Source organism: Gymnoscopelus braueri (genome assembly GCF_963280865.1).
Source record: "Gymnoscopelus braueri genome assembly, chromosome: 1".
NCBI lineage: Eukaryota > Metazoa > Chordata > Actinopteri > Myctophiformes > Myctophidae > Gymnoscopelus > Gymnoscopelus braueri.
This window is the reverse complement of record NC_137603.1, coordinates 16,661,930-16,734,018: the sequence shown is the minus strand read 5'-3', so window position 1 is coordinate 16,734,018 and position 72,089 is coordinate 16,661,930. Positions and strand designations below refer to the sequence as shown.

Sequence of the window (72,089 nt, the reverse complement as noted above, 5' to 3'; positions counted from 1 at the left end):
AAGGCTCAAACATATACAGTATGCTCTGAATTTTCAGTCTAGCCTCAAATGATCAATCGTTCCATGGACATAAAAAAGAGGCAGGTAACTTAGCTGTTACTCTCTAGTAGTCACTGATGGTCATTCTAGCATCGAGAACGTGGACACCATTTAAAGTAATAGGGAGACAGAAAAGAACATGGCGGCCGCGTCCATTGAGTTCAATGGAGAAGTGGCGCCCTGTTATATTCGGTTCCTCAAGCATTATACAGTAACAGTAGTAGAGAGGAAAAGCTTTAGTCAATGATGTTCATAATACTAGTGTACCGTACAGTAACAGTACATATGAGGAAAAGCTTTAGTCACTGATGTTCTAGCTCACCTTCAAAGGTCTCCTTGCTAAAGTTGAAGAGTACAACGCCAACATTCCCTCTGTAGTCCTCATCTACAACTCCAGCTAGGGGGGAATACACACATTAAAAACAATGAGTACAACATGCTGAAATAAACTAATTCATGTGAATCCTAGACATTGCAAGTAGGCTACAGTACTTAAAGGAGAATTCCGGACAAATTAAGTGTTATCTTTCATGTCTCGTTACTCACCTAGCGACGTAAAAAGTGGCGTTCTTTTTTTCCATATATTCCCCTGTCGTCATTTTTTAAACCCCCTCCGTTGTCATAATTGCTTGTTTCCAGAATCTGGCAACACGAGTTGCCAGGTTCTGGAAAGAAACGAGCATCCAGTGTAAAATCGTTCGCCATTAACGGCAGGCTCGCAGGAATTTTCAGCGCATGTTTGACTCTACAATGAATCGTAGTAGAGAAAAAAATAACATTGCATCGGTTATAATAGACGAACTTCACTAACCCACGCGCTCCCATTATGACAACGGAGGGGGTTTAAAAAATGACGACAGGGGAATATATGGAAAAACAGAACGCCACTTTTTACGTCGCTAGGTGAGTAACGAGACATGAAAGATAACACTTAATTTGTCCGGAATTCTCCTTTAATGTCAACTGTTTCGCAACTCACCTCCAACGTCAATGAAATTCTTTGCAGCCAGCCCAGATCTGGGTGCTGGGAGGGAATGATAGAAAAACAAATAACAATGATGACTCGTTTCAAATATTGCTGTAAGCCATTAAAAGTAAAACTTTGACTTTAATAGCATGCAATTTGAAACATTTGATTTAATTTATAACCACAAATTGTCACTAAAAACATTCAAGGGGAGACACAGAATGTGTAATAAAATAATGGTCTCACCCAAATAATCCAAACAATTTACTGTTGTTAAAAAATATGATAATTGTATGCACAATAATGTAATTTTTAGAGCTATTGGTGAGGCATTATGTGTTTAGTCAACTTCAATCTGTTAACAAGCACTCACCCACTCTGCCATAGCACCCAGATGGAACTGCTATCTGGATGTCTGTCTTCACAATGGCCTTGTCCATAGGTCCAATGGAGTAATCATATGCACTGTATAGATTGATAAAAAATATTAAATATTACACAAATCCTGTTTCCCAGAAGCAGCAAACTAACCTAGTTTTTATGCTAGTTACAACAAAGATGTTTGGCTGTGATCACCTAATATAAGCAATACATAGTAAATCCAATTGTTTTGTAACTGAGAGTGTACTTAGTGATAGCCTGATTAGTCAGTGGGCGGCAGTGACAATGCTCAGAAGAAGTACTCACATTTTGTACTCAAATAAAAGTATCAATACTGCAATATAGAAATACTCTGTTACAAGTAAAAGTCCGGAATTCAAAATGTACTTGAGTAAAAGTACATTAGTATTGACATCAAAATGTACTAAAAGTACCAAAAGTAAAAGTACTCATTATGCAGAATGTCCCATTTCAAGTTTTCAAATGTATAAAATAGCAGATCTACAAGCTCACAATGTGTTGCATTGCGACACATTGTGAGTAGTAGTGAGTGAGCAGTAGTAGTAAAAGTGTTGGACATTGGAAATACTCAAGTAAAGTACAAATACCTAAAAATTGCAGTATTGATACTTTCCTGAAGAAATGTGAGTACTTTTTCCACCACATGGAAGACATAGCAAATGACACATTTGTTTTACACTTATTATGGGAGGACAGTCTGTCCGACAGACATTAAACATGCTGAATAGTGACCAACCTGTACAGATCGTAGCCCGCTGCTTTGGGGGAGCCTCTGGTTGGGGTGGTGGCGTGCTCTGACAGTTTGGAGAACCTCAGAACAGGTTTGACAATGACATTGTCTTCACTCGTCGCTTCAGTCCTGCTCCTCTTCAGTGGAGACACATCGACTTCTAGAGAGGGCATGATGTCGGCAAATAGCTTGTATCAATGCTAGGCTAGCAAGTGGTATAACTGAATGAATAAACAACAGATAATTCCTAAGAAGAAAGGGCTGATGTCTCTCTCTGGCTCTGCTGCAGGTCCGATTACTTGAATTTCCCGGGTTTAAAGTTGCGCCAAAGATTTGCTCCTCCCCCTAGCCATGGTTCACATGACGCTCGTCATGTTTCAGGGATACTCCTCCCCGAAACGTTAAACGTTTATCTTATTACTTTGCGTGTACATTTCACTATGTATTTGGCCCTTTATCCAATTACACTGAGACGAGAATGCTGCCATACAGACAAATAATGTAACTACTTAATACAAATAAGTATTAATCATAGAGTTAAAAAATAAGGTATTCATTCTGAAAATGATACTTTGTGCGGTATCTATGGCAACACTTCCGCTTGCCGGTTGCCACGGCCGCTCTCGCGAGATGGTAGCTTCACGACAGATAAACAGAACACGTCACATTCACCGAAATGTATTTTATTATCGTTCAAGGACATTCTAAAAAACACACAATACGTCTAAATCACATTCACGCCGAGTCAGAGTCTTGAGAAGTCACATCTCACCCTGTCAACATTATTTAACATTTCGCTGCTTATTCTAACTAGTTAGTTAGCCATGCTAGTTTGCTATTGCTTGCCTTTGCGATGGGCGATCTGGACATGGAACATCCTTCGTAAATATCTCTGAGCAGCAGGTACAGACGAAGCCCGTGGCAACCGCATTTGGCTGAAAAACATCAGCGCCATACTGTCTTCTAACGTTATCGGTGCCTAAATCCAACATGTATGGCTAAACGCCATACTCATTCTACAAGAGCTAAAATATATATATATATATATGTTGCACCGATATCGGTGACCCAGTGCATTGTGTGACTCCAGAGGGCGCTGTCCGGTGACCCAGTGCATTGTGTGACTCCAGAGGGCGCTGTCCGGCTGTTTTGGTAAAACGTTCAGTGTGTTGAGGTGTTGTGTGTGAGTGTAACACACAGGCCTAAAATAAAGGAAACACTCCCACAATACATTTATCTAAAATGTTTGCAGTGGAAGGGATCCTTTCACAATTTATTTTGACGGGTAAATAGCTGAAGAAGGTAATAACATGAATTGTGGGCGTATTTCATGTAGGGGCTACATGTGCCAGCATGCACCATGACAGCTCCTAATTTCATGCTGGCACAGCTGGTGAAAACAGTACTAAATTGTTTTTACGTTTTACCTAACGTAAGTAAAAGTATCAATTCTGCAATGTAGAAATTCTCTGTTACAAGTAAAATTCTGGTAAAAGTAAAGTTAAAGTCCGGTCATCTAAAATGTTCTACTTTCAACCTTTCTATTTAGGTAACCTGCCACTCATAAACCATGTGGTCTTATCCAAAGGAAACCCTACTGTCAAGATTTCTGAATATAAGAATTGTCTTCAGAATTTCATTTAGAAAAAAAAAAGAGCAGACACATTGGAATTGGAACAATATAAATTTGAAGCTGATACATTTGTTCTCTATCCTGATTGGTTGAAATTGTTGACCGCCTTATAATGTAATATCTGTTTACTAGAGACATGGGGAGACCCTGCTGAACAAACACTCTAGTCTATTTTGATTAGTCATACAGAGCTTAAACTTTTTAATGAAAATGTTTTTCTTTTAACCAAAATATATCACTTACAGCACCTCAAACTTCTACAACAACACACTGTATTCTACAGTTGACTTGCATTACTTAATTAAGGACTTGTTATTTTGTTTTCTAAGTTTTTAAGTACGGCCCAAATGGTGGTCCGTGGCTCAAATGCCAAATAAATAATGGAACTTGATATGAAAAGGGTTGAAAACCACTGAGCTAGATAAACCCTACTGGCATCTGAAGAAAAATTCAACATGGTTTCTCTTTGTTCTTCCTCATTGATAGGCTCTTGGAAATCACCTTCTTCTGAAAGCACCAGCGACTTGAGCCTCGCCTTCCTACTGAGGTAGGTAGGCTACTAGACTAATGTCATATTTTACAGACAGATGTGTTAGACTTGGGTACCGTACATACACTGTATTTTATGTAAGCATCTTAATAATGGAAAAAAAAGAGAAGGAACAGTCAAACTCTAAATTGTTGTAATTCCTGATATCAGAAAATCACACATTTTATTTAAATAGGAAGAAAGACATTAAGCAAAAACAAATGTGCATTAAAATATATACAGATGATCGATGTGTACCTGTTTGACCCTTGAGCACATATGGCGTGTGTTGTGTAAGTAAAATGTCCTTTAAAAATATTTAAACAGGATAGTATGAAATAGACAAACACGTTTGTAATACAGCGTCATATATCATACACCCGAATATCAATTTCAAATGAATCTTCCATCAAACAATCAAGCCACCACTATTGAACCAGAAATAGTTATATTATAGACAATGCCTATGGGTAAATTATTTGCGCAAGCGTCTTTTTCTTCTTTCTTGTGTATCCCAATCTCAACACATGTATACAACACACATAGTGACTGGCTACGGCGGAACTGAGATCTTTTGGAGACAGTGGTGTTTGAGTCTACATACTGAGGGTGGACTATCACATCCTTAAAAATACATGTGATGTATTGGTCATGAGCACCTCAACAGACTATTGAACATAACAGACAAATTCTAAGTTCAATGGCATTATCAACATATCATGTCTCTTGGCACAAAAAGCAAGCTATGTCCATAGATACATACGCTTGATTATACTCTGGCGTCAAACTGGAACGTTCATAAACTCAATTCAGAGTGAACCCTGACGTTTTAGAAAATTGAATCAGAAGGTATGTTATGCAAACAAAGAATACTCATCAAACTCATGATTCTAACTTGAAAACTGTATGCTGGATCCTTGATGTGTAGTTATTAATAATGATAAAGGCGGCAAGGACAGCACTCCAAATGGACTATTATTGCCATACAGGTTTTTTTTGACAAGACTCCCTTCCTCAGTGTGTGCAATGCCAATTTTACACACCTTTTCTTTTGTATAATTGCCATTGCACATACTGAGGAAGGGTGTCTTGCCCACACTGTCTGTGTGGCAATAGTACATTTTTCGAGTGCTGTTATGCAAACAAGTTGTAATTTAGATGTCAGGCAGTGTGTTTATGAACATAAACTTGCGACTGAATATAAGGTACACCTAAAAAAACAAAAAAAACAATTATTCTTTATATACAATATGCCATCTGAAGCCATTACAAATGTATTCCTACTTATGCTAAACTGTACAGTCAAAAAGGCACTCAAAATGGTCGCACAGTGTGGTTGTGACAGAGTAAAACCAATGGATCTTTTTTTCCCCCTATTCTCCTGTGAGACTGCATTATTTTCTTATCAAAGGGAACATTCAATTATATTTAGAAACACACTCAAAAAGACCTAACCACAAATATGATATTGCGTGTTGCAGTATGGTACTGGCCTGGGTAGATAACATCATCAATGACCACGGTCCATTGTTGTTATGATATGGGCTGTTATGTGATATGAGCTGATATATCATATCCAGCAAGCCCAGCTTGAGTGCCAATAGTTTGCTGTTCAGCTTGTTGAAATGCTCAGGAGTAGAAGGTGAGCACACTCTTGTGATTGCCTCTAATGAGCATCGTGGGTGGAAGGTTTTTGGTCAGTGTGTCCAGCCAGGCCATGTAGAGGTAGTCAGAAACAGATTCCTTGCGAGCGATGGGCATGCTCCTGCAGGGGTTGAGAGAGAGAGAACAATAGGCAATTAGTAATTTCCCAGTTCTACCAGCAAACTATATAATAGATATTAAGGGAAAAAAGAATGACCATTTTCATAAAGAAAAAACACAATGCTAAGATTAGTTTTCTGAGTTTTTAGTTCAATGGGCCTGGTTCTACCCATGGTTCTGCTGCACCCTGTACTTACACAATGATTAGATTGGCCGATCTGGAGTTCTCCTGAAGCAATTCGTTCAGTCTCAGCTGGAGGTCAGTCTGTAAAGTAGGCACAGTACGTTGTTTTTCATTTTACAATTATTTATTTCTCGCACACACACCACACACACACGCACACACACGCACACACACACACACACACACACACACACACACACACACACACACACACACACACACACACACACACACACACACACACACACACACACACACACACACACACACACACACACACACACACACACACACACATCTGTATATATGGAAATCTTTGTGAGTGTGTTTACCTTCTCGTCAAAGATGCTCAGCTCTTCATCAGTGATCTTCCATGGGAATGCTTTCCTCAAGGCCTCAGCCTGAGCAGAGTCTTTAGTTCCCTCATGCAAACGGAAGGGCTCAATCATGTCCTCTAAGACTTTAGAGCTGGTAAAAGAAGATCAATATTTGAGCAGACTCTGGGAAATATTAACGTTTCTTTTAATCGTGTGTCCAGTTCATTATGTTATTTTGAACCACGATCAATATATTAGCTGTGCTGATCTACAACTTGGATATTGAGTCTCAGCCGTGTGGAATGTGGAGAATTCCTCACAGAGCGTGTGACGGAGTACTTCATACTTCAGATTGATCGTGTGACGTGCTAATGTCACGTGATGAGGTTAGGTTAGGCTATTGTTATTGGCCCCTTCTCGTCAACGCACCTCTGAAAGAAAAAAGAAAACCGTACCTGTCAGAGCGTGGTTTGACATGGATGTCATCGATAACGTTGATGTCACCACACTTAATTCTAAACTTCTTCAGCAGGGACTTCATCCTGAAGGAACAAAGAATCACACACATACGGTTATGAATTATGTTCGTACATAATTTTTTTGTTACATGTGAACAGCTCCTATAACACGGTTTTGGTGGTTTATGGGTTCTGCTTCATGAAGCAGTCCATATACGGATTTATTTTCCAATTCAAACTACTCAGTGTTAATTTATCCATTTGTACACTCTCACAGTTAAAGATTTGACAGTGTAGTGAATTAACGTGATTTATTCTTGCACTCACTCCTCTTTGTCTTCCTCACTACGTCCAGGCTGCCCTGCGATGAAGATTCTCAATTTACAGTCCTTCCACTTCTTCCTGGTGGTGAGAATGTAGGGCATCAGCAGTGTCAGGCCTGAGAACGACAGAGACAAATGGTTTCTTATCAATAACACGTTGATAAGGTTTTAGAATAAACCTTTCTTCTCTACATTCTCATTTATCAAGTATAGTCCTTTTTTGTATTCTTCAGGACACCGATCACCTTTAGAAGAACTGTGAGGCAAGGAGGAGACAGATGTGGATTCCTTGTGTTAATTTAGCTCTCAGAGTGTACACATTTTTGTTTATACTTGGCACCAACCACACAGCAATATTATCAATGCATTTCTGGATTACATTTCTAACGCTCATTCAAGAGACAGTCCCCGCTTTGCCATTGGAGATACTGCGCTCATGAGCTTCAGGCAGTTCTACTTGTGGGCCAGTAGATGTCCTGCCCAATACCCGAGTTCTACATTTCTCAATGGAAGTATTGGGAGACCACCTCCCACCACTGCAGATGTATTAGTTATATTGTATGAACATACTGTACCAAACAGTTTGGTTAAAATAACGTTCATTCATTAAAACAAATACCAGATTGCAGCTTTAAGTATACGGTAGAAAGGACAAAAACCATAATACATTAAAAAAACACTGATCTTCTCTGACTGAGCAGCTGGCTCAGCACAGCCACCCCCCTTGACTGCTCTTTTTAAATCATTAGCAGTGCCTGTTGCGTTAATATTGGATGGCAACGGTGTGTTAAATGACAGAGGTGTGCCTAAAACGGGACCAGAGCCTACCTCCGTCGTCAAACAGCCACCACACATCAATGGTGCCTTTGGGCTGTTTCTTCTTAAACTGAGTACTCTGCTCCGTCAGCTTCTCGTTCAACTTAGCCTCCTGTGGTGTTGGAGGACTGCACACTGACACTGTTGGAGACAGGGTGGTTGGAGGGAGTTTAATGCAGTGGCAGGGGGAAAATAATAGGATAGAGTACAATAGAACAACAAGCATACACAAGCATTTAGAACTGAAGCACGATTTATACTTTGTCGTGCGACAGCATATAAATTCGGCCATTGCCTAATGTTCCAGTTATATTATACTAACACCATTACAGTCTGGCCTAGATGCAGCTCAGTGGTGCGTGCGTGCGTGCGTGTGTGCGTGCGTGTGGCGTGCTCCCACTGTTGGGTCCTGCTCATAGGGCACTATTATTGGATTGCATCCTCATCTTTGTACGGGCCAGGCTAGGTTTGATTTACAACACAAATTGTGACTCAAGATAAATGTTCCTTTGTTAAATGGAATTTGTATAATAGCTAAAGAAAATTCTCTCTCTCGCTCTGCATAGAATGTGTCTATGTGTATAACATATGTCACAGGTAAATTGGCATTCCAGGGAAATTGGAAGTGGAGCGCTTGCTTTTAGGCTCGGGGCGGGGCTGCGATGCGAGAACGACGACGACAACATCGATATACATACATACCGGCCTCAGTGGCGCACTTCGATAATCATTGGAGTCCCCATCCACTATCACTGAGTCTGGGTTTGAATCCGCTTGGGACATTACTTTTTCAAACAACCGCGGACTACTTTTTTTCGCCGATAAAGTATAGTTTTGGACCATGACGGAGGCGCGCCGACTCAGCAGACCTTGAGGCCAAGGAGGCGCGTCCGAGCGCCTCCAGGCGCGTCCGAGCGCCTCCAGGCGCGAGTGCCCGCGACGACCGGCCGATGGTCTGCTAGTCGACTAAGCGCCATCCGAGTTATGTACCGATAGGCACAGAATCGTAAATGATGTTGTGGGGACTGCGTTTGCCCCTCTATGGTTTGCCCCAACTGCCACTCACTGCACTAACATTGCCCGCCAGCCCCGCCTCCTCAGGCTCGCCCCCTTGTGCTTCAACTGCATGGAATAAGGTTGTTCGCGGGTGTGTGTGTGCGCGCGCGCGTGCGCATGCGTGTGTGCGTGCTCGTTTGTGCTCGTGTGCATGTGTGCGTGTGTGGTGTGGGACTCAACTGGCTTGCATTGCCCTCTAGCGTTGGTTCTACAGAATTGCCTGGGGGGCGGTGAAAACAAGCGCTTCTTTTCCAATTTACCTGGAATGCCAATTTACCTGTAACATATATACTGTACATGCGTATTACATACTGTGTTGGGCTAGGCTACTGTATGTCAGATTGTTTCTCTTCCTCTGCATAGTAAAGGCCTTTGCAGACAGGGTGCGATTTTTCGCACGGAAAAAACGGGCAATATATATTTTTAAATGAACACATGGTTCTCTGAACTCATGCACACCGGCTCCGAATTTGCCGTGCGGCAAGTGGCTGCGGCGATGCGTTTTTTCTTTTTTCAATCGAACCCAGTTCGATTCGTGCGTCTTTTCGCATGGGGTAAAAACTGATTGACTAATCGCACCCTGTCTGCAAAGGCCTTTAATCCTAGAAGGTAAAGCTTCTGTTAATTGGTAAAGCAATTAACATTTGAACATAGGTGTATGGTTGCTGATACCTCTGTTAGTGAGCACTTGTGTAGATTGGTTCCTGGACTTCCGGAACATTCCTTTTTTTTTACGCCCACTTAACTCATTCTCCAAAGCCTCACTCTCCTGTTTAGCTTTCAGCATCTCATCTAGGGGGTGACAAAAAGTAGTTTGGAATAGTTTATTAATTAAATGACTCGCTCTCTTCTGACTCCATGGTACTCTTTCTATCATTGAATAAAATCAAATGCAGTTAATGCTGTGTATAAACCTACATGCTACCTATATTAAGCTGGGTAAAGTTAGTCAGAATGCTTATGGTGGTTTCTACCAAAGTTTACCTCAGTTCAAAAGCTGCAATTCAGTAGTTATTTTAGCATGAGCTTATCTCACATATTTTTGACCTTTATCTGATTGTTTATTTATAATCTAAGTACCAAATAACCCTGCCTTATCAATGTTATCTTAGTCAATTGACTTGCGTTGCTAACAAGAAAGCATAATGTTAAGCTTAGGGTTGATTAGATGATTAGATGACTTCTGTTTTTCTTAGATAAGATTTTAGAGATCATGAGCATCATTTAGCAGTTTTGATTTAACAGTTTACATACAGTACAGCAAGTACAATTACGCAAGCAATACTTAATGATAACACAAAAAAGCCTTGTTTCGTGGTCTTCTGTATTCATTTCATAATCAATATAGCTACATATTTATTAACAAATATGCACTGGTGCTATCAGAACTTATTTGTACAAGATCATGCGTGACATATTTTTTTTGTTAATAAATGACCAAGAGCACAAATATTTGGTGTACCCCAAAGAACATCATCTTGCATGATATCTAAAGCCTGAGTTATACATTTGTGCATGGGTATCGCGCTACCAAAATAGCAGCTACAAGGTCACAATGCATCATTACTTACACAAGTGATACTAAAAAATAAAGTTGATCGCAAATTATTTTACACCAACTGTAAAGCTCTAACATCTAAAAACTGTGATTAAATTAAACGAGAGGGAGCATTATTTTACATTCATATTTGTATAGTACATACTGTAGTTCATGCCTACCTTCTGCCTCTACAATGTGAGACATATCAAGTCCGTCGCTCATCCGCAGCACGGCGGTTCCAAACTCATAGTCGAAGGCATCACTGGCAGAGAGGGAAGAGGCAATCACAGTGTACTGTAAGTTCTGTAGTAAATTACCAGACTGTCATTAAAGTGCAAGCCGGACTCTCTATGTGTGTGTGTGAGTGACTTACTGTAGCACTCCCACGTAGGACTGTACTGCTTTGGTGTCAGCTGTCCTCCAATCTCTCTTGAAGCCTTTCATTAAGATGTTAGGCTTCAGACGACCCAGGCCAGCGCCCTATAAGGAAAAGAGAGATTTTTTTGCAGCGTAAAGATTAACATCCAACTAACCAAAGCAACACGGGCCCCATATAAATTATAACACAAGGGTTGTAAAGCTTGGTGCATTAATTAACAGAAAAGTAAAACTTCAGGCTGCCCAAGACAAGAATGAGCCTCAAATCTGTTTTACTGCCTGAAGTTCCTTCCAGATCACTCAGCAGATGTCTGTCTCTGTCTGTTTCCAAGGCCCCAATGCAGTGTTAATCAATTATAGCGTTTAATCTACCGCCGTGTTTGAAGTTAGCAATCCTGACAATGAACCAAGGGCTTATCTAAAGAGTGTGATTGCCAGGGCCATAAGACTGTTCCCCACCTCTTCCCTAATTAACTCTCTTCTCATCTTCCTCCTATTGGCCTGGCCAGACTGCTCACATTGGTCTAGGCCAGAATTATCACGCTGCAATAGATATTCTGTGTAGGCAAGGAAGTTATTAATACTGGGTCAATAAAAAGGTGTTCTGTAGTCTTTAAGTCAAACGTCTCTCTTGCATCAAAGCTGCGGCAGAATGTAATGTAAAGTCAATTCTGAATACTTGTACTTCTTTTGTAGAATACTATAGAGCCATTTAAGTTGTAAATTGCAGTATAATTACACTTCTGTGTATCAACTATCAAGTATAAGAGCGTCACATTCTTTGGTTTTGGCTCCTTGATATTGCAACCAGAAGAAAAAAAACCCAATAAATCAACAACAATTGTATCATATTACATGATACTGTGTACTATTATATAAACGTGATGATATAAAATGATTCTACTAACCTGCAGAAGAGTATCTGCTCCCTCTCTAAACTTGTCACAGGCCACGGCAGCATAGAATGCTTTGCGTTTCTCCTTGTTCAGCCATAATTGATTCTTCTCCATGCCTTCATTCATCTCTTGAAGGACTTCTGACCTCGGGCCCTGTAGAGGTCACAGTGTGTGCGTGTGCGTGCGTGTGTGTGTGTGTGTGTGTGTGTGTGTGTGTGTGAATTAGGAAAACAACACCCATCAGAAACATCACCTTTCACATTGGGCTTAACCCTCTGTCTACTGCCTTATTTGTACTATTGGTCGCGTACCGTGTCATGCACCAAAAAAAGCAGATCTTCAAGCTCACAACGCAAGTATAATTTAGATACAGTATAGATTCTACAAATGCCTTCTAAATCAGTAGTTCTCTTAAGATTTTTCAAAAATGTTCAAAAATAGCAGATGCACAAGCTTGCAGCGCAGCACCAAGTGACGCGCTGTGAGCTTGTACTGTATATCTGCTATTTTTGAATAGCCAGGGCAAAAAACTAGAATGACACGGATACTTTCCCGGTTCTAATGGGTTTAGACATCCAGACATTTGGTATTTATTTCTCTTGATATTAGCTTGTACTGTATTGTTGTGTTTGAGTCACAGACTTGTGATTTGCGGTTATAGGGTTCGGCTAACTGGCACCTCCAGTAATATGCTGGAGGTGTAACATTTGCAACTCCAAAAAAAAAATCACTGAATGAATGGTCTTACCACAAACACTTCACCGGTGATACATAGTCCGAAGTCCTTTGAGAAGGAGTGAGCCAGGTCCAGGAGAGTTGGCCTGGTCCTGGGAGCACCTGTCAGCACCAGGATCTGAGGCCTTCAAAATGAAATAGCAGTTGTTGTTATACCAGCTCTCACGCAGGACTTCAAATATATTTTTGTGTGCTGAACTTTGTACCCATAATGAGGCAATAGGCTCTATGCACAGCAGCCATTTTGGAGCGAAATTGGGCCTCTTCTTACGTCCTTCGCAGGTGTTACCAATGATACTAATGAAGGCTCTGTTCCATTCTCATTCTGGTCAAACAGGGTCAGGGTGTCGATATTGTGCATGTCACTGGAAACCTTCTTCTACACCAGTGGGTCTCAAAGTGTGGTCCAGGGACCCTCATGGTTCTTTTAGGGGGTTCCAAATGGCCCCTTAAAAGGTGTGCAACTCTGAGAACCAAATGGACCCTGACGGGACGGGTCCATTTGGTTCCATTTGTACACTCTCAGAGTTATGGGGGTCCTTCAAATTAAAAGGTTTGAGAACCACTGTGCTACATGAAATGGAACAGAGCCTTCATTAGTATCATTGGTAAAACCTGTGAAGGAAGTAAGGAAGAGGCCCAATTTCTTTCCAATATGGCTTGAGCCTATTCAGCTTCATACCTGAAGTTCTTAACGTGGTCGTCTATTCCCGAAAGAGACAGAGTGTTGCTCACTGCGCTCACAAATGTCACCGCTTGCGTGGATGAGCCCCAGTTCACATCTGGAGGTAGCAAGCGAAACGGGTGAGTGCAAACGCAGAAATACACAGACCTGTGTGTATTGTCTTTTAGACGTGTACGCTCAACTCACCTGGTTTCTTGACAGTGACGTAGACATAGAGAAGGATTTCGATGCCATACGTGAGGAGAGCCGCCCACCAGTTGATGACAAACATGACTCCACAGCAGAGCACCGCCCCCACTAGAGACAACCACATGTTGTAGTACTTGTAGCTCGGCCTCCATCCTAGTAAATGCACCCACAGAAGAGAGAGAAGGTAGTTCATAAACCGTGGACTGCTGAAAAGGGTATTTTAAAAGAGACTGTGGCTTTTTATAGCCCTACCTGGAGACTTGGCATAGGATGCGTGGAAGCAGGAGAAATTGATGAGGGCATACGATGCCAGGAAGAAATTGGAGATGATGGGAGCGATGACGTTCAGATCAGCTGCAATACGCACAGACGGGACAGACGGGTCAGAAAGGACGGCACTGAGCCGACACCCTACAAATGACACATGAGGTCTCAGACAGCCAATCGGAAAGTAATTACGGTATACTAACCAATGATGATGAAGGCTATAGAAATGATGAAAGTGAGGACATAGCCGCGGATTGGCTCGTTGTTCTTGCCATAACCCTTGGCAAAGAAGTGGAGGGCCGTGTAGATGTTGTCTTTGCACAGCGCCTGAAGGAGGAAGGGACAAGGGAGCATGAGTTTGGGTCTCGGACCAATTTTTATGGGTCGCGAGTAAATATCAATTTTTTTCTGTTTCATATCAATTCTTTTTTCAAAGATAAAAAAAATCATTTTCATCACAAAAAAAATCACAACTTTTCATTTATTCAAAACTATTCCAACTTTTTTTTAAAAAGGGATTTGATAAATAAAATGAAAAAATCAAATCATTTCCATAAATAGATTGAGAAGCTTAAGAAGTAGTGAAAATAGCCGATCTACAAGCTCACAACACGGCACCGAGCGACGCGTTGTGAACTTGTAGATCTGCTATTTTCACTAGTTTGGGTCTCTTTTGGGTCTTGAGCTAAAAAGTTTGGGAACCACGGAGTTAGAGGAACATCATTCATTCATGTATTTAGCTCTTTGACTGTACCCTGTGGCAGCGGGGCAGCGCTGGTACATTTGGTGAGTCAGACTGACCTGGAAGACTTTGGGAGCACTGACGAGAGAGGCCAGGGCTGACGAGAGGGTGGCAGAGAAGGTTCCAGCGATGATGAGGGGGCCGAACCCTGACACCATTGTCATCACCTGGGGGAAAGAAAATTGTGGATGAACCTGGAGCACTTTTTCTGCTGCTGCCCTTCATCAGAACTAACAAAATATGGGACGGAAGATTTGAGTATTTTTCAGGCTTTTAGGTCCGGTACCTGGAAGTTGTTCATCGAGCCAAACTTGCAGTCTACACCCTCCAGACAAGAGGAGAAGTCGTACCCCAGGTCACAAGCAGCTGTCAAAGTGCCGTTACACCATGTTCCAGCACTGACGGTGTCATTTATGTTCCCTGTGGCTTCTCGGACAACGCTGGCAGCTGAGCAGTCAGAGAGGAGGGCAGACACATTACATGGGACTCATTTCTCAACTTAAAATCCAAATATGACATGCTGTTCTTCCTGAAGCAGATATATACCTATACTCTCTCTTCAGAGCCATTACATGTTGTAAGAACAACAATGGGTAGCTTCATAGTCATAGGAAGTAGCCTAAGTGCAGTCTTCTAGTGAGTTTACAGTAAGTTATATTCAACACATGAGAATGGCAAATGGTATCTACCCAGCTGACCAGAGCTGAATTTCCCTTCAATATTTTACTTACAAACGCAGAGGGCCACAGCCAGGTAGGTGACGCCTGTGATGAGGATGGCCAGTAATGTGCCTTTAGGAATGGCTGCTGAGGCATCCTGTAAAATAATTACACACATCTGTGTTAGCGCTGGCTTTATACCTACCATCATATCCATACAGTGGCTTATGAAGAACTGTTGTGTTGTGTTGATAAACTAAAGAGAAGAATGTCAACATGTGCAGACAAACCTTGAAATTATCCAAAATAGCAACTTAAAATAAATAAATGATGTAGTGTACTCACGGGGATACAAGTGAGCAAGCAAAGAAATTTTATGTAAATAAATCAGTATTTTGCAATATTGCCAATTTCTCAAGTGTGCACATTTTCTCTTGTGCTCTGAATGACTGTGTTAGATATATATGATAAAGGAATCAGTTGTTCTTAACCAGTAGGCCCTAAACATTGAAAAAAGATACCTTCAGATCACCAGAGATGTTTGCTCCGGCCAGAATCCCGGTAGCAGCAGGGAAGAAGATGGCAAAAACGGAGAAAAATGACTCTCCATCTTCAAAGTTTGGAGGGAGGTTTTCCATGAATATATTTGCTGTGTGAAACAGAAATCAGCAGAGAGAACGTCAATGGGGACAGACAGAATGAGAGAATGAAAAAGAGTCTAGGATTTAAATGAACGACTCAAGTCAGTGCGTCAAATGTTAATCTAAGACTCTCTTCTATGAAGATACTGTAAGTTATTAGCTTTGTGTTTGTAGGCTATAGTGTGTCCTTACTAGGGCTTTCACCAACTAGTCGACTAGTATAACCACTAGTCGACTTTGTTGGTACTAGTCGAATAGTTGAAAAAAAAGAAAGAAAAAAAGGCCCATCTTACTATTATTATTATCCTCCTGACTTAATTTTTTATCAAAAGGGGGTCAAAAGTATGCCCAATAAAAGCCTATTATTGGGCAATGGGGATCCTTGGAGACGCTGCTGTGGTGCTGTGCTGCTGTGCCAGAAGCGCTTCCCTTAAAACGCCATAAAAATAAGGGCAGGAGGATAATAATAATAATGGCATTAAAACAATGCCCCCCCTAAAAAATTTTTTTGTAAATTTCGACTAGTCGACTACTACTTGGTCAAATGAGTCGACTAGTAAAAATCATTAGTTGTGAATGCCCTAGTCCTTACCATCATAACCGAAGAAGCCTTTAGATTTCTTGCTCTCTGTTGCAGGGATGAACGTGCCTACAAAGACGTTGACAATGGCCACCAGCAGGACAACGAGCAGTACAATCTGAGCCTGTTGTGTGGGGGAGGGAGGGGGGGGGGGGGTGATGAGAATATTGTTCAGATGAGGTTATGGACAGATGATTCAACACCAGTGATTAGTGTGCATCCATCTCACCTTGGCCTCCCACTCCATCCCAGCGACTGATATGCCCAGCAGCAACACCACCGTGATGCACCCAACGATCCTGATGTCATTCAACGCATCTATCATGATGGCATCGTTCTCCTGAGAACGGCACGGTCAGACATATTGGAAAATCAGTCGAGTGCATGGTTGTGCTGCGACAAAGTATACATTAGCCCGGGGGTCTTCAACAGAGGGTCCTAGGGACCCCTAGGGGGTCCTCAGTGTTACTGCAGGGGGTCCGCCAAATCTTTGTGTGGTATGATATTTTTTTTACCTTAACCACTTGAACCCTAGCATCCCTTTTCTGAGGAGAACTTTAGCCAAAAATAGCAGATCTACAAGCTCTCAACGCTGCGAGGCGTTGTGAGCTTGTAGATCTGCTATTTTTGGCAAAGAGGTATAAGTGTAGATGGGAAAAAAAGAGCAGACCAAGTAAACAAAATAAGTATAATCTGAAAACAATTTTATACAATATAGAGGGGGTCCCTGCTTCATCTCTCTCTCAGCTAGGGGGTCCTTGGCCTGAAAACCTTGAAGACCCCTGAATTAGCCCATATCGTGAAGGTGTCATTGCTGGTTAGCAGATCAATTCGAAGCTCACATACTATGAGGAGATCCACCACGGTCTCTGCGAATCCCACCACGTACATGGCCACAGCAACAGCATTTGCAAATGCGAAGATTAGACCAATGGAGCCACCAAACTCTGGGCCCAAACTGCGAGATATCAGGTAGTAAGCTCCTCCTGAAGACACACACGCGCACGCACACGCACACGCACACGCACACGCACACGCACACGCACACACACACACACACACACACACACACACACACACACACACATTGAGTTAATTTCAGGAAGAGCAAAGAGTGCTATAAAACACTAACAGAGAAGGCTTTAGGAGTTAGTGTCTGGTTGTAGGTTGGACGTTTAATCTACTATACACTAAGTTTGTGCTACTTCTGGCTATTGTGTTTTCTTTGTAAAAGATTTTCAAAAGCTGTTGATGTCAATTTGTTGAAATTGCTGAACCCCCCCCAGGGCACCCTGGTGCTGACCACAGGTCCACAAAGTTCTGGATTTTTTATCAGTGCAGGACCTGTAGTATGTTGTGTGTCACCCCTCCTCACTACCCCTCACTTAAACCACATTAACCCTACAGGCTCCCTGTTTTGGGCATGTCATCATAAAAATGTCATTGAGCTTGAAATACTTAAAAAAATATCATCATAGATATTAAGGGTCTGTGATTCCAGTTTGTGAAGACACCCTTATTGTGATACTGTTTGATGGGTTCGCCTTGGCTCACCTCCTCTGACCACTCCATTGGTGCAGATGGCAGACATGGATAGGCCGGTGAGAGTGGTCACCACACAGCTGAGAGCAATGACCACAATTCCCAGACCTGTAAAGAAATGTGAAAAGAAATCAGCAAAAGAAAGACGGAAAGAAAGAAAACATTCTTGCACTGCACTCAAGTGTCAAATGGTCAGTCATTTACTGCAATAAAAACTCTTGCGAAAGGCTGCCCTCCTCCAAATGGTCACCTTGAACACCTTGAAAATGTCAGTGGAGCTGAGATTGTATCCCAAATGGCCCATTCCCAAGACAAATTGTTCTAGAAGGCTGGAGACAATTAACATGCAGCAGTTTGCTCTACCTGGACTCTACCTGCTGCCCGTGGCTTCTCTGTGCATCTCAAAATTGTTTAGTAACTCTCTGCGAACAAAGCTTTTGCTGATCAACAGGTGTTTGAGCAATAAATGCATTCATGCAGGCAGGCAAGCAATCTCTCTCTCACCCCCCTCTCTCTCTCTCTCTCTCTCTCTCTCTCTCTCTCTCTCTCTCTCTCTCTCTCTCTCTCTCTCTCTTTGTCACGCACGCACGCACGCACTATACATAATTTAGAGCACTGACTCTCAGAGTATATTTTCGGTACATTGAGGTCATTTTGAGTGTTTAGAACATCCTGTAGTTTCACTTCAGACTGAAGGAGGCTAGCCTTCAGTTGAGACTGACCCAGTACATTCACTCCCTGCTGTGTAGTGGTGGAATATACAGTAACCCCCTGCAACCCAAACATATGGGGTCTGTCTATTCTTGAACGCATGAAAGGATTCTTGCCCCTGACAACACTATTGGCATGAAATGAACGTGGCCCAGTTGAACTTGGTGGGGAACCACGAGGGAGTGGAGTTGTTAGACTTTTTCCAGATAGAGCGAGTGTGCTCAGGGCTACAAGCTTAGTCCTGCCATTATATATACAGTAGCCATCTTATTCAGCCTGGTCAACATAAATATGCAGGGATGGAAAGTAAGTCATTACAAGTACTATTGTTGTTTTACTTCAGTAGCTTTTCAATGTGCATACACTTTTTAGTATACTAAAATCAGTAACTAAACGTTATCTCAAGTAGATTTTTGAATAAATATTCAGTACTTCATCCAAACACAAAGAGGAAATGTGCTGGTTTGGGATAATTGCATCTCCAACATTTCTATTGAAAGGCCTGAATGTTGCCTGATGTCATAGTATTCTGTAATATGTTTGTGGCCTTGCCTGCTGATATTACTATTAAACACCTCTTCGAGAGTCATGCACAATGCGTTGCAAGGGGTTCTGTTTTCTTAAGTATCACAACAAAGAGGTTGTGAGAGATACTGTATCAGTGAGAGCGGCAGCCCTACAGATATGGTTGTGAATATTATATATAAAATTAAATTAAACCCCTTTCCGTTGCATCGTGTACCATTAGTGACTTAGCCACAGGCCTTCAGTGGTCTTTGGACCACAGGTTGGGGGGGCCCTGAATTATTGTGCTATTTTGTAAAGGCAATAATTACAGAGTAACCTACATTAATGTGGTTATGTCACAGTCAGGAGGATATTGCATTGGAGTTTGCTTTGAACTTCTTCTCTCGTAAGTCAATCTTTGAGAACGTTTTTGAAGAAAAGATGCTCACCACTTTAGAGAACATCACTGAAATGGAGACGGGTGGATTGGCTGGTAGAATATATTCATGTTGAAATGGTTACTGTGGATGCCACATTAACCCTTTCTCTTTGACCATGTAACTGTCCGAGTAGTCTTCAAAAATGTTTTACTTTTGTAGTTGTACTTGAGTAGCTTTCAATACAAGTAATCTCACTTCTACCTGAGTGATATTTAAGTCAAGTACCAGTACTCTACTTGAATAGGATATCATATTCATACCATCAGCAAGCATCTTTATGTTACTCAGTCTAGCTAACGAGTAAGGATGTCCTTCAACCTAACAAAACATGTATGTATACCTATCTTACTGTAGCAAACACACAGGACTATGTACGTATCTCACTCACCCCAGCCTGCCTGTCCAAACACCCAGGACAGACGGATGAACAGCATTACTCCCCAGATGTTCAGCATGCATCTCACCTGTGGAAGGCAATAACAGAAACATGGATACATGGCTCAAATAATGTCTACAGTGAAGTTCAAACGTTAAATAGAGGGTCAGAGGGATAGCTAGAGACACTCAAAACATTTTGGCTTCAGTAGTAATGAATCATCTGCAGGACTTCTGTTTCCAGTGAGAGAACGAAGTACTCATGAGTTCTTGTTTGTTAAAAAACACTTAAACCCTATAATTAGTTGACCAGGGTACCCCAGGGCTCTGCCATATGCCTTCTTTTCCCTCTACACCAAATCTCTTTGATGAAAATCGTCAATCTACAAGCTTGCAGATCTGCTATTTTCACCAAATGTTCGCCCCAGAATAGGAACGCTAGGATTCACGTGGTTAAAATTGTTGTCTCTTGCCTCTTGTCAGAGCCACAGTTACCCAGCGAGACCCAGCTCCTATAAAGCAGGAGAAGACATTGTGGTCTGGCCTAAAACTCACCAGGACACCCTTTATCCAGCCAAACTTCACCATCCCCCCTTTGTTTTCCTCGCTCGGAGCGGCAGACTCCACATCATCAGAGGGGGTTCCATCACTCCCCTCTCCGTAATCCTCCACGGTGTCTGGTACGGAGATCGGTCCATTCTGCAGAAGAAGAGAGGCATGTACCAATTAAACAACATGCAGCTACAGCACTGAAGAGGAAGAAAACATCCCAAATATTGTTTATTTTTATATTCAGCATATTGTGTAGTTGTGCTTCATTTGGAGGAGATTATGAGCAGATTTAGGATTATTAGAGACTACAGATTGGGAGTGCATAGGGAGCGACTACTCTGGCCCATGGTGGGGTTGGGCCTGGGCTTCGGCTTCAAATGTCCAAATTAAGTCCTATAGTCCTAAAAGAATCTTAGTTGTGCAAAACTAGCAGAAAGTAATTTTCGCCCCGGCCTCTTGTGGCACAGTGGCAGACTTACACCCCTGAACATATGGTTTGATTTTGATGAAGATTGCTGAAATATTTTCTGTGACATTACCATGCTGAGCTTTTGTCATTGAAGACTGTACTTTTTATGTGGGACAAAGGACAAATGGATAGAGCAAACCCAATTTAAACATTTGTGAAGATGGCTATAGACTGTTAAATCACTCTCCAGCCTGACTCCTGTGCTCTTGTCTCTGATTTAGTTAGTGTGACCTCTCATATCTCCTTTCTACTGGCTAAAAGATAGTGATCATAGCGATAGTAAGTCTAGTGAATGTCAGGACTTCATTCACTGCATCAGTGATTAGGCATAGTCCACATAGTGATTTTCAAACTTTTTCTCTCTTTATTAAAATACGTTTCCTTGTTGCCAAAACTAAAACATGTAAAATATGCAGGCTAATCTAACCTCTACAAGTTTAGTGTTTACTGTTTAGGTCACTGAAATAGAAGCTAACATTATGCACCTCATTCACTTTATATTGCAAGCACTGCAACAATTAAGCCCTATAAAAACTAATGAAAAAACAAAAACATCTAAAATAGCCAAACTACAAGCTACAAGGCATCAAAAAGTTTTTGATATAATGATATGCCGAAAAAAAGTGATAGAAGGTACTAGGGGTCTTTTTTAATTTCATGACACACCATTGGTTCCGAACCCGAACAAAATACTTTTTGGGCTCAGGAATAGTTTTTGATAAAGTGCTAAGTATGGTGTGAGGTAGCTTTGTGCACTACTGTATTGCTCGAAAAATAACAACGTCTTTGCTAGTTTATTATGTACTGTACACGCTTTGCGTGTCAAGATGAATTGGTGAACAATAGTATTCAAGAACAGCATTGTTGAGGCATACAGTGCATGCAGTACAATCTTGTTTAATGGTAAAGTCTGGCCTAGTTCAGTCCATAAAGCACAAATGACCTACAACCTCCTGTCTTGCAACACAGAGCTGTATAAAGGTGTAATATAGTGCAATAAAACTAGCTACCAGTAAGTGTGTCAATTGCGGTTTATCCTTAGTTATAGCTTTCTTATTTTTTCAGGTTTATGGGTATAATATATGTCGGTCGATTATTGTTTAACTGTAGTCAATGGAATTAAAGGGACAGAACATTTGAATGAGATATGTCTAATTGCACAACACTTCTCCTCTTCTGTTTGTCTACAGGTAACTACGTTGAATGAGTCCACTCAATGCCAGGCACAACTATTCCAAGTATGAGATAAATCCATGAGCTACATTGTGTCTATGGTCTCAGACTGAAGAGACAAAAAGGTAGGCACCTTTAAAAAAAGTAGCACTTTCTGTAAATGGTGTAGACAAGGGACATGCCTGTGTGAGTACAGAAATTGGGACATTCTAGAAGAGCCTGTTTGTCAAGGAGAATCAGACAGAGATATCAGGGCATAGTCATTAATCATGAGACTGCAAAATCCTAACTCAGAGTGTAAATATGGACCCTTGCATGGACATTTTTACACAGTCTGTGTTAAATGAACACTCCGGATTTTGCAGTGTGCTGAGTCGGTAGAAATGTATCACACTTAGATAGGTCCATCTCCAGCGTGCACACACACACATACGCACGCACGCACACACACACACGCACACACACACACACACACACCGACCTCACCTTCTGAAAGACATCATGGAGCTCCTGCAGAGACGGCCGGACGGCCCGGTGTCCGCTCACGCTGCCTTTGTTGCGGTAGAAGTCAATGTTGGGCACTCGGTCCAGAGTGTCATGACCAAACGCACTGACCACAGAGGGCCGGACTGTCCGGTGCTCCCCACCAGAGATGCCATTGCCAGAGAAAGTGGTCTCCTCGTAGTGCGGAGGGTCATCCCCAGTCCTGTCGTATGCCTGGTTGGCATTCCCTCCTCCCTTCTCCATCAGGAATGCTAGAGGAGGTTCTCAGATCCTATCGGTAGAGATAAAAACAGCTCTGGGGTCTTTAGTCCTAAACCATCCAAGGATTTTACAAAAGCCTTGACGAGTGTGTAGGCAGGTATGATTGACCTAATATACTGATCTACTGGTCAGACTTATATTAAGTGGAAGCTCTGTCATTGAATTTGCTACCAGTATGCAAAACGCCTTTTGTGTTTTTGAGTTTGGCCCCGATGCCCTGCCTTTATACACTAGGTCCCCGGACCACGCACTGGCATGCAGCTATTGGCCAACTCGATGGATCAACCCTCAGGAAGCTGGACGAGGGGTGTCAGAATATGTCCTTGCTTCATCCCAGGGGACACAAAGGCAAGCGCTTAACGATTAACCAAGTCATAAACGCCAGAGAAGAGATAAAAATGCTCATTGCTAAAGCTCAGGAGAATTGATTACTAATATTATTGTCTGAAGTGCAGGGCAAGAGCACATGTTGTTCTGTGGTGCTGGTTTATGGGGCTATGGTTAGTCTTCTCTCAGGGCTACGGGTCCCACTTTCGATGAATCATCCGTGGAACTGACACATGGAAGTTTACATTTGAGGGAAAAGCTCAGTAGGAAAACTTTGAGGAAAAGTTTCAAGGTTACTTCAGTCGTAATATGTCATGATGACTGAGGCCACAAAAATGTTAATGTGGACTCATACTTGTAGTGGGCAGTAAAAGCATCTGATTTCCTAGTAGATGTGGCATTTATAGAACACCATGACAGCATTCCAAAAACAAAAGGTACAGGGTGCTCACGGATATGAGATAGTAAATTCCTGGAAAATGCAAGGTGCTCACAAAGTCAAATAGACTTTATATAAATGAGAAGCCCTTGGGCTTACTTCAGGCACACTATGGCCAAAATATGGTTAAATGGCCTTTATTGGTTTAGGACATAATGTTACATTAAAAATCCATATAAGGAGAACACCGACCAGTTTCAGCCATTATTGAAACCATACATGACATGTTAAATTGTCCCTAACATAAAAAGAAAAAGGGAAAACGTTATCTCTCATCTCTCCTTTTGGAAGCATTGAGATGGAAAGGTTGACTGGTTCAGCACATGTATATTTATTAAGGGATCAAATGAGGGTTAATATGAGACCATGGTTTACAGGAACATGCTGGAGGCACTTCTCTCTGCAGCCACATGACTTCTGAAGTGCCTTTAAAAGACTTCTTAACAGGTAAACTTCCTTATTACTGATACACCACAGTGATTTATGCGCCCTGGGTGAATGGCAGGCTAATGACCCCATAATCTGACCTTGGTTGTATTGTGTATGGAGAACTATACTCCTGCACGTGTCTTGTACTGCAGATAAAAAGAGTGGCAGTCAATGGTGCGATGTTTATTAGGTGGTAAGGTATAAAATTGATCCGAAGTTACTCCGATATAATCATTGCGATGAAAATGCATTAGTAATTCCTTACTACAGATCACCATGAATTCAACTGTCCTATTCGCACATCTCTAGGCATTTCTTTTTACTATTGTACAGGTTAAGGTAAGTATCAGATCATTAAGAAATACACCTTCATCAACAATGCAATATGATACAAAAAAAAATAAAAAATACAACATGAACAGTCCAAATGATCCAAATTCTTAAGCTACATGACCCATTTAAACTCGATTATTGGTAAATCATTAATCATAAGTGTTTTATCAGTAATTGTTTTATAATATCATCATTAATAACATTTCTTAATCATTAATCATTGACCAACCCCTCATAACCAACTTAGAAAGGATGATATTGTATAATTAATGTAATTATATAATTAATGTCAAACTTAACAAATTAAAAGCGGTTTTCCAAAACCTAAGGGTCCAGTTGGCATTGGCCCAATTATCTTTGGCTGGTAGCCTAAACATTGCGGAATAGACAGGCTGCACATCAAGCTCACAAGCATTGAAAATATAAGTAACACCTAGCTGTGCCTAAGAATTGACCAAGTATTCTGCAGTTTAAAGTCATATTTAATTATGTATGAGACAGGAGGGTTTGGCATTACAGGGAAATACAGAATATTCACATACAAAATGATTCTCTGGTCTGAGACTATAAGAATATTCTCTACAATATACCCTCTTGCTTCTATAACTCTACATTCAGGCTGTTATTAGAAATCTACTATACTAATACAAACTGTATTTTATGGACTTTTTGGACAACTCCCCTGATAAAAGAAGCATTGTATCTATCTGTCTTATCGTGACTTAATCAAGGACATGCCTTGGTCCGAAGACCAAGAGGTAATAATCAGTAATAGTTTAAGGTCATAGTACAGAAGATGGGTGTTGTCTTACCCTGTTGAATTTGCTAGTCCTGAGATGGAAATATAAAACATGTACTCTTCCTCTGATTGCCTCCTTGGCTGTGGGTGCTCAGCTACATTCAATACTTAGTGCAGTATGAAAATAACACCAGGTGAGTGGAAATAGCGGCACTCCAAAAGTAAAAAATGCAAGACTTTATCTCAAGATTCACATTTTTTATTTTGCTACATCATGCACAGAGCTTTCATCAGAGGGACCAGTCCCTTTTATCTTGTATACAACCATCTCCAACTTTTTAGGAGGAGGTACTAACATAAGACTAGAACACATTCACAAGTAGTATAATAACCACTTTATAAAACAAAATTCAATACATCACAAGTATAATGCAACATAGAAATATATAGAAAATATCGATAGAGAAAACGTTTTACCATAATCTCAAAGGGACAGGAAAGGAGTGACAGGAAAACCATACAGGCTCCAGTATGACGTGGGAACATCAACATAAAAGAGGCTTGTACCTCCATGTTATTATTTTTGGCTCCATGCCGAAAAGCCTGATGTAGCAAAATAAAACTAGATAAAGTGCTCCTCGGAGCACAGGTCTCCGCCAGGTCAAGGTAGGTTATTGTGGGCCAGCGATGTTGATGTAATATGAAAAATAGGACAGACCCGCCTTGATCAGATGACTAGTGATAATGTGTACCAATTTGCGTGATGTTTGGACAAAATCTGTAGGAGTAATATTTAAAAAAATGTTTCGCAAAAATCAGCTTCCTGGTGTATAGGGCAATGTTAAAAGGGTGGCATTTGTTCCTCAACGTAGTGCGAATGGTGTGCAAAGTTTCACCATCATGTGATCATGTGTACCGATTTGCGTGAAATTTAATAATATATATTTTTTACATAAGTCGGCCTCCTGGTGGCGCTATAAAAGGTAGATGTGGAAAATGCAGGGCAAAGGTTTTTCCTTGGTCTCTAGTGAGTGCGCATACAAAGTTTTACACAGATCGGTGCAGTTATGGGTTAAAAACACGAATCGGCCTGTTATAGAGCCACCACGAGGCTGATTTGAACATTTTCAAGTGGCATTTCTTCCTCTGCCTAGTGGGAATGTGCGTGCAAAGTTTCACGTAAATGGCACGTTCATGATTTGAGGCATTTCATTCAAAATTGAATCTCTGGCCTGGTGGAGACAAATGTGAACCTAAGATAAAGTCTTGCCCTTTTATCTTTGGATTGCTGCTATTTCCACTCATCTAGTCCTGAGATATATATATGTTTTAATCGACTCTGTTTTAAACCTACTATAAATGTGCAAAGTCGTTGTCTGTCGGTCTGTATGTCTGTCTGTCTGTCTGTCTGTCTGCATGTCTGTAGTTCACATATCTTGAGAAACGTTCAACCAACCGACTTCAAACGCAGGTCATGTGTCGCAGAGGGCTCGAGGGAGTGCGGTGCCTGGCGTCGAGTCGGTTGGATAAGCGGTTTTGCAGAACCGACGATCCAAATATATGGGCAAATCCCCATATATGGAGTATGCTGATGTCATCAATATTATGTCATAGACTGGCCTAGACTCCATATTTGGGCATGCCTAACACAGAACTCCATAAAAAGGCATAAATGGGACACAGCAGACAGATACATAAATCTCCTTATATATATATATATACAGATAGACAGACAGACAGACAGACGGGTACAACAGGTACTCTGACAACGGGTACAATGGGTGGTTTTTGCATAACTAAGTGAGGCATGCGCTCCCAACTTTCAACGTTCCTGAGTACACCAGTCAAGTTAATAATGAATAAAAACAGCCAAAGACAGTTTATGGACATTTCGTTGTTTAATCACAAGTTATAACTTTTGTGTCTTCTTGAGTACTGTAGCAATGTCCTCTGAAGGTTGATTTTCGGAGTAAAACAAAAACCAGCTTACAAGTCTAGAGTTTTATTGACAATGCTCACAATTGTAATTGAGGGACCTTGGAGAAAATGGAAAGGAATTGAAAAACATTTCCCATGATTACTGATGATATTCACAGTCCATTTGTTGTACCTCCATTTGGGACTGGACACGATGCAACTGCCTTCTGCGTTGGCTATCTTGGGAGGGGATAAAACTGACACTGGGGATTTGAAAAGGCTATATGAATTGAAAGACCGAAATGAACAAATCTAGCCTAATAGAAAACAAATGTTAAGTCCTGATGAGTATTTATTCTTAAAGGGATATTTCACTTAAAAAAAGAAATGTTTGGGTCATTTTATTGTCTACTCCCCAGACAGTTTTTAAGTTGCTTGATTCAGTATTAGTATTAGTATAAAATAAATGAAAAAAGTAATTGAAAACACAGTCTCCTCACGTATTAGAAGGACAATATCAGTCACTAGAACCAAGGACGGGTGTTTCCGATGAATCTAACATGGTTAAAATGGAGTTTGAAGTTACAATGGGTTTGTATAGGAAGGGGTCGTGTCTGATAAAATGAATATCAAATATCTAAATCTTGAATCAAGCAACTTAAAAACTGTCAGGGGTGCTCACAAAAGCCTGAGTAGACTGAAAAATGACCCACATTTTGTTTTAAAGTGAAATATCCCTTTAATAATAGAAAACCTGCTTATTAGTTGAATAGATGTTTCCTTTAAAAGCATATTTAAAAAAAGAAATAAAATAAAATAAGAACATAAATGCGACATGTATCTTATTCTGGAAACAGTCTCACATATTTCAGATAACAGATAAACAGCATTACATATTTAGACTGCTGAATTGGGCTTGAGGAATTCAATTCATCCAAACATGATAATGAACTACAGTCTGCACTGAAAGTCTGTCTCGTAGAATCGATGACACCGAGGGCGAGGACAGAAAAATGCGGTTATGGGTGAAAAGCCCCTTGAAGGTTAAGGTTCTAAAAGTAGGTCTTCAGATAAGGATGTGCATATAGGTGACAGAGATCAACAGACAAAGGTGGAAACGGGGAAGTGGTGCAATAATGATGGCATTCCTGCAGACTGAGGCGGAGTGAGGCCTTGAGGTGATGGAAGGCGGGTGTGCGGCCAAGCGGCGCTACTACAAAGATCTGCCTTATCACCATGCTGTCAATGTATGTATGTCTGTCTGTCTGTCTAACTGCTACTGCACTAGCTGCTTTCTGTCTCACACTCACACATTTACAAAATACAAAATTGCAAACGGTTACACACACTCACACCACATACGACACAGTAAAGTGTAGTGAAGTGATCTGAACTTATACCTGACTGTTCTAGCTGTTAGCATTACTGATGATTATTTATAAAACATCTCATGTCAATATTTTGTGAAGGCACCAATAGCCATCTCCAAAATATTGTCAAAATATCAATATTGAGGTATCTGTGATATTTTATGTTAAAGTTGTAGGGCTGCACAATTAAACGAAAGTCATCAAAGACTGTGATTTTAGGTTTCACACTTATGGAATCATGAAACTTACGCAATTAATTGAAATCATTAAGCCAAAGATATGGCACTGATAAGCACAACGCAAGCACAACGCACAATTAGAAAAAAAAAATCACAAAACTGTGATTAATTATCATGATAATAACTTTAAGCAAAATAAATATATGGATTATCCATTTTTCCCATAAGTATGTACCCCTGTACAGCGTTCACACAAATAGCCTACACAAAGCACTCACCTACAGAGTACAGTATGCTGGCACACACATGCACGCTCGCATGCTTACATACATGCATGCACGGACGGACGGACGTACGCACTCGTGCACACACACACACACACACACACACACACACACACACACACACACACACACACACACACACACACACACACACACACACACACAACACACACAAAATCACAAACCTTCTCAACTCTCTATGACTTATATATATTTTTCTCATTCCCACCTTTGCTTTACCTCCCTCTCGCCCCGTATCTCACTAACACACTGTCTCTCTTCTTCTCTCGGTTGCCGCAGGGATGTTGGTTGAAAAGAAGAAGAAAAAAAGTGTAAAAGGTGTAAAAAAAAAAGTGTAAAAGGATCTTTCCGGGTCAATTTTTACAATTTAAGTTAGATATAACACTCTGCATTGTATTGAGTACAGCCTCAAGAATTTCATTGACTGTGAATTATTCCCAACACATAGCTTATTCTTTGCGTGAAAGCATGCAGATCAAATGGCAGTGATTGAGTGACATGGACTCAACTCGTTGATTTTTCTGTTTTCTTTTTGTTTAAGTGTCGAAAGTCTATTTATTCCACATGATCAAATTCCAAATGAATCAAATCTATAGTCTCAGTGAGCTGTCTCTACCACCAACTGGAGAAACAACAGGTACAGTAGCTGTACATACAAACATACACTCATCTTGCATCATTAGATAATGCCACACATACTGAGACCCATATCCACAGACACACGAGATGTGAGACTAATGCACAGACGCACGCACCCATACACACACACACACACACACACACACACACACACACACACACACACACACACACACACACACACACACACACACACACACACACAGAGTTGCTCTAATGTCTAGATGAAGGCACATAAACCCACGGGAGGTCACTGTAAGGCAGATTCACAGCAATAGGGGAGGGATCCAATGGATTGCAAAAATTAGTGGTGGAGCACTCTGGCCAATCTGCCATTGCTATATCGAGTCTCATTGTGGGGCTGTCTTGTCTTTCCTCTCCCAGGGATGAGGAGGGAGGTGAGGATGAGAGGGGGGGCAGTGGTAATAGACATCCCACCCCTATTTTGCAGGTGACCTTTGCCACTGTCAGGCAGATAGTGACAGAATTATCCTTGATATTAGAAAACTAGCTGTGCCGAGATGACAGTCCTTCCTGGACCCCCGTCTTTACACGTTTCCTGTCTATAGCTTGTCGGTTTGTTTGACAGCACGCGATTAATGTTGTCCAATGTCATCTGAGATGGATCCTGGACAGACTAAAACAAAATGTATAAAGTAGTAAACAGTCTTGTGTGAATCTTCAACTCAAGCATGTAATTGTGGCAACAACATACAGGATGCCATCAGTCACGGACAGCAGTGGAGTTGCTTTTGCATCACTTAAGAAACAGGAACACCAAAATGTAAATCACAGTTTGTTCAATTGCCTCTTACTGCATGAGTACGAAAAACAAGACACGATGGAATAGAACCAATCTGTGCGCACAGCAGCAGCGGCAACATCCCTTTGGGTCACCGACGGATTCGACTTGATTTGTTTCACAAAACACTAGTTTTAAAGAATACCCTGTATCCATCCGTATGCATGTGTGCAGAACGGCTCTCTGCTGTGCAGAGGTGAAACCAATCCGTTTCCAATGAATCTTTTCCCTGAGACTTCAAACTGTACGTCTGAATACTCCCCCCTGCAGACCAGATTCTCCACCCTGTCGCCCAAGCATCCGCTTCTCCCTGTGTTATCGTATAGAGGCATTCAGTTTTTAGTTGGGGGTTAAAGGGAGCCTCCGGCATCTCTGTGTACTCACAGGCAGAAGGTCAGAGAACAGGACATCTGCCTCACACTTGGTCAGGCACACAACACCAGCCACAGGGTCATAAATGGCAATAGTAAAGAGATAGATTCTACTCCTGCTTGGGGCTAACAGGTGACACACATGGAATTACATAAACTTCAGTATCTCAGTCCAATCTATCACAGAGAGGTTTAATAGTGTCTGGGCATCAGGTGCAATGACTGCGTTACGCTGTGGACGAGGTTATGGGTTTTGTGTCTGTGTTCGCGCATGTGTGCACATAGGTGCGTTTGTGCATGCGTGCTTGCGCGCACGTGTACACGCGGGCGCTTGTTTGTGCGTTTGTGCGTTTGTGCATTTGTGCACAGGTCTGTACTGTATATACTTTGTCATCATCTTCTCCCTGTGTTAGGTGAGGGCATACTCGAACGTCCCCTTCTCCAGGCCCTCGATGCCGTCGCCGGCCCAGTTGGAGGAGGGCATGCTGCTGTAGGGGTCCAGCAAGATCCGGAAACACCTTATGATCAGCAAGCCCAGGAACACCAGCAGCATCCCGACGAAGGCAAACGCAGTCTTCTGCTCCAGAGTCAGGGAGTGCGCCATCATGTCATTCCCACTCATGGCAGCAAGGGAGTGGTTGTAGTGGACGCTACACATGGTAAACTGACATCCAGGCGCCTCATCTCTGCTCTGATATGGTCAGGCACTTGTACGCCTGCATGCTACCTGGACAGGGGTTATATAAAGGCTTGGGATTAGTGCAGTGATTTAAAACAATTAAATAAAAAATTAAGCAGAGAGGAAATCATTACAAATGTCATCTTGGATTTCAATATTCTCCCTAACTACTCACACTCTCTGCATATACTGTAGGAGTTAAGGATGAAGGTATTGGAAATGAAATAGTGAGGAAGGCTGGCCATGATGACACAGGAACGGTTAGAATCTATAAATAGCCTGTCATTATAGTATCAAACAGATATACACAGACTTCGATTTCTCTCTCTCTCTCTCTCTCTCTCTCTCTATCTCTCTCTCACACACACACACACACACACACACACACACACACACACACACACACACTGCCTCTGGGAATTTCACAGGGGGACGGAAAAAAAAGTATGGATCGTGTGAGAGAGGCTTCATAAAAATGACTTGGTCATCATGGTCGAAATATCAAAAGGACATCTGGGTCACAATATGACAGAAATATACAGATTTAATTAATTTCAATTCCTGTGATTCAGGGCGAGTCAGAATGACAGGGATCTGAGCTGCATGGTCCACTGTGAAACGTACATACTATAGGGAAAGGTATCGTTTGATACGAACAGGAGCAATCACAATTCTGTTAGACAAGAAAGCATGCGGAGATTGACGAAGCATAATGACAGAAATTATGTGGCCTTATGACCCAAATATATTTTCATACAGTATGAACACGAGCAGCAGGTGGCTCGAGTCAGGGGAGGGGGTATACGCGAGGGGAAGGAGGGTGCACATAGGACCATGAGAGAGTGGGGAGAGACAGGGGAAGGAGGATGAAGGAGCATGAATAAGGTGCACATGTATGTGTAAGTGTGTGAGTATATATGAGTGTGTGAGAGAGAGCAAGAGAGGCAGAGAGCGAGAGAGAGGGAGGGAGGGTGAAAGACTGCATTAGAGGAACTGCGATGTGGCAGTATATGGGGAAAGGATGCCGCTCACCGTCATTATCGTTGCATCCTCACAGACCTGTTGCTGCTGCTTCTTTAGGAAAACTCCGCTCGTTTCTGTTAACCCACAGACCCGTACTTGTCAATCCGCCCATCGTCCTCGTATCGGATACACGCGACTAACCTCTCATCAAAACACAAAGACAGAGCGAGAGAGAGGATGTGTGTGTGTGTGGTGTATGTTTGTGTGTGTGAGTGGGAGAGAGAGAGAGAGAAAGAGAGAGAGAGAGAGCAAGAGGACCAAAAAATAAAAAAGGGTGTGATTCAGATTGTGATTCTTCTCAGAGGGTCAGCTTGTCTCTTTCTGGTGCTCCCTTTACTTGCTGCCTACTAACTCATTATTATTCTGTTTCTATAGCTTCCCTCCATCAGCACGCACACTTGCCCCCTGCTGCATGGCAACCACTTGTTAGTCGCACTCAGCTGGTCTGCCGCCTCAGTCATTCACAGCATTCCCGCTCAGCGGCTCCGAGAGGGATGCAGTAATGCACAGTTTGTCTTCTCCTTCGTCCTCTCCCCTCCCCTCCTCCTCCTCCTGGTTTATTTGGCTTTTCTCAAAAATTACTCCCCTTAAAATGTGACATGAATATCATAGTGTTGCCAGCCGGAGAAATGCTGCCTCTTGCTGCTCCTGGCCAGTAAATGCTGTCGCAGAGGTATTTTTGGTACAGCAAAGCAATAACATCACAGCCTGGTTTGATTATGTGCTTTTTAATTGGTGCAAGTCTCTCTAATCAAATTGAATAAGCCTGTCTGCTCAAAGGCTTATGCCTGCATGCTCCATGAGCATGATTAGGTGGAGGATATTGGCACTTTTAAAGAGAGACCCCACAGTAATGCAATGGATTGTACAGTATTTGCAAAGAAATACACAGCAGGTCAACTAACTGCCCACTAGTATCCCAAATGCAGGTGTATACAGGTGTACAGTATATACTGTAGTTTATAAACCCAACCTACTACTGTATATAATTTATGCAGTGCAAGTTCAAGTCCAAAGAGTTGTATCTCACTCATTCACCTTCTAAGCCAATCCACTGTTCTTTAAAGGAAAAACACCTTAAATATTTTCTTTATTTTAGATTTTTAGATTTTATTCAACACAAGTTGATTTGTCATTTGTCCACCTGTGGTCCAGCCCTATGGAATGTATGGAATGCATGTACTAATAAAACCAATCTATGTTAACATTCAAATAGATCCATGATTATTCACGAATTTGTGATAACAGCAATACAAATGATATAACAGATGTGCTGGTGAGAGTGATTTTATTGTACCAACGTAATCACACATTGATTTATGGGACACCTTGGTTTTTGATTGCTAATGTGCCTTGGGGGCTTGAACGCTTTCCAAGTCTGGCTCAGGTCCTACTGAATATATCTCACACGGTTGCATAAATGATATCGGGATACTGTCCAAGAGGACATTAGGGTAAAGATTGCCTGACTTTTTATCATGGTTAGACAACAGGTCAGCAAAGCAAAGCAAACTGGCTAGCATCCCCATTAATGCTAATTGACACACACTGAATCACAACTTGTTTTATGAGGTGATAGCAGTGAACTCTGTTCAAGAAACATTCAAAGATACATAGGGCAAAATGCCAAGGACTTAAGAGATTTGTATTTGAAACCCTATTAGCTACAGTGCAATATTTGTTAGTCATCTTGGGACCTGAGAACGATTTCAATTGACAAAATGTATTTTACTATTACTATTAAGGTTTATTTGATATAGGGAGAGATGCTAATTTGCACCTGTCCTGTTTGAGTTGAATTGCCACTGTAAAAGGACAGGAAGATACACTCCCAATCCAAATATATTGATTTACACTATAATGAACAACATATCATACGGGTTTGTAAAACAAAACATTTAACTTATCAAGCTCTAATCAAGCTCACAAATATTTTCACAAATATTCTTTGTTTATTCTTCCCCAGTGAAACTTATTTCACAGCAGACATTTTGAAGGTAAAAGTTGTGGGTTTCATTCAGGTATTTCTTTGTGCCAGCATGAAGTTAACTCTACAGGAGCTGTCACTTCACACCTAAATGAAACACACCCAGCATTTACAGTATGTTATTACCTTCAGCTGTATTTTTTCACCAAAATGGCCACTGTGAAAGGTTCTACAAAGATTAGAATTGAGTGCAAGGTTTCCAGTAAGGTGATGACAAAGGACAAATTCATGACAACTTCTGGTATTGCAGCTTGACAATCTTTTGTTGTACAATGAAATATAAATTAGACTTAACCATGCAGAGAGCAGCTCAGTGACCTGATTTGGAACATTTTTAATGTTATCTCCCTTAGCCCTTTCTTTGTCATTCTAACCCTCCATCAATCTTCCCAGTAGGATGACTCTGTTGAGAGTCATCCTTTTTATTCCATAAATGGAATAGAAGAAACAATAACTTTGGGACAGTTTCCCCAAGGAGCCATTACAGAGAGATGTCTGCAGTAATAGCGAATGAGTCAAGGTGGAATCCCATAGAGCAGGTCCATAGCATTACGTTTATATGAAACAGTGCTGAGACATCATTGGCTATGAGGCCGGTCTCTGCTTTTTTTCAGCTACACACACATTTTAGATGACAGGACTTGAATTCGAATTCCCATTTCTGCCTGCCAGTTCCTCAACTCATCTGGAACACAGTACATTTCGTTGTGCATGTTTTTCTGCAGTTATGCCAGCAGCCAGTGTTGATATCCAATATGGACTGTGCAAGAGAGGCTGTGCATTTTAATTACTGGGACATATGAGCTGGAAACCATTAACAACTATACCAACATGGAGACAAATGTGATAATCACATTATATTGAGGTCTCAGTTAAATAGTAACTAACCCTAACCGTTACGCCTTTAACGGTGTTGTTTAATGCCTTCAGGCTGCATGGTCACTGCACAGTTTCAGAGACCAAGTTCTTCTAGGCCAGTGGTTCTCAACCTTTTCGGGCTGTGACCCCCCAAAATAATCATATGTGAACTGGGGACCCCCCACCCTGACAAGCGCTTGAAATGTAGGAGTTGAGGCATTAAATCTTTGGTTCCACAGATGGATATTGTGAAAATAGCAGCGAGGCGTTGTGAGCTTGTAGATCGGCTGTTTTCACAATTGTTGCCTCTTTCTTATATTGACAATTTGGCCAATGTTTGACCAGTTTTTATAGTGTAGTTTGTTGATTACTTTTGATGCAGTAATGATCTGTTTTCATTGTCTCCGCCAGGCCGAAAGGCATGGCGAGAGAGTATGTTTTACCCCCTGTCCGTCCAGACAATATTTTACCCCCTGTCCGTCCGTCCGTGTGTCCGTCCGTCCGTGTGTCCTGTCCTGTCCGTGTTTTACCAGCTAATCTCTGGCACCGTTGGCCCGGTCGCTGCGAAACTGTGCACACACACTCCCTGGATGCCAATTCAGAACCTCTGCCCCAAATTTTTCACATGGGCCTGTTATAGCGCCACCAGGAGGCCAAGTTGTGCAAAACCCATTTACTCCTACAGATTTTATCCAAACATCACTCACATTGGTACACAGTATCTCTATAGTCATGTGATCAAGACGGATGCACTTTAAGGACCTTTATATATGGAATATTTCATATTCCATCCTGATTGGCTAAGGTTGGCTTCCAAAGTTTGCAGGATTGGTCCGTTTTGAACAAAATGTCTCAAATCATGAACACAGCGTGCGATTTCTGTGAAAACTTGCACGCACATTCCCACTAGGCCGAGAAAGAAATGTTCACATTGGCCTGTTATAGCGCCACCAGCAGGTATAATTTACCAATACACATTTTTGCGACAAAATGCCTCAAATCATGAATGCATGCACATTCCCACTAGCCCTAGGAAGAAATGCCACCCTTTTCACATTGGCCTATTATAGCGCCACCAGGTGGCCACAATAACCTACCTGACCTGGCGGAGACCTGTGCTCCGATGAGCACTTTTTCTAGTTTAATTAATTAATTTATTTTTTCCTTTTTCAATGTCTTAAAAGGGTCCTTAAAGGGATATTTCACTTTAAAAAAAAAATTGGGTCATTTTATCGTCTACTCAGGCTTTTGTGAGCCCCCCAGACCGTTTTTAAGTTGCTTGATTCAGTATTTAGATATTTGATATTCATTTTATCAGACCCGCCCCCTTCCTATACAAACCCATTATAACTTCAAACTCAATCCTGGTCGCTATACCGCCTCCCCCATGACAGCCGGGGCGCCTGATAGAGGGGAAGGGAACTGGTTGGAATAACGTGTTCCTTCCACGCGCTACGTCCAACCAGGGAAAACTCCCCCCTGTCGGGTGACAAGAAGGTCAGTTGGCTCTCATGCCTGAAGGAAGCATGAGCTCGGCCCTGGCCTCCCTACTGTGGGGGACTGGTGTAGTGCTGGTGTAGGGCTGGTGTAGCGCCCAGGATCACTTAGGAAATTGGCACCGGGTGAAAAAAAATGGGTTACAAAAATCGCGGGATAAAAAATTTAAAGTAAAAAAAAATAACTTCAAACTCAATTTTTAACATGTTAGATTCATTGAAAACACCCGTCCTTGGTTCTGGTGACTCACCCTGCCCTCCTAATACGCGAGGGGGCCGTGTTTTTTCCATTACTTTTTTCATTTACTTTATTTCATTTTTTATTGTATTTAATTTTTTTTCATTTTCCCAAACAAATATTACAAATAAATGAAAAAATTAATCGAAAAAACACGGCCCCCTCGCGTATTAGGAGAGCAAGGTGAGTCACCAGAACCAAGGACGGGTGTTTTTGATGATTCTAACATGTTAAAAATTTAGTTTGAAGTTATAATGGGTTTGTATAGGAAGGGGGCGTGTCTGATAAAATGAATATCAAATATCTAAATACTGAATCAAGCAACTTAAAAATGGTCTGGGGGGCTCACAAAAAGCCTGAGTAGACGATAAAATGACACAAAGTTTTTTTGAAAGTGAAATATCCCTTTAAGTTCTTAAATTGTCACTTTACTGTTATCTGGGGAACCCCCAAAATCATGTGCCATGTGGGGACCCCCCTGGGAGTCCCGACCCACAGGTTGAGAACCACTGTTCTACCTGCACTTTGGTCTTTGATTGCCAGCATTCAACAGGTCTAAAGCTATTATCCTGGTTAAAATGTCAGAGCCTGTATCAAGGATCCCATTAAGTTTGATATACTGATGTAAATAATGTTACAGACTTGTGTTATGTTACTTCTTTTGTCAATGTTATACTTGCCATATTCAATTTATTGTTTGAAAACTTATAGCTGAGCGAGCGCTCTGGTGTGTGAGGACCGGTGTGCCGACACCGAAAGCCTCCTCCTTCCAGTGTCTGTGGGCTGCCTAGCAACACTTTCCAAATCTCGCGGTACCTGTCCAATCAGTGTTGCCAAGTCTGCTTATTATAAGCGACTTTGGGCTTGTTTTTCTGTAAAGTTGCATGTAAATACTGGTAGTTGTGAGTTCTTTAGGCTTGTTTCTGAAGTGTAGTTGCTTATTTGGCCTTGTTTCCTAAATGTTGTTTAATAAACCAGTGGTTCTCAAACTTTTTTCATGTAGCCTACTTAAAGGAGCTACACCATGAATTTAAAAAAAATATTTGATATTTAATATCATATGGTGTATGTCCCTCAAACCTTTTTCAAAAGGTTTGAGCCTAAATCATCACTCAGATATACTCATCCCAAGTCAATTGTCTCTGGCTTATACAGCGCTTTCAGCTGCAATACCAAAACGTCCTCTTGGGCAGGGGGGGGCTACTGAGCAATTCTGTCTGTTAATACAAAAAAATATTTAAAAAAAATATTAAAAAATGGAAAAATTCTGCATAAAAAGAAGCATCTAAGAAAAATACAAAATCGAAAAAAAAACACTTTGAACATTTTTGAACAATTCCACCAAGTGTTTGAGGTGCCTGTTTCACCCACTTCCGGGGGGCGGAGCCAAAATCCGAGCCCGAAGTATTTGTTCGTAGACCCCCACTTAGGGGGGGTAGAAAAAGTTTCGGAGCGATTCGGGCACTTTTCATTTAACATTGGGTTTGCCATCAATAATGTTTGTGACATCATAAACATTTCCATTCTGAGATCGCCTGTTCAGACACGCCCATTCTGGAAATCCATGAAATGAGAAGGAATGAGACACTGGGGACCCCAAAAAATACAAAAAAACAAGAAAAAAGTGATTTTCATGGTGTAGACCCTTTAACTTGGCCTTGGATCTGAAAATATTTTGTGCCAGGGACCCCATTTGTGTTTTTTAAATGTTTCAAAAACATTATTTTTATAATATTTGTCTTTGAAAATAGCAGATCTACAAGCTCACAAGGCGTCGCATCTCCTGTAGATCTGCTATTTTCAAATAGCTGATGGTTCAAATCATGTGTTCCTGTGGCCTGCTTCTTTTGGGCTTGTTTTCATAGACCAGGTTGCTTATTTCTCTCACATAATCTGGCAACGGTGGTAGCTGTCCAATTCATTGACTCCTGAGATTCAACTGCGCAGGGACAGGACAGGAGCATTGTGTTGTGTTGTTTGCTGTGAGCCTAACAAACCTGAACATGGAAGAAGATCTTGTAACCCTTGATGATGAGCCAAGTCAAGAGGAAACTACCGAACCCGCTCAGATTGAAGACGAGGAGCCCGAGCCTCCCCAGGACCCCCAGGACACCACCAATGGAGAGAAAACGTAAGTGAAACCCGTATTGTTTTGCCCTGCCAGACCAGTGCCGATGCGGTACCTAACAGCTAGCCAACCTTAGCTAAGATGGAGACCTGGGTAGTTAGCTGAAGTGCTGAACGTTAGCAATAAGGCCCCAAAGCTGTGATGCTTTTAGTGTTTGCTTACCATGGTGTCAATACAATAACCGGTTAGAGTCTCAATATAAAAACCTGCTTTTCGTAAACTAAGCTAAATGCTAATACCTGCTACTTGGTTGAATCGCAGTGCAGTGTATTGACAAGGCATCAATTTACTAGCATCAGGCTCAAGCGTTGCTGGAGTACAGACTATACAGACAGACAGTGCTTATGTTGTTTGTTTGATTGTTTGTTGCCAGTCTGTAGAAACACCCACGTCCGTTACAAAATAAGCTGTGAGTAAGTGTTACAATTAGTAACAATGTTACAAAGTAGCCAATGAATGGAGTGGAATAGAATTCAATAGTGGACAACAGAAACAATGCTATGAACTCTGGTACAATACATCAAATGGTAACATTTATGTTTACCTCTGTACATGGTACCGTCCCTGCGTCCCATACAATTAAAATGTTCTGATTGCACACTCCAATCAACCATTGATTGTCTTTTGCAGCTCAGATAGCATTACTGGTAATAATAATACTTGTATTTATATAGCACTTTGATTTACAGTGTAACAAAGTGCTTATACAGTGGCATAACAATGGCAAACAAACAAAGTAAAACAGATTTAAGTGTAAAATGACATCAAATCAAATTAATGCCTGACTTAAAAATATGTTTTCAGCTGATGTTTAAAAGAAGATAACGGGCAACTTAAGGCTGTATGAAGTGTGAATGATAGATGGAATGCCAATTATAATATTGGAAATCCTAAGAATTGCTTTGACGTTTGTTTTACACATTTTGTAGAGAAGCTGAGGAGACTGTGCCCCCCGCAGAGAAGACAGAATCCAAAGAGAAGGAGAAGACCTCTGGGAGCCGAAGAGGGAACCGCTACCATCCTTACAAAGACAAACACGGTGCTGCTGCTGCAGACAAGAAGGCTGCTCATGGGAACCGGGTGTTCATTAGCAATATCCCCTATGATATGAAGTGGCAGGCAATTAAAGACCTAATGCGTGAGAAAGGTAATTCCTGCTGTGTTCGGGATGAAAATGTTTTCCCATTCTGTCTCTTCAGCTGATCAGGAGGTCTTGACCTCTCCTCTTTGTTACAAGATGGAACAACCCGCCTACAGTAGTCACTAGATGTTCTACCTTCTTTTGGATGCACTTAGTGAAGAAAACACGGACGTAGTAATAGTGTGACATTAGCTTATTGGATTTATTCATACTCATTGGGTGGACCCCAGTTTAGATTGGTCTGATATGTCTTTGAGAAAGGAAGAAACTCTTAGTTATTTTGTTCCTTGTTTTTTATGGTATTGTAAGCTCCTACATGTAACCTCAGACCAGCCGTAGTAGCATTGACTGTCGTTGTATGATTTTGTTGCATCTGTTGTAAGGTGAACCATGTTTGTATGAATGAACCTGTTGTTAATGCAATGACTTTTGAACCACTGGGTCTTGAAGAGACTTTTGAAAGGTGAGAGGACACCGGGGAAATTCCAACAACAGGAACTTTATTGACCCACTGATCAATGTTGAAGCCTTTTGAATTTCCCAGGTTAACTGTAGCTGTGTTTTTCTTTGGCCTTGGCCTGTGGGGGCTCTCAGTCACTGCCCAGAAAGGCATGGTGTTGTCTGGTGGGATGTTGGTCTGGGCTGACTGTTGATCATTAATGGGACATCTTCGCCTGTAGCAGCGTTGCCAAGGCCAACGGTGCGGTGAAGACTGGTGACTTAAATTCCTTTGTTCTCTTGGTATTTTTCCTTTGTATGTCTCATGTAGTTGGTGAGGTTACATACGTGGAGCTCTTTAAGGATGCAGAAGGAAAGTCAAGGGTAAGTGATGTGGTCAACTTGCTGCACGAGGTTTTAAATGCCCTCCGCAGTCTCCTTAATCAACCAGTGTTATTTTAGGTACCGATCCTTTGGGTCTGTCTATGTTACCGAATTGGAGATGGGTTGTGTTTAGAGCCTGATAGTTGGCTTTAGATTGATATTCTACTTGAAAGGGACTTGTCCTGTTGATTCTGGAAAAAAATAGCCTAACTCGAACTTATCTGAAAGTGCAACGTTGTTTTGCTGTTGTCACTTCAATTGGTGTCTCAGTTTGTCCGTTTTGGCCATGTTCCAAAGGGAAATGTGGCTTGAGGTGATTTGTCATATTGATTGACCATGACGCTGTCTCAAATTCTGATATTTACAATTCTGTCATTTTATATGGCACAATTCTCTTTTCAAAGGAACAAAACGGTTATTTTTCTTTTGACTTATTTTAACTTTAACTTCCCAGAAAAACTACTTTCTTTGCTCTACAGCTGTTTATGAAAACCACACAGAAGTTACTGCACACTGTTTTGATGTAATGTCACGGCAAAACTGGTCCTTTCTCAAGCTAATAGCTAAATGCATAAAATTTAGTTCACATCTGTTTTATTGAATTGATATTTTGTTGCATTGTACATCTGTTCAAACCAAGTAGGCTATGTTCAATGAGGTTGCATTATTGTGTTTGTTTGATATGTGCACTTAAAACTTGTTCTAACCCTACTGATCATCTATTTTTGTAGACCAGTGCTGTGATATGTCAACACTCTGATGCTATAGATACTGTCAATAACTTGTACTCATCTGGCTTTTGATGATCTTTTCAAAATACATGGTCACAAACAAAAGCCTGCTAGCACAAGCTGGCACCCAAACAAGAGTAACAACATTGTATAGATTCACAAAACACTAGAAGCATGTTGATACGTGTCTAGACAAGTTGATAAAGCTCTAGACTTGTTCATATGTTTTATTTGAGCCTAACGTTTTTATTTATTCCTTCTACTCCGGATATATGTTGATTCCTGAACTCAACGATGCTGCTTGTTAGGGTTGTGGGTAAGAAACCGTTTCACATACTGTTAATATCTAGATTTAACATCATAAGCCTACATGCCCTACTCTTTATATTTATGCTGTCCCTCTCTCACCAGTGTTGTGGAGTTTAAAGATGCAGAATTTGTTAAGAAGGCCATAGAAACCATGAACAAGCATGACCTGAGTGGAAGGCCGCTCAACATCAAAGAGGTAGGGACAAGTGAACGCACCTTTTTTTTGACATTCAAGCAGCTGCCAAGAGCATCTTTCATTTGAGCTGAGTTGCAATGCGTTTCTCACACCAGGACCCTGATGGGGAACATGCACGCCGCGTGCTGCAGCGTATGGGGGGTGTTCCCCAGGGAGGCCGAGGGCAGGACGGTATGCCTGGAGGAATGAATGTACCTCACGCCATTGCCAACAACCCCAACATCCCACCAGAGGTCATCAACTCACTGCAGGCTGGCCGTCTGGGCACTACAGTGTTTGTGGCCAATGTGAGCACACAATATGTTACTTTTACTTTTACTCCAGTTACTCTAAAATAAATAATGAGCTTGAGGTGATGGTTCAATTAAAGCTGTGCCTTGGTATGGAAGATAACCTGATTGTCCATCTATAATCTAGGCTTACTGTCTGGGCCCTGGGAGCCATTAACCCATTTAGATTCAGGTGCTGAACAACAATACGTACATTGGAGGAAAGGAAGGGAAGTTTGAACACTGTAGCTCCCAGTAGAAAAAACATTTAGAGTTCTCAAACAACGTTTCGACCGCTGTGGGTCTTCATCAGGTCTGACCTTGGCCATCTTACAGGCATTAGCTACAGTGTGCGAACTTCCCTTCCTTTCCTAACATTTTTGTACATTCTTTGAATTAACACGTTTTTCAGACAACTTGGTTTACAATATTTTAGAACGCATTTTCAGAATCGGCCTCGGGTCTAAATTGTCAGAGGTTGCTTAGTGATTAGCCCACTTCTGAAGGATATTTACTTTCCATAATCCTTTTGAAAAGGGCTTTGCTCAGAAAGCAGTTTAGTTACCTTTTGGACACATGTACACTTCAGGTGCATGTAAACAACAAAATGTGTTGATGAAGCTGAAAACTATTACATTGAGTTACACTGACTATGACCACTGATAATCATGCACGTGAGTGTTGCCTTAATCAGGCTAGGAATGAATAGAGTATGTATGCATGTAAAGGTAACATTTGTCTCTGAAACAAGGTAACCATAACATTATGCCCAATGTTTATAATGATGGTTCCTTGAATTTCAGCTGGATTTCAAGGTGGGTTGGAAGAAGTTGAAAGAGGTGTTTGGCATGGCTGGTGTGGTGAAGCGTGCTGACGTGAAGGAGGACAAGGACGGCAAGAGCAGAGGGATGGGAACGGTTACCTTCGAGCAGCCACTGGAGGCTGTACAGGCCATATGTATCCTACAGCTCAAATAGCACAATTGAAATGCATGCATTGACACACAGATGTAAACATTTGCAGCTGCTTTCTCCTTGACTTTCCGTTCAGCCATGTTCAACGGTCAGATGCTGTTTGACAGACAAATGCATGTTAAAATGGTATGACAAGACATATTTTTTCATTTATCATTCTATAGCAGTGGTACAAAACAAGGAGAAATTGCATTTAAACATTTATATGCTTTTTTTTTAGGATGAGAAATCTCTTGTGCCTGATGATTTCCGTAACATAGAAAAAGCACCTCAGTTACCAAGTAAGTAAATTGTGTTCAAACTGTTTTTATAAACGTATTATAATGAGCAAGGCATAGTACAGTGGTTCTCAACCTTTTATACTCGGAGACCCCCTTCTTAAATCTGACAAAAGCTGCCTGACACACGCAGTCACGTGTTTGTCAGACCTTTTTTCCTTTTAAATGGAACGATGTTATTACTGCACAATGATACATGTGAGAGTTAGCTATGTTAAAGTCACAGGATAACGGATGTATAGTATAGTATGGCGAGTTGGACTTGCTGATATCATATTGACAACAGGCAGTTAGACACAGTGACAGTGGATAAAAGCAAGGACTTTTTTTCCCCCTAAATGGTCAGGAAAATTTTTATGTTGTTGTGCAACATCCAATGTTGACTACCTCAAAACAGACTAGGTAGAGGGTAATTAATTGAATTCAATTTTTTCAAAAGGCATTAGATGGTGGGCCAGAACATAAAATCGAAGTATAATTGAATAAATTGATTGTTACAAAATGTTACTGAAACTCCACGATAGACTGCGTTATAAAACATACATTTGTGATGAAGCTAATGGATGAAAAAATAAAGGAGCTGTGGTGGCATAATAAACTGCAAACACGCTGTTTTCCCCCTTAACATTATTGGGAATAATAAATTCATGGACTGACCAGGAGGAGCTGAACTCATTCGAATAATAATAATTGACATCGGCTACTTTAATTCTCATAGTTATTAACCCACCTCACAGACATGAAACACATCTCATTATTAAGTATAATTTCATAGCCGTTGTATAATCATACAACGGCTTCTGTGTTACAGATCTACAAGCTCACAACACGTTGCTGATCGACGCGATGTGAGCTTATAGGTTGGCTAAACTCGGGACCCAACACTGTTGTACGACGGAGCATAAACTGGTTTGTCATTACTGGACTGATTGACTGCAGCTGGGGTCTGTGTGCTCTGCTATACGTGCAGCCTGCTTGAGTTTGCTAAACATTTAAATCGGCAAAATGCCACTATCCAAAAGCATAAAGATGAACAGGGTATTTAGAGAGGAATGGACAAGTTTGCTGTCCATTCCTGCTTTCATCCTGCCTGGTTCCATCAGTGAAAAGCTGTTGTGTTGTGCAATAAAGTAAAGTGTTGGCTGCCTGATATAATTATATACGGCACCACAAAACGAATCATGGCACCTTCAAAGTGGTCTTTCCACCAAAGACGGAGGCAGAAAAGCGTAATTGAAGCACTGACAGTGCAGTTTGTGCACACGGCAGCAGGAGTCAGCTCAGCTGTGTGACAGTGGGGCCGTTCCGCGGCTTAAACAGCAATCACTCTCAGCGTGGATTAAAGTATAATAAGCATTCTTCAGGTGGGGATAAATTCTATATTTGGACATTATAGCTATAATGATGCCGCATAATGTGACTGCAAGTCTTATATTGTAAAATGAAATGTAGAATAAAAAAATACAAATTTAATAAAATCATATTCTTAAAATAATCTGGCGGGCCAGATATTATTTCTGGGGCGCCGCTTCTGGCCTGCGGGCCGCCAGTTTCAGACCCCTGATGTATACTGTAAAAAAATAATAATATGCTATTTGCAACCCTTTTCCATATCATAAAATGAAGGTGCCTGTTTTGGTTCAAATAACTTGAGCAAGATTAATTGGAAAAATAACTGAGATATGAATTCATTATGTAATAATCATTAGTTGCCCTCCTACTATACACAAGTTTTCTTGTCTGTGTGTAGGGGGTCTCGGTGGCATCGGTATGGGCCTGGGTCCAGGTGGGCAGCCTATCAATCCTAACCGACTGTCTGGAGGAGGAGGAGGTGCCATGGGGCCTGGAGGTCAGTCAGAGAATCTTCCCACATACCACACCATAAAAAAACACTGCTCTGCAGTTGTTCTATGTCTCATGTTTGTTGCGTTCTGAAAGGTGAATGGGCACTTACTTGGGTAATGCAGGGCAGAGGTTTTTCCTTGGCCTCTAGGGAGTGAGCGTGCAAAGTTTCACGTCGATCGGCCGAGTTATAGGTAAAGCGCGAATTGGCCTGTTATAGTGCCACCGTAAGGCCGATTTGAATTTCTTCCTTGGCATAGTTGCAATATGCGTGCAAAGTTTCACAGCAATCGCACGCTGTGTTCATGATTTCGGGCATTTTGTTCTAAACGGACCACTCCTGCAAACTTTGGAGGCCAATCTTAGCCAATCGGGATGGAATATGAAAGATCTGAAAGACTTGTTTGGTTTAATGACTATAGAGATACTGTGTACGGATTTGCGTGATGTTTGGACAAAATCTGTAGGAGTAATATAAAAAAAAATCTATAACAGGCAGATCTGAACAATTCGGAGCAGAGGTTCTGCCCTGGCATTCAGGGAGTGTGCGCACAGTTTCGCTGCGATCGGGCCAACAGTGCCAGAGATAAGCTGGTCACAGACAGACACACGGACGAACGGAAGGACAGGGTGCAAAACATAGTCTCGCCATGCCGTACGCCTGGCAGAGACGATAACAGTCCGCAGCCATAGTCCATAGAAACCCTCGATCCACCCTTGAGAAAGCACACAAACTCAGATGAAGAAGTCACGTTAGTAACACGTTAGCTACAACAGCAGCATTTATGGGACATGAATGCAAACAGATAGAGAGGAGGGGAGTGGAGCTCAGTGACTCATGAGAAATCCCTGGCCAGTCTAAGCCTACATAACACCATATAATTCATAAGAAAAAGCATTCCTGGTGTCAATTGGTTCAAATACCCCAGAAAACACATAATGCTTAGTTAATGTGTAAACTATTGAATCTTCTGGTCTTGGCTGTGTCATTCTTACCTGGCGTGTCGAATGACCCTGCTGCACCTTGAATGTGGGTTATGCTGATAACGTGAATGATCAGACAACAAGTAAAATTCCTACAGTACAAACTGAATTACTGGATGACTTCACCCATTTTGAACCTATCTTCATATAATTGTTCCTCACTAATGCTCATGATAAAATGGTGCAATTTTTTTCTACTTGGTCTGTGTCTCATAGGAGCCTTCAATTTTTTCTTTTTATTAACGCAAGAACAAAGGCTTCCATTACAGCATGCTTTCCAACTTTCCAGGAATAGAAAGCCTGCATTAGGTTAGATTCCCCATCGATGATGTCACTGGAGTTTCTGACCACAGCCCTCCTCTGAAACACGAGTAGAAATAAATGGTCAAATTATATCATGAGCATTAGTGAGGACCAATTATATGAAGATAATCCCTATATATATTTATATTGACTTGCTGGATTTTTGATTAGGCATGGATGCCGGTCCAGGTTATGGAGGAATGAACAGAGCTGGAGGTGGGTATCAACAACTTTTTGCACTGATTTGCTGGTCATCTCTTTTTGTTTTTGGAGGAAAGGCTAGATAACTGTTGTTAACGGATGTGTTCTGCAGGTGGAGGCTTTGGTGGAATGGATAACATGGGCAACATGGGTGGTTTTGGCAGAGACATGGGCCGGATGGGAGGTAAGGAAACATGCCCACTTTTTTCTTGACTTTCTCCTCATTGGCTGAAGTTAATGGGGAGTCTGTGTCAATGCCTTCCCATACTGAACAGGCGTAAGAGCTCCAGTCACGGAACAGAATTACCGTCGCTAACTTAAAGTAGACACAGACACGCTACCCTTCACCCTCCGGCAAGCATTTAAAGGATTTAAATGTTTATTTGTTCATTTGAAAAGGATCCTCATTAGCTATTGCAATCAGCTAATTCTGATGGTCTTACTGGTGTCCACACAAAAACATATTAAGAAGAAAACTAACATTACAACTAACATTAAATGGCATACATTCACATTACAGTTACATCAATAATAACAGACTAAAACATAAATGAACACTGTCATTCTTGTTTTTTTACTCTATTTCTATCTCTCCATCTCTCTTTTGGTCTCTACCTCTGTTTCTCTCTGTCCATCTCTCTCTTGTGTATGCATCATTATGGCATTATGTCTGGAAGAGACACTGCATGGTTTACATGGTTAGATTATCAACTAGGATGCAATATACTTGCGTGCTTGCAGCCAATGGGACAGGCGTTATTAATGTATCTCCCATACATCAGACGAACAGCTTGCACCCGCTTGGCTACTTCCTTGCCGACACGTATTGCCTGAAGGGACAATTGTTCTACGATATGATTATTAATTCACAGAACCTGCAAATCGACTGCAAGACTTGATTTGATCCCTCTCCTTCCCCCTCCTCACTCAGTCTGACTGGTTCCTCAAGTGAGGATGTTCTTTGAACTCCTTTACAAAGGTAAACAGCTGGGGAATTGGAAAGTTGATATTGTGAATTGGGTTAAGCTGACTTAAGTTAATGTTAGGCTTAAGTAAGTAAACAACGGGTAAAGATCAGCAGGTAATAATTGAACATAAAATGATATGCATTGTCAGACCACTGTATATGCATTGGAACGTTTTGTGAATAAAAATGCATACAATTGCAACAACAATTTAAATACTTGCTACATTATATATATTAAGATATATCTGCAAAATTAAAATAACATGAAGTGCTCATGTAACAGAGTTACCATTTGTAATAGGTGGTGGCCTGCTGTTACTATGGTGCTGATAACCTCAGACCCCAAACATAAATGATAGCAGCCGCAGGTTACTTTAATGGTACTGACAAAATGTCCTAGACTAACGGATGAGAAATTCCCTCTGTGGGATGTTTTGCCACTGATTTCTCAACAGGCTGTTTAAGGGTTTCCAACAGAAGGATTTCCTGTCGAGCTCTCGATATGAACGCAAACATATGTCAAATAATTCAGGGAATTACATCTTTGAATACATCCATGATTCAGATGCACAAAATCTTTTTTTCTTCTTTTTTCTCAAAATAAAATAATTCAGACCTAAAACCTACAAATTATACATGTTGCTTAAAAACACAAAGTCTGACTTATTTCTATTATGATCCACTGGATCAAATTCCCCTTCCGTGCCTGCCTGAATGCCTCGTTTCTATCGGCTGAATGTTTATCCATCATAGCGCATAGTGGTCAAAGTTCATCAATGCTGGACTTTGGAGCTCGCCGTGGGCGTCTCTGCGCTGTGCTTTGACGGATGCAGCAGCAGAAAATGTCACAGTGCAGGCAGGGTGCCGTTGCTACATTCAGTCTGTAGAGGCCATCAGTCTGCAAAATAATTTGAATCTTCATCTCATGTACACCACAGTATTTAAAACGTATGAAAGACATTTTTGTATTCTCTCTCACTTTAATTTAAAGGGGCTCTCTTTCTCCCTCTCTCTGTATGCGTGTGTGTGTGTGTGTATATATATATATATATACGCACGCACGAACGCACACACACATACACACACACACACACACATGCACACACCAGGGATCATCAATATGTCCGTACACGGACAGATGTGTCCGTGGCAAGACTTGGCCTTGTCCGTGGCAAAGTTTAGTTTTTTTGTTTTTTATATAACATTATAATGTTCTTATTTTGACCATAAGATCCAATTACCGAGTGTCAGTCTCTGGGTTTACTATGACACTATGGCACATTAGGAGTTCACTAGGACAGTGGTTCTCTAACTTTTTATTTCCAACAACTCCATAACTCTGAGAGTGCACAAAAAATCCTGAGAGTTCACACATGGAACCAAATGGACCCTTTAAGGCTATAGCTCTTTATGTTTTTCTGGTAATATTATTGTCTGCTCATTTGTATGTCCATGGCAAAAAAATGAATTTTGACAAAAATGTCCACCACAAGCCAGCATGGCGATGACCCCTGACGCGCACACACACACACACACACACACACACACACACACACACACACACACTTTTGTCTCTTAGTGCTCCTTTTAAGGTTTTGCATGAGTTTATGTAAAGTTGTGTGTAGCCATGACAATTTGTTATTCCTGCCTGTGATCAGATATGTACAGGTCAGGGATGGGTGGAATGGACAGGGACTTTGGCCGCGGTGATATGCCCATGAACCGAGGGTTTGGGGATTCATTCGGTGGAATGGGTGAGTACAGTGAAACTCATGACTTCAAGCGAACTTCACAGGCATGACCACAGCATAACTATGCATGTTTTGGTATTTCTAAAGCTTGGATGTGGTCTGGGAGACGGTTTGGGAGTTGTTCATCATGTGATGTTGTGTGATGTTGCTGTGTATTACCTTTCAACTAAAGTGTGCTGGCTTCTATTCTCTCCCTTAGGAGGAGGAGGTTTTGGAGGAGGCATGGTCAATGCTGGCATGGGGCATATGGGAACTGGATTAGGTACATCAAGCATATCATCAGCTACTTTTTTCCCTTTAATCTTTGCCACATCATCAATTCACTCCCACCCGTAAATACACAAGGGCCCTCTGTGAACTTGCCTTGCTTTGTAGAGTGAACTTGTGAGCGATGCAATCAGTCTGGTTATCAGTTCATATCGCAGCAATGAACTGGTTGTTCATTGGAGATGGACGCATATTTCAATGTCAACATTTCTAATATTGTGACATGACAAACTAAAATACAAGATGCTTAGTTTTGAGTGAAAATCCTGCTAGCATGCATTTTCTGTTTAATTTACTTTGTCCCACTTTGCCTGCCTGTCTTGTGGATATCACACTGCAGTGATTCACAGCATGCAGTATTTAACACATGCAAACCCAAGCCTAATTTAAAATGTCTCATTCCCTTTAAGATCAATCAGATTAATCCATTAAACCCTGTCTTCCTTAGCGTTGGATGAGTAGGCTAATGGTTCTTCCTCTACATTTTGCTTGCTATGTGAAAGGAAAGAGGTTTTTGTCCATATTCAGCAGCTACAGATGACTTTTGGCAGAAAGCTTGAATATAAAAAAGAATATTTTGCTCATCACTTGGTTATCTAACATTGTGTTGATAACGTCAGCAGCACTTTATCATTACATTTCTTGGCATGGCCACTTTTTCAGGAAATTTTTGGACGATAAGGAAAAAAATAATGCTGATATGAGTCAGTTCTCTCAATGTCTGCTGAGGCATTGTGGGCTTGGATTCAATGTTAGAATACAGAGTCCACAATGTAACGGTTATCTTCTAAATATTCCTCACTTCATGACTTGACATTATGTCAATAGTAGCTGATTCCAAGTCAGCACTAACTACATTGTATTGGATTCAGTGTGACTAGCCATGCTGGACTTAACTGTATGTGACAACTAGATTCACAGATGTTTTTTTACACAGCATTATTGGTATGGCGTAGTTGAGCTCAAATAGTAAAAATGTGTCATTTCATGTAAGGATGCAGGTTGATACTGAAATAAAAATGAGGGTAGTAGTGATGTGTTTCTATAAGCTGCACTACAGAACACAGAAGATGCTCTCTTATTGTGAGTGTGTATCCGTTGTAGGTGGTGGAATGGGAAATATGGCGATGGACCGTATGGGCTCCAGTTTTGACCGTATGGGCATGACGGGAATGGAGATGAACCGTGGCTTTGGAGGTTATGGGGGTGGTGGCATGGTTGACAGAGGCTCTGGATCCAAGGGAGGCTGTCAAATCTTTGCGCGAAATGTAGGTGGAGATATTTATCTATGTGGTTTGAACTAGGACTAACGTTGTAGGATACCTTTAGTGTAGAAATGTCTGCATGTGGTTTCGAATAGAATCTTAACTTAAAGAATGGCCACATGAGTTAATAAGAGGTTGTCTAGTCAAATAGAAAGGTGAAAGGAGCCATATTTTACTATGTTCTAAGGCTTGTTTTTGTCTTTTGTCACAGCTGTCTTATGACCTCACTTGGCAAAAGCTGAAGGAGAATTTCAGCCACTGTGGTACGTCTTCTACTCAATCTAACATGAATCTGTACACGTTGATGCATTTGCATAACTCAAACATTGACTCAGTTACCGCTGACATTGGCACAGATCACAAGATGACCAAAAGAACCACACTTGCAAGATGTATGTTTAGCTGCTCTCTTAACCCATTCAATCCGGGAACGCACCTCTTGTCATTTTAGATTTCCTTTGGCTATTCAAAAATAGCAGATCTACAAGCTCATAGCACGGCCATCGAGTGCCGCGCTATGAGCTTGGAGATAATGCTATTTTTGAAAAATCGTGAAAATGTGTGCAAATCTTTGAATATATATATATATATATATATATATATATATATATGAATGTTTGCTTTAATATATATATATATATATATATATATATATATATATATATATATATATATATATATATATATATATATATATATATATATATATATATATATATATATATTAAAGCAAACATTTGCAAAATATGTTGTTCCAGGAACCCACAGAAGCAAAGATTTGAGTTACTAATGTTCGTGTTAAAAAAAAAATATTCAAACGATAAAAAAAAAGCAGATATACAAGCTCATAGCGCGGCACTTGTAGATCTGCTATTTTTGAATAGCCAAAGAAATTAAAGTACTAAACTACTAAACTAAAGTAACACATCCTGGATTGAATGTGTTAAACCACCTGTGTTCAGCAAATTGAATCATCTACTCTCCTCCCTCTGTCCATCCGCACTGCAGGCCAGGTGATGTTTGCAGAAATTAAGATGGAGAACGGAAAGTCAAAAGGCTGCGGGACGGTGAGGTTCGATTCTCCGGAGAGCGCCGAGCAGGCCTGTAGGATGATGAATGGAACGAAGATAAACGGTAGAGAGGTGGACGTCCGTATAGACCGCAACGCCTAGGTGCCCTCGGAAGTAACGGAGGAACGGGCGATCACTTTCAAAGCCCTCACCAATGAGGTTTTGTTTTGTTTTAAAAACACTTATTCCATATCTCCATTTTTGTCCACCGCTTTTCCAAACTTTTGTTTATATGTCAGTTTTTGTTCTTGTATCTTTGTTTTGTAAACCCTTTTTAATTTGTGGGGCAATTTATTTGATCAATAAACCTTTTAATTTTTAAACCGGCTGCTTGTAAAGTCTTCTCAGATCAAAGTCTTTTGGTTAGTCATCGTCCCAGCATAATTTTTATTGATCATAAGATGAAGTCATCCAACTATTATGTTATGTTGTTGATTGATATAGTATAACATCAAATTGTGCTTCACGCTTGATGCTGAAATATGTATTCACCAGAATGCCTTATATTATAGATGTTGGCAGCACATTTGCATACCATAATGAAAACATGGTGATACAGGATAGGGGACTGAACAACATGGATCCTGAGTCATTCTACAGTATGTTGACCAGTCAGGCAATATAAGGCAATGGGAAACTTTGGGATTTTTCTATTTATGGCTCTGTGTCCACCTTTCCTAAGTACAACAAGGGCAGTCTGCTCATAAAAAGCTTATGAGGATTACTTGGGTGATACTCCCCCCTCCTTTTATGTGTTTCTCACTCAGTGACTTGAAAGAGAGAGACAAATCACATGACTTTATTGGGCACATCTTTATTATTTCCTGAGTTCACTTGGTCAGTTTTGGGTCATTCACTCATCAAGCAGACAGCCATGTGCTATTGGTCTATTCCTGAAGCAAGTCCTTCAAATGCAACTTCTGTAGCAATACTTTACTTGATCATCTTAAGATGGTACAGGTGTGTGTACAATTATAGTATATATAATTTAAAAGACTTCTCTTGTCAAGATATAACCACTGCACATTTATTCCTAACATGGTAGTGGCTGACCGTGGTTCTTTTTATTTGAATAGGAGATTCTTTTGGTTTTAACACTTTTTTTTGTGTTTTTTTGTTGTTTGATATTTTTTTAGGCCTTTTCTGCCTTTATTGATAGTCCACAGTGAAATGACACAGGAAGCGGGGAGAGTCGGGCAGTGACATGCATCAAAAGTCTGCAGGGCTCTGGAATCAAACCTGGGACTCACTGTCAGGCATCAGCATCTACGTGGTATATGCCTTAACCACTCGGCTACTGGCACCCCTAACTGTCAGTGTTATGGATTATTGCTTTACTTGTCTGGGTATGGTACTGTATATAATAATATAATAATAATGTATATTATATAATAATAATTCAGGCCCCACGCCTTGGGGATTTATTTGTCACAGTATATTTGCACATACTGTACGTGAAATTTGTCCGCTGGTTCACTCTGGTCCTGTTTTAGTCACTGCATAGTCTGATGGGGTTATTTCCAATAATTCCGAGCTCATACAGGATGGACAAAGTGGCAAAGAGAATGTAGCAGAAGAGTGAAACGATTCCCAGCTTCCAGTCTAGCTTCCATCCGTTCACATGGACTGCTATGAAGAGGAAGGCGATGGAAAGGAGGAGTGTGGATGAGATGAAAACCAGCCCAGTGCTGTTGACCTCTACAGGATTAACAGTGTCTACAAATACAGTCATAATGAACCAGGGCAGTCCCAGACACAGCATATCAAACACATTAGAGCCCACGATGTTGGACATGGCCATGTCAGCTTTCCCTGCAGAACAGATAACAGCATGTGTAAGCCATTTTATATTATACCTACAATTACTGCATGATAACATATACTGAAAATCTGAAAATCTTACACTGTACATTTGCGGTGCAATTTACAGAATGGTTTGATTAGTTTAAGTTATCCCAAAATTACCTGGTTGGGCTTGGAGATTGAGTGTGAAAATCTTAACCGGGGAAATTAATCAATAGGGCAAAAGAGTCCCTAAAGTCTATACCCCCTAGGTCATAAATAAAATGTTCCATTCAGAAATCCCATAGACTCTTTTCCTTATCACTTAATTTAATGTTAATAAGTAGTCCAGGCTGTTTACTCATATGATTGGTTACTAATTAACCCAAATAGACCAGCCTGAATACAAATATCACACTATCATATATAACTCAAAATAAACGATACATAGCCACCTCCCTGACAGCATGCCCAGACTATATTATTATATTTTATAAAAAATGTAAACAATTCATTACATTAAGTGGAATTTTTGAAAGGAACATTTCTCTATGACAGGGTCAGACTTCGGTACTCTATGGCTGTTAATGAGCAAGGCACTTAAGGAGCAACTGCATCAGTTGTGCTGCTCTGCGTTAAAAGAATGATGTTGCCATCTACTGGTTGTCTACCAGATAAGAATTTATCTGAGAAGGTGAAGCAGGGTATTACAGATATCAAGGCTGCTCAGCCCATCTAACCTGCATAAGTAACAATATACAAAATAAAATCCCCCCAGTTTTGGCCTGTCATGAATTAGTCTAAATAGGACTTCCTACTATCATTTGGTGCTGATTAACCCATTAAGGCCCAAGGCCGATTCTACAAATGCCTTCTAATTCAGTAGTTCTCATACTTTTTCGTGCCAAAGACTTGTATGTATTTGGCCGCGGATCCCCATCTGAAAATGTTTTGTGCCAAAAATAGTAGATGTACAAGCTTGTAGCGCTGCAGAGCTGGATCTCAACTGAAGCTTTTGCACCACGCTGCATCAAAATATCCGCCGTTTCCATTATACTAAAGTACCAGTAGGCTAGCCCCTCTCAAATACACAGGTATGCGTAGCAAACGCCGGTCATTGACACTCCTTTGTAATGTAAGGACATAGGTGGAGGTCATTGCTTCTTGCCTAAGGCAGCTACACACTGTAGGACTTTTAAAGTGGTCATCAGATCGTTATGTATTTCACATTACAAAAGTCTCTTTCTTGAAAGCGGCTGTCATATATCGTTGTGGTTTTCACATTATACGATTGATGGCCGACGAGGGATCACACATTGCAAGATATTTCACCATTTTTTGCCAGTCGGCGACAAAGCCAAATATCAAACATGCTAGATATCTAGAAACGCTCGGGATGGCATCACCGAGCCATATTATCGCGGCACGATCCTCTCGCAGTGCCTTTCACACACGGCAAGCAAAGCCTCTGCGAGCAAAGCCCGATCTTGCGTCAGATCGGGGATTTGTCGAGCGCCAAAAAAGGTCCCAGACAGTATAATCGGGCCAAATATCTTGCAGTGTGTAGTAGCCCTAACATTACATTACATTACATTACAGTCATTTAGCAGACGCTTTTATCCAAAGCTAACAATGTAATGTAGACAAGTGGTCAACTGTCCTGTATGCAAATGCAAATCACCTGCGCAGGGGTTCTCCAGCTATCGGTAACAACCAAATGGACCCTTATAACTGTGATTATAATACAATATAAATTATTATACTGTATTACAACTATGATAATTACAATACACTACAATAGACCGTAACGTGATTATAATACAATATAATCTATTATAATGTATTACAACTATAATCCTGGTCTACATAAAAAGTCAGTGAGTGATCAGTCATTATGTTTGGCCCCATTTGGCCTGGCTCAGACCTACTCTGGACTGGTGCCAAAATAGGCACCCATTTCAGACCCCTTTGACACCACTAAGCCCAGGTCCTTGCAATGGAAACGGCGGCACAAGTGGGTGGTGTGTTGTGGTGCCATGCCAATGGAAAACCGGCTTTAAGTGACGCGCTGTGAGCTTGTATATCTGCTAATTTTGAAAGCCACTGTTCTAAATCCAAAGGTTTCTGAAAAACTAAAATCTAAAATGGGTTAAACAGTGAAACTGTTACCTTCTCTAGCCACCATAACACTTGCTATAGTGTCAGGTATACTAGTCCCAGCAGCCAACAGTGTCAGCCCCATCACTGTGTCAGGGATGCCAAGGGTCTCTCCTGTACACAATAGACAAAAAAATCAGTAAGTAAGAGAGTAAAAAACAACAAAATAGAGCTGGGTAAAGATGTTCATTTTTCAGGAAATGAAAAAGAAAAAAAGTGGAGTTAGGAGTTTTTGTTCATCATTGATAAGAACAGCTAAATGGACCTCTAAGCTCACAATGAGGTTGGAGGTCAGAAGGGGGTGGAGCCTGGAGTCAGCAAAACCAGCTAACTCCACCTCCCTTGGGTGCAGTTAGCTGGTTTAGCAGAAAGTTTGAGGATCCAATGGAGTTAGCTGGTTTTGTCAGAAGCGCTTTTTAATGCTTTTCATTGGTTCAATTTTTTTTTTTTTACCAACACACAGACGTAAAGGGTGTTCAATGGCCCTGATTTATGGAAAATAATGCAAAAGCGTCAAAATGGAGTTAGCTGGTTTCTGCCGGACTGCAATTTTTTCAAGATATGTTATTTCAACAAGGAAGGGCCAAACCCTTTTAAAAGCAACAGTTTAAGTCTCAGTACATGCTGTGTGCCTATTCAAGAAGTGTCCATTGTTCCATTTGGCTGATGTTAACAGTACACATCAGAGCTGCAGGCAACAATGCTAAAACACAAATCAAATACCATTACTGACTATTGCTTTGATGCTTTCCAAGGACTGGGAATTCATAGTAGCCTACCTGTTCTACCCTGTCCTCCATACGACTTGACTTTTCTCCATGTGAGCCTTTCTGACGACTATGGAATAATAATCCCATTATATTGCAATAGCTCTACTACCGTCACATGATGAGGCTGCCCTTCCAGGCTGATCTTATGGTCAGGTTTACAGTTTATTTTCTCTTGGTACTGGAAGGTTAACTCTTCCTGCAGCACCCATGACTGTTCAGCATACACAAACCCTTGGCTCACATGACTGTGTTGTTTGGGGTTGTGGCAGGCCCTAATCCTACTGTGGCTTGCTGGACTGATGCCTGCGTAGCGTACACAGCTCACTGGAGCTACACTACCCCTAACTCTTCAGGACAAAGGCATCCCAGGAATGACCCAGCAGACCAACATGTGATTCTACTCTAAATATCAAATATGTTTCTCAGAAGTTTCGAACATGCAGCCGTAATGCTGGGGTTCCGTGACTTAGTGAGTGACTGACACACTTGAGGAGAAATACATTTGAGATAAAAGTGGCCACGTTATGAAATATTTTAGACCAGTGGAACCCTACCCTACAAGTATGTAACTCTGACAGTATACAAATGGAACCAAATGGACCTGTTAGGGTCCATTTGGTTCCATTTGTATACTGTCAGAGTTAAGGGGAGACCGTGAAATGTAAAAGTTTGAGAACCATTGTTTTAGACAAATAGTCCTGCAGGGAAACAGAGATACAAAGTATGTCCTGAAGGTTGAAAACAGATTTCATGTCTAATAAATTCAAACCTAGAGAGAGAATTCATTAAAATGTCATCACAGAAAATTATACATTTACCAACAATGGTGACCATCCACACGAGTATATATGTGAACGCTGAGATCCAGACAGCTGACATGAAGAAGGCCATCATGTACCACGACTTCCAGAATCTCCTTCTGCAATCAGGGATGGTGAGGAAGAGTAGAGCGATGACGGGCAGAGACAGGACCCAGATAATCCGCTTGAGGTCGTGCTCGGGCATCGCAAAAACGCTTTTATGTACTGTAAAATGGGGAGGCAGTGGGACAGACAGACAGGTAGAGCCTAATTAATATCTTCTTTTGTACGACTATGTCGCCTGCCAAGAATAACTGACTTTCAACCGACAATTAGGCTTAACTTGTAAGCTGAGTATTCCTAGCGAAGACATTACACTACATAATGTCCTAGTTGATGGAGACATGAAGGCAGACATGAGGTACAGTGTGAGTTGCCATCTAACCTTCAGGAATCTCATTCAGGCCGTGCAGGCTAAGGGAGAGTTGGGAGTAACCGGAGTCATCCTGGAAGATCCCGCTGTCTGTTCTCGATCGTCTGTGGACCCTGAGACTGGGATCATCATTCCAGCCAATCAGGGGTTGGGTTTCTATTTTCTCCCCGGATGTCTTACCCAGACAGGTGCAGCAAGGGCTGAACCTCCTCAGCACAAAGTCACTGATGCGGAGGTCAAAACACAGCACCACGATGTAGACCCCGTACACCAGCAGGAGACAGGCAGCATCATACCTACAAAATGAATGATGATGATAATAATTTGAGAGCGAGACTGTATAAATTGAACTAATGCACCTGTGGTGCAAACCCTGTACTCGAAATTTCAGTCACCCTGCAAAATAATAAATACGTGCAGACCAGTCGTGTGCTCCATATTTTATTTGGGTTGTCTCTCCTGAAGTGCCCAGGTATTATTCTCTCTACCTCTTGTTACAGGTGTCTCGATTGTGAAACCTCTTGTTACAGGTGTCTCGATTGTGAAACCTCTTGTTACAGGTGTCTTGATTGTGAAACATGCATTTGACCAGCTTGAGTCTAAACTTAATAATCTTTTCAGAGCAGCCTACTGATCCTTGAGTTTCATGAGAAATATGCCCATTTCTCCCCTAGTCTTCTTGCTGACAAACAAACTGTTACATTTTGCTGTGGGCAGGGTGATCATCCAATAACATGAAAAAGCTTCTTTACCTTTATCATAACAAACACAATTGTGCTGCTCTAGCTATTGTATACAGCACAGTGTATTATACATTATGATGCTGTAACACAAAATGTGTGTGTGGATTGTGGAAGCAATTACACTGTGCAATTTGAGTATGATTTATTCACTCACCAGTACACCTTGTTATCAGAAATGATGGCAATAACAGCGGAAACACTAATGCCATAGGCCAGGCAGTCCCTGAATAGTGGCCAACAGGTGAGGTGACACGCCTGAGAGGAAATTACACAGTTCCTTATTATGATTTACATTTCCCACAATGAAATGTACACAATGATCCTTCCACCTTGACCTAGAAAATAGTCACTGTCTTGCATGTTTTATTGTTAGGCAATCTTTCTCATAATATTGTGTGTGTGGGTGCGTGCGCTTGCGTCAGTGAGTGTGTGCAAGTTACGTTACAGTACGTGTGCAAGTTAAGTAAAAGATTCAGGTTGGGGTCGGTGTTGCAGGATTAGGCATTTATGGGTATGGTTTAGGGGCTTCTAATGACTTTTTCGGTCCCCATAGGGATATAAATACAAATGTGTGTGTGTGTGTGAGAGAGATTGAGAACATACAGCAGAGGTCAGAAGTCCACAGGCAGCACAGATTCCTAAGAGGTTGTAGACTGCTGATCCCACGATGGTGCTTACTCCAATATCTCCCTTTGTTACAAAAACACCTGATGAACAAAACAACATCTGGTCTAAGACAAGGTACTGAAGATGACGCTAACAAATGCTACAGCATGAAGGATCTTCACAGAATTAACCAATTTCAGCAATGATTACTATCTGAATATATAGCTATTTAATTAAATAAAAAAATGAAAAACATATCACTTTTTAAAGAGAGTTAAAAGAACACTTTTACTGTGTATTTTATGTGCTCTATGGACCCCCTGTGTGTCTGGAGTAAAGTTTGAATTGAATTGTGTAGGTGTAGGGGATAAAGACAATGTCAATGTTGCCTTGTTTTATTGTTATATGTCAGGGACTAAGGATGACTATGAGACTGAAGGAGACTAAGTCCTTTATTTTTACAACACATTCTAACTACTGTATACTGTGCTGTATTTGAAGGCTCTGTTCGTTAATATAATGTCCCTCCAAAATAAACAAATAAATGAAATGAAATGTTGATTCCACTGTTGCCATTGGAGCTAATCGTGATTGATGATAGTATTTGATGCTGCTTACCCAGAAAGGCTGTGACCAACTCAGGTGCAGAGCTTCCAGCTGCCATGAATGTAGCCCCTGCTACATCCTGAGACAGACCCAGGCCTGGGAGAGACACAAATGAGTTGATAGAAATAAGCTACATGCTGCTTATTAAACCCCATATGGGTAACCGAAGACCCTCAGGGCTCAATACTAGTGTCTTTTGAGTTGTCTGTTATTGTGGGGAAAGCTTTAGCTGAAAATAGCCGATCGACAAGCTCACAATGCGACGCAATGCGTTGCGTTGTGAGCTTGTCGATCAGCTCCTACTTTCAGCTAAAGCTTTCCCCACAATACCAATGCTGGGGTTCAAGTGGTTACGTATAAGTATAAGTAGAAATACATTGAGAAATACATTGTGTAATCTTACTGAAGTAAAAACTTTCAATTCAAGATGGCATTTTATTATTGTATGTATTGGCATCTCGAAAGTAAAGGCCCATTTTGTACGTTTGAAGACTATATTATTATTAGGCTACATGCTTTGGAATATAATGGTATAATGTTCTGCCAAATAATAAGTGTATTATTTATAGTCAAGCTATGTACCATAGAGGCTACTGTAGTGCATGTTACTTACGCTCACTGATAACTTCCAGGGATGGAAGAAAGTAATCGTCACACACTATTGCGACAGCTAAGAACATGTAGAAAATGATCATGAAATATATGACAAGTCCTCCATCCTTTCTTTCTTGTACTGTGAAGAAGCCCTCAGGGAACTCAGATGACTGTGGTGAGATGCATTCTGTCTCATTTTCTGAAATAACAGCAGCATGGCAACAAAATTAAGAACAAATCTGAGAAATAGTTAATTAATAAGAACCCTGTTGCTGATTTACAACCACAATATTATTTGGGTTTTTATAGTGAATGAAAAGAAGGATTAGTCCCAAACACTGACACACTTGAAGAAAAAACGTAGTTGTTTTCACTTTTAGCTAAAAGAAAAGATCTAAAATAAACAAATGAAAAACAGAACAAAAAAACAACATCAACCAATTTCAGTCCCATATACAGATACAGATTCATAAGGTATGTCTGTTCAACATAGTGAGTGACACAGGACCAGAGAAGAAAGCTCATTGGTGGAAAAAGTACACTTAGTAAAAGTATCAATAATGCAATGTAGAAATACTCTGTTACAAGTAAAAGTCTGGAATAAAAACATTTTCAGAGTAAAAGTACAAAAGTATTGGTATCAAAATGTTCTTAAAGTACCAAAAAGTACTCATTGTGCAGAATGTCCCATTTCACAAGTTTTCAAATGTATAAAAATCTTTTGAAAATATATATTTTCAAATGCCTGAAATATATTTAGGGCTTAAGTGGTTAATCTGTTTTGTAATAATAACAAATCTACAAAGTAACTAAATAGTAACTAAAGTTTTCAAATAATTGTAGTGGCGTAAAAGTACAATATTTGCCTCTGAGATGCAGTGGAGTAGAAGTAAAAGTAAAAGTACAGAACATTGGAAAAATTCCACTAAAGTAAAAAATACCTCAAAATTGTACTTAAAGTACAGTACTACTTGAGTAAATGTACTTAGTTACTTTCCACCACTGCGAAAGCTATATTGTGTTAAAGGTAGGCTATTCCAAGAAAGGACTCCAGATCTAGCAAAAGTTATATATAGCCTACTATAGCGTGTGGTTAACATAATTATGCCATACTTTAAAAAGCACCATTTATTATTCACACCATAAACAATCTTACCAAGAGCCCTTCGCACCCTGCTAGACCGGCCTGCTTCTGCTGATGATGTTGCAGTGAATGACACGAGATGAATTGTCCCATAAGAAATTAATGTCAAACCCAAAAAATAAGGTATAAAATCCTTTCTCTTCTTGCATGGAGGTGATGTCGCTTGAGTCATGATTATTTGATTTAAAAAAAAATGTTGTCTTAACGAATCATTTGATTGTTCCTGTGCAGTAAAGTAAAAAGCCTGGCAAACATTAAAACAGCTGCCAGTAAAAAACCTGCATCTACCACTACACACTACGAGCTGCAAAAGGGATTATTAGGGGGAAGCATCTTTTAAAGGTCTGCAGGCTAGCCTACTACCAAGAAGGGATCACGAGATGCAGTCATTCCGCTTGGCTTGAACACACTCAGTCTTGTTAATACCCCATGGTACAGGACATTAGGATGGACTTATTAGTATTACAGAACACATAAAAGGTGTTCTTGGTCTGGTCCTATGGGATTCTGGGAAGGACTGCCGCATGTGCTTTAGCCTTTAGGCCATCTCTAACGTATTAAAGGGATATTTCACTTTCAAATAAAATGAACATTAACAAAAAAAATATATATATTTATGAAAAAAGTAATGGAAAAATCACGGCCCCCTCACACATTAGACTGTCCTTTAATGCATGAGGGGGCCGCAATTTTACCATTACTTTTTTCATTTATTTTGAATATATATATTATTATTTTTACGTTTATTTTATTTGAAAGTGAAATATTCCCTTTAAGTGATGTGAAAAACACATTTACTACATAATATGTGAGTGTGGGCCCCATAGCGAAAAGAAACTGAAGAAAGATAAGACTAAAGTTGAAGTCCAAACCGCAAACTGACGTAACCAATAAGGGGGGGATCGGGGGTCCCAGGAATGTGTTCAGGCATGTATCAAAACTAGTGCTCTGCTCCCCTTCTTCATAACACAGCCCTGGGACACAGCATGGACCAGCATGGACCAGTGGGGTGCATCGGTTCATGTAGCCTACATTTCACATACTTTAATGATAATGATGATGGCATGATGGAAAGTGGTAAGTTTATAATTACACTACTATGTTTAAACAGTCGTGTTTATAGCCCCTTTCGGAATCGGAACCATAGAGTTACAAATAAGTTCGGTGTTCGGAACCCTGTGTACAGAGTTGAGAGTTCCGAAAGGGACTATGATGTTTCCTACTTGAATCATGTGCTGTAATGACCTGGCGTTATATCACTGCTCGCAGGTGGTGGTTAACTGATCTGACCTCGCATACTGGATGAGACACAGAGACAATCAGGTGAGAGTCGAGAGAGGCTATATACTTTTATTGACCAATTTATAGGCATATGTAAGACACAAGAGTGTGTAAAGGGCACCCTCGTGTGGTGTTTGTCTGTGGGCTTCGCTTACATACTGCACAGTGAGGTACAGAATGCAGTGTACAGGTACAGGTGTATGTGATCATGCCTGATTTGCATAATCATATTGTGGCCACAGTTAGAACAATTTGAATAGTAGGCCTGCCTTTCCTATCATGCTATCCTTAAAGGTAGGGTAAGTGATTTACTTTGGTTAAAATAAGTGTTAAATAGCTCTATATTCTGATAGTACTCATTACTATAGAGTGTTTGTTCAGTAAGAGGAGTCTCCCATGTCTCTCCAGCTCTTTATTAAACAGAAAATACATTTCCAGTGCTCTGTCCTGATTGGCTTACATTTTGTCACCTACAGTACCTGAAAATGTACTATATTCTGTTTACTAAAGAGCTGGAGAGACCCCTGTGACCGAACAAACGCTCTGTAGCAATGATTACTATCAGTATATAGTACTTTAACCTTTAAAATATATATATAATAATAATACCAAAAAATATCACTTTTATATCACCTTTAAGAGATATTGGCCATGTCCTATTAATGTGTGTTATGCGTCTCACTACATCATTGAAATTAACCTTTTTCTTAATTGAATATCTTATGATGACATTCACATTCATGATGTATTTTAGGTCTCTCTCTCTCTCTCAAAACAATTAAAACGAATTAAAATAGAATAAACACACGTAAACAGAGCTGTATCACATTGCAATTGTGTTCATTGGTATTTGCCTGTTTTGTATGGTCAGTAGTTCTATGCAGGGGTCATCAGCATGCTGGCTTGTGATGAACATTTTCAAATGTACAGTATACTAGGGCAGTGGTTCTCAAAGTGGGTCGAGGGACCTTCAGGGTGCCTTGAAGGGGGTCCAAATGGACCCTTACAGGTCTGTAACTCTGAGAGTGTACAAATGGGTTCAGAGTTACTTAAGTAAAAGTATCAATCAAAATTTACTTGAGTAAAAGTACAAAGGTGTTGGCATCAACATATACTTAAAGTACCAAAAGTAAAAGTACTCATCATGCAGAATGACCCGTTTCACAAGGTATCATATGTATACAATTGATTAAAATCTTTTGAAAATAGCCAATCTACAAGCTCACAACACGTCACGATGCAATGCGTTGTGAGCTTGTATATCTGCTATTTTCAAATAGCTAAAGTTTAAATAGGGCTGAAGTGGTTAATGTATGTTTTGTAATAATAATTAAAATAATTAAAAGTAACTAGTAACTAAAGTGTCAAATAATCGTATTGGAGTAAAAGTACAATATTTGCCTCTGAGATGTAGTGGAGTAGAAAATACTCCAGTAAAGTAAAAGTACCTCATATTTAGTTTGACTTAAGTACAGTACTTTTGAGTAAATGTAATTAGTTACTTTCCACCACTGGTTGTACATCACCCAGAAGATTATGAGCTTTTCCTTATTAGTCATGTTTTCAAACTCTCTTTGGGTGTTTAAATCTGTGGGAACTGGAAGTAAGCCTGTGTGCCTCTGATGTCTTGGTACAGTGGGCAGGCTGTGAGAAATTGCAGCTCAGTTTCAACCTAATTTTGTGCGCAGTGGGTATGTCTTCTCTTGGGAGCCAGGTTCGCCTGTGGCAGCCTTTCATGTTCGAGAGTACAGTACAGTATGCTCACTGAGTCTGTATACAAAGGATTTCCTCAGTTGTTTTGGCTCATTCACAATGCTCAGGTATTCTGCCACAATATGTATTCTCTGTTTAGAACCAAATAGCATTCCAATTTGCTCTGTTTTGGGTCGATTCTTTCCAATGTGTCAGATAGCTTTCTTTTTGTTTTCTCTTATAATTAGTTTTTTGTGGGATTTCTGTCTGATGGCTCTGCTTGTGTATGTGAACAGAGTCCCAGAACCAGCTGGCTGAGGGTCATCTCTCTAGTCTATAGTTTACAGGTGATGGCTTTGTTGTGTAGTAGTGTGTCTGGGTCACTTTCTTTTAGGTGAATTTAAATGCTCTCTTTGGATTAAAAAATAATAATTAGTGGGTATCGTCCTAATTCTGGTCTGCATGCATTATTTGGTGTTTTGCGTTGGGTGTGGAGAATAGATTTGCTGCAGTCTCAATTAGTTTTTGTTATCAAGTGGATCCCAGTCCTCACAACCATAAAGGGAAATGGGTTCTATGACCAAGTCCATGAGTCCAAAATCTGGACCCAGATTTGAATCAGAACCAGAATCTAAACTTTTACTTTTCAGGATTTGTAGAGTTTCGAGCATGTGGATCTGCTACTTTTGTGTGACGTTGTATGACGAAGGGCATTCATTTACGAATAAAACACATTGAAATATGGAGATAGGAGGTTTCTGCCGGACAGCGACAACCGACAATATTGAGCTTATGCTCTCTCTCTCTCTCTCTCTCTCTCTCCATCTCTCTCTCCATCTCTCTCTCTTTCTGCCACTCATTGACACTCCAAAAGCAACCAGTAGGTGGCAGTGTTTGCTCTTAAATCAACAAGAATTGACTGACAGACACTTTTTATTGGCCAATATTTACTAAAATGAAAACCAGTAACTTGATAACTTGATGATTTCAAGAAAACAATGTAAACATTGAAACAAGTTTCACTCTGTGTTCATCTGAGATCCTATGATACGTTTTTCCTCAATAGAATAGAGGAATTACCATTTGAGGAACTGTAGCATGTATTTGGTTATCAAGAACTGTGGACGCAACAACATTAAGAGTAAATGTCACACTATAGCTTGGAGGTCTACATATCCATGCACAATCTTGATAAGTTATATAACGTGCGTGTGTGTGTGAGAGTGTGTGTGTGTGTGTGTGCGTGTGCGTGTGCGTGTGCGTGTGCGTGTGCGTGTGCGTGTGTGTGTGAGGGGGTCAGTATGGGGGGGGGGGGGGTCACTTGTGGTAAAGTACAATGATAAGTTGGCAAGACTCCTCTGTGTACACTTAGTGTGCGTGCGCGCATGCATGTATTTTGTAGCAGCAGGATATAGGAGCAGACATATATAGAGATATATGACAGATATTGACAATATATATTTCTGTCCATGCAGGGTAAACCAACTCTTTTAGGATAATGTGCGTATTGGTGTGTGTAGTACTATAAGGGAAGTACTGCACTTTGAATCCATTTAGCTGCATCTCACCTTGTGCTTATGTCAGTCACTGTAAAAGAGGGGAGGAGGAACCGAGGAGGAACCAGCTAGACCTGAAAAACAGGAAGAGTTCGTTCTCATCGTGACAAATGGAAAAGTAAACAGCTTTTATTCGTTTCACTTGAGCTACTCTTTGTCTTTTCGACCTATGCCCAGTGAAATTATCCTTATCAATTTCTTATCTGTCCCTTATTGTATGCTGTGCCTTTGGCTGTCGGGAACGTCGTGTGTTTTGTGTACTTCAACTTGTTAAATTCCAGCACCCTGCCCCTCTCAGAGAGAGGAGTGCTCAGTGTTCAAGGTTCAGGCAGATAAGGAGAGGTGAGTGGCTGACGCAAAGTCCGTGTTATGTTACCAAAGGCTCATATCAGATTACCGTTGACAGCAGGTAGAGTGAAACTGAGCAGCAGTCAGATCGCTGTGGAGCAGACAAACAGGAACTGGAATTGACAAGGGAGTACTCCTGCAAGCCAAAGAAACCCCAATAGACTGCTTCATGTTGTTGTTCTGAGGAAGAGAGAGCACTGCCATGGCTAAGAAGACAGAGCTATATCTTCTGTTGGTGGTGTGTTTTTTGGGGTTTGTTCAGCGTTCAACAGCCTTGTTGTTCTGGACAGCCTTGGTGGATATCAGCTTTTACGACAACCTGACCAATCAGACTGTGAACCGATACTGCGAATGTGGACTGTACGGCCGTAACTCTCCCCTGGAGGCGGCCACGGGCATTGTGACATTGCCGAGCTCGGACCCCATGGGATGTGCCCAAGACCCCTTCAACAACCGCAATGCCAGCTCACCACCATGGATCGCTCTGATCAAGAGGGGGAACTGCACCTTCAGTGAGAAAATAAACGCCGCCAAGCGGCAGGGAGCGTCTGCCGTGGTGCTGTACAATGAGGACGGGAGTGGGAACAGGACAACTAACATGGCACATTCTGACGCCACCGGCATCGTGGCCATCATGATCGGTAACATACCGGGCATGGAGATCGTGAAGTTGGTGAAACGGGGGATCGAAGTCAGGATGATCATTGAGCCCGGCAGCGCCCACGGACCCTGGATGGACACGTATTGGCTATACTTCCTGTCCATCGCCTTCTTCATTGTGACCGCGGCATCCATCGCCTACTTTGTGTTCATCTCGGCCCACCGGCTCCACAACATGCGGGTGCAGAGGACCGCCGACCAGAGGCTGAAGAACGAGGCGAAGAAAGCGATCCGCCAGCTGGAGGTCCGAACGATGAAGAGAGGGGACGAGGAGACCGGGTCGGACCTCCACACCTGTGCCATTTGCATCGACGGCTACAAGGTGGGGGAGGTGGTGACGGTGCTGACGTGCGGACACATCTTTCACAAGGCCTGCATCGAGCCATGGCTGCTGGAGAAGAGGACCTGCCCCATGTGCAAGTGCGACATCCTCAAGGCCCTGGGAGTGGAGGCGGAGGAGGAGAAGGGGGAGGTCAACTCGTCCTCGTCGCCACCAGATGTCACTGTGGTCACAGTTTCGGGAGGGGAGCCCCTGTACGAGGTGCCACTCACTGACCCACCAACACCTGACCTCGGGAGACATCCGCATCACTATGACAACAGAGGCTTTGAGGGAGACTTACAGGACCAAAGGCAACAGCTGTAAACCACAGGACAGGCTTTCAAATGGATTCACTGTTTTGTTTTAGTTTTTTTGGGGGGGGGACCATAACAATAGATTGTTATTGTCGTCTGGCACAATTAAATTAACTACAAATGATGTCCATCTTGCAAATCAGGCATGCTAGTGTAAAATGTCAAAGGAATTACGAGTCTTTGAATTCATCAGCTCATACATCCTGTGTTAATTTAACTCTGACTGAGTGTAAACAATGTACATGTAAAGCTGACTGTTTCCTGGTAGTACATCATGACATTTTCATTACATTTCCTCAAATGCAAAGTTTCTTACTGTTGGGTGTGTTCAGAAAATGGCACTCAGACGGCCTGCACATACTAATGTCAGTGCCAGAAGATTTTTTATTTCTACATTCAGAATTTTCACTCTACCAGAACCTTTTCGGTGTTCTTGGAAGAAGTATAGCAGTGTATTGAATCTTAACATTGGTAGCCACATGATGCAATACTAGCAAAATAAGCTTGCAAGTAGCCTAAGCTAGCTGCAATTCCCATAAGAAAAATAATCACTTTGCCAACCCAACAAAACTGGAAAGGCTGCATAGCACTGGGAGGAATGAATGACGTATTCCAGGTCATGACGTGCTTTACTTATGATCCATTAACCAGAGTCTGTAAATAAAGAACGATGGGCCTATTAAAAAAGTCCCATTACAAAAGTGGCAATGCAATAAATTACATTAAGTGCTCCATGACAATTGTGTATGACAGAGCATATATAAAAAGCACCTTGACTGCTGAACAGGGGATAATTCTTCCTTTATGTGTTTATTTTTGTTTTGATTTGTTCAAATCAATATGACATTGGGGTATTGATATATGAATAATGAACTTATTTGTGTTCATGAATAGTTAATGGAGTACAGTCAGGACACTCATCGAGATGAACACCATTTATTGCAGTGATATTATGCATTGTATTTGGGGGTGTGGCTCTACTCCTGTGATGCTCCAGCAACAAATCGGCGCAAGCATGATTGACACAGACTTGACTCTGAACTAACAAACCCCCATGAGGCAAGATACACAGTTATTATAGACATTATAATATGAACCCCAATAGGGTAGAAATTAAAGTTGCGTAGTTATTAAATGAACATGATAATATAAACTTAACCTCAGTAAAACTATGCCTAACCCTAAACTTATTCCTAACCTTAACCTCACTAAAACTATGCCTAACCCTCAACTTATTCCTAACCTTAAACTCAGTAAAATGAATACAGGAATACAAGAACCGCTGGGGCCGAGCGTTCCGTGAAAGAAAAAGGGTCCGACTAGGTTGTTGTACAGACGGTTCTGGTTAGCGGCTGGGAAGGTGGTGGGAGTTTGGTCACTGATGAGCTGGCACCTGGCAGTAGTGGTAGTGGAGAGAGTATGTTGTTGAGCATGTAGAGTCTGCTTAAATAGGTAGAGTCTGCTTAAATAGGCCGCTTAGTTGTTCCATTAAGATCGTGGGCGTATGTGATTGAAGGGTTTATGACGTGAGACAGGCTTGATCTCCAATGTTCCATTATTTTGGTCTCTAAACCAGTGGTTCTCAAGTAGAGAACAACTGCTCTAAGCAACCAATATAGGACGTGAAAAAAATCATTTTGAATGACTTTGAATACCCGTAAGGTCTACCTCTCTCTGAACTCTTACGCAAACAATTTTACATAATAGAAAAGATTTCAGTGGTCTCCCAAGATTTATCTTATCTCTAACGACGAAGCTCTCTAATTCAGTTATCTGCTGTTGTCTATGACAAGGTGATGATAATGATAAACAATGAATGTATTTTTCTATATTGAATCAATTTCCTCACTGTATGTACAGATTTCAGGAGTCTTGAATTATTCCGATGACGACGATGAGTCCAACTTGCTGTATTGAATCACATTGATGCTTATTAGATTGCAATAAATCCCTCGATATGAGGACAAACAAAAGTACATGCATTTGCATGAGAATTCAATTGTATGCGTACGATGTTCTGCGCACACCTGTCTGTCTGCGTGAGCGTGAACGCCTGTTTGTGAGTGTGAAATCTCAAATAAGACCACAGTGTGCCTTTAATCATGCTTTCACAGTAAGAGTACACAGTAGAAATCAACTCAGTGTTGAGCCAGTGTTTCAACTAGGTTAATTGGTTGGGAGGGGGGGTGTACCTCGGCTGGATGTGGATGGGCCGTGGGGGGTCAGTATTGACAGCATTTTTTTAATTTTTACCATCTGACTTCTACAAACTATGCTACCAACTCCCCAAGTAGGCCTATCGTACATACTTTAAAGGAGTAGTTCACCCCCAAAAATACTTATTTTCTATCAATTGCACACCCCATGAAGCCTTGAATTCATGGATTCTTTTTAGTTTTTGTCACATTCCCGAGCCAATAATTTGATGACCGGGTGTATATCCGGTAGGAGACACAAAGGATCTACTTTGTGTCTCCTACCGGATACATTAGCCGGTAGGAGACGGGAATCAAATTATTGGCTTAGGAATGCGACAAAAACGAAACAAAATCCATGAATTCAAGACTTCATGGGGTGTGCAGTTGATAGAAAATAAGATTTTTTTTGGGTGAACTACTCCTTTAACTCATGTAATCTATGCCTGTTGCCTACATCTCAAAATGATATTGTTCCCCTAACACTGTTGCACTCAGCTGTATATAGCAGACGTGCAAACTTGTAGCTGAAAAGCTACAATAGCCGTTTTGAACCCAAATAGGGCAACACCTGACCCGAAAAACATGTTGTCACCTTTTTCACCTTTTTCACCTCGGGGCTGTTTGCATGCCTGATATATTTATTTCAGGAGTAGTTACAGAATGTGCATCTTTGGTTTTTGACAATCTTGGGAAGATTCAAATAGATTCCCAAATGAAATTGAATAAAACAGTGGCTGGTAATTCAGTTGTTTGAAAGCACATACAGATAACATATATATATATTATTTTGTGTCATTAATTTAAAGTATGGTCTACACCTGGTCTATGTGAAAGTGCCTTTAGGCAACTCGTGATTTGGTAGTAAAATTAAATTGACGTGACTTGCAATTACTGTCCCTATAAACCTTTAACTCAAGAGTTTACGAATGTAAACCAAATGGACCCGTATTCCATTTGGTTACATTCACACACTCTCAGAGCTAAATTATCACTTAGGATTTCACAGTGTAACGATATCCTCTGACTGCTGGGGATGAGCGAGTCTGTAATTACCTTTGCACAGGAGGGAACCAGTCCTCTCACATCCTGACTTGAGCTGGATAATCACCCATATTTTAAGGCGATATTTGAAGGCGACAGGACCTGGTTACTGGAATAGGTTCCAGTATAATATAGGTAGTATATTGTATTTAGTGCAGGCTGTTTTGTATCTTTGTAACGTGTATTATTAACGTCTCGCAAATTTGTTTATTTATTTATGGTAGATGAGTCGATCATGTGTTCATGTCATGTATTGTTCTGTGTATGAGGACCACATGAAATAAATCCTGGACTTTATTGTGTTATCCTCGTTAGGTTTTAAATCTATGTTAATACTTTTCATTTAAAC

General features: G+C 41.0%; 6 protein-coding genes across 6 annotated transcripts in view; 2 read left to right on the top strand and 4 right to left on the bottom strand.

The window, feature by feature from the left end:
- The window catches only part of dut (deoxyuridine triphosphatase), a 4,117-nt gene extending 971 nt beyond the window's left edge, over nucleotides 1–3,146 (bottom strand). The window contains exons 1-5 of the mRNA XM_080429871.1: nucleotides 2,985–3,146; nucleotides 2,145–2,298; nucleotides 1,380–1,471; nucleotides 1,019–1,063; nucleotides 362–436 (exon numbers count right to left, since the gene is read on the bottom strand). Of these exons, the coding sequence (XP_080285997.1) occupies nucleotides 362–436; nucleotides 1,019–1,063; nucleotides 1,380–1,471; nucleotides 2,145–2,298; nucleotides 2,985–3,093 (475 nt within the window). The 5' untranslated portion in view covers nucleotides 3,094–3,146. The remainder of the gene's footprint in view (nucleotides 1–361; nucleotides 437–1,018; nucleotides 1,064–1,379; nucleotides 1,472–2,144; nucleotides 2,299–2,984) is intronic.
- A 2,783-nt stretch (nucleotides 3,147–5,929) lies between these two features.
- slc12a1 (solute carrier family 12 member 1) lies at nucleotides 5,930–23,046 on the bottom strand (the record flags this gene model as incomplete). The annotated part of the gene is made up of 26 exons (XM_080431888.1): nucleotides 5,930–6,065; nucleotides 6,262–6,329; nucleotides 6,581–6,716; nucleotides 7,021–7,107; nucleotides 7,351–7,462; nucleotides 8,175–8,303; nucleotides 9,891–10,010; nucleotides 10,938–11,020; nucleotides 11,132–11,238; nucleotides 12,045–12,185; nucleotides 12,781–12,892; nucleotides 13,450–13,549; nucleotides 13,639–13,794; nucleotides 13,894–13,995; nucleotides 14,112–14,235; nucleotides 14,710–14,817; nucleotides 14,937–15,097; nucleotides 15,382–15,466; nucleotides 15,831–15,958; nucleotides 16,543–16,654; nucleotides 16,760–16,870; nucleotides 17,377–17,516; nucleotides 18,085–18,180; nucleotides 20,119–20,194; nucleotides 20,661–20,804; nucleotides 22,786–23,046. The coding sequence occupies 26 exons, from the start codon at nucleotides 23,044–23,046 to the stop codon at nucleotides 5,930–5,932; spliced, it is 3,135 nt and encodes a 1,044-aa protein (XP_080288014.1).
- An 8,277-nt stretch (nucleotides 23,047–31,323) lies between these two features.
- On the bottom strand, nucleotides 31,324–31,572 carry ctxn2 (cortexin 2; the record flags this gene model as incomplete). Its single annotated transcript, XM_080447669.1, has 1 exon — nucleotides 31,324–31,572. One exon carries the CDS (start codon nucleotides 31,570–31,572, stop codon nucleotides 31,324–31,326), a length of 249 nt encoding a protein of 82 aa, XP_080303795.1.
- Nucleotides 31,573–39,137: 7,565 nt separating this feature from the next.
- Nucleotides 39,138–53,016, top strand: myef2 (myelin expression factor 2). The gene is made up of 17 exons (XM_080431458.1): nucleotides 39,138–39,326; nucleotides 40,253–40,470; nucleotides 41,234–41,286; nucleotides 42,326–42,333; nucleotides 42,429–42,522; nucleotides 42,618–42,809; nucleotides 43,595–43,748; nucleotides 43,842–43,891; nucleotides 43,986–44,046; nucleotides 45,794–45,892; nucleotides 47,344–47,388; nucleotides 47,486–47,557; nucleotides 49,999–50,094; nucleotides 50,291–50,353; nucleotides 51,463–51,626; nucleotides 51,835–51,886; nucleotides 52,632–53,016. The coding sequence occupies exons 1-17, from the start codon at nucleotides 39,199–39,201 to the stop codon at nucleotides 52,793–52,795; spliced, it is 1,713 nt and encodes a 570-aa protein (XP_080287584.1). The 5' UTR covers nucleotides 39,138–39,198; the 3' UTR covers nucleotides 52,796–53,016.
- Nucleotides 53,017–54,168: 1,152 nt separating this feature from the next.
- On the bottom strand, nucleotides 54,169–62,500 carry slc24a5 (solute carrier family 24 member 5; the record flags this gene model as incomplete). Its single annotated transcript, XM_080431875.1, has 9 exons — nucleotides 54,169–54,505; nucleotides 56,645–56,746; nucleotides 58,221–58,427; nucleotides 58,648–58,931; nucleotides 59,533–59,633; nucleotides 59,982–60,085; nucleotides 60,603–60,686; nucleotides 61,204–61,383; nucleotides 62,341–62,500. 9 exons carry the CDS (start codon nucleotides 62,498–62,500, stop codon nucleotides 54,183–54,185), a joined length of 1,545 nt encoding a protein of 514 aa, XP_080288001.1. The 3' UTR covers nucleotides 54,169–54,182.
- Nucleotides 62,501–66,943: 4,443 nt separating this feature from the next.
- Nucleotides 66,944–69,498, top strand: LOC308083292 (E3 ubiquitin-protein ligase RNF128-like). Its single transcript, XM_080425568.1, has one exon. The coding sequence runs from the start codon at nucleotides 67,408–67,410 to the stop codon at nucleotides 68,509–68,511; it is 1,104 nt and encodes a 367-aa protein (XP_080281694.1). The 5' UTR covers nucleotides 66,944–67,407; the 3' UTR covers nucleotides 68,512–69,498.
- The last annotated feature ends 2,591 nt before the right edge of the window (nucleotides 69,499–72,089 follow it).

Excerpts from the sequence above, each read along its gene's own strand:
- LOC308083292 (XM_080425568.1), top strand. The coding sequence starts at position 67,408 with ATGGCTAAGAAGACAGAGCTATATCTTCTGTTGGTGGTGTGTTTTTTG.
- myef2 (XM_080431458.1), top strand. The coding sequence starts at position 39,199 with ATGGAAGAAGATCTTGTAACCCTTGATGATGAGCCAAGTCAAGAGGAA. Across the intron at positions 44,047-45,793 it reads AAAAGCACCTCAGTTACCAA|GGGGTCTCGGTGGCATCGGT; the intron begins GTAAGTAAATTG and ends GTCTGTGTGTAG. Across the intron at positions 51,627-51,834 it reads GTCAAATCTTTGCGCGAAAT|CTGTCTTATGACCTCACTTG; the intron begins GTAGGTGGAGAT and ends CTTTTGTCACAG.